Source organism: Cryptomeria japonica, chromosome 5 (genome assembly GCF_030272615.1).
Source record: "Cryptomeria japonica chromosome 5, Sugi_1.0, whole genome shotgun sequence".
In the NCBI taxonomy this organism is placed as follows: domain Eukaryota; kingdom Viridiplantae; phylum Streptophyta; class Pinopsida; order Cupressales; family Cupressaceae; genus Cryptomeria; species Cryptomeria japonica.
Genome location: NC_081409.1, coordinates 151,261,393 through 151,333,481, shown reverse-complemented (window position 1 = coordinate 151,333,481; position 72,089 = coordinate 151,261,393). Strand labels below are relative to the sequence as shown.

At 35.3% G+C, this 72,089-nt stretch overlaps 1 protein-coding gene across 2 annotated transcripts; it reads left to right on the top strand.

Moving 5' to 3' along the window:
• The first annotated feature begins 14,362 nt into the window (after positions 1-14,362).
• Positions 14,363-48,857, top strand: LOC131067625 (amino-acid permease BAT1 homolog). Of its 2 annotated transcripts, XM_058002707.2 has the most exons (7): positions 14,363-14,781; positions 16,925-17,107; positions 31,029-31,148; positions 46,265-46,456; positions 46,957-47,259; positions 47,427-47,609; positions 47,893-48,857. In XM_058002707.2, exons 1-7 carry the CDS (start codon positions 14,653-14,655, stop codon positions 48,382-48,384), a joined length of 1,602 nt encoding a protein of 533 aa, XP_057858690.1. In that variant the 5' UTR covers positions 14,363-14,652; the 3' UTR covers positions 48,385-48,857. The 2 variants fall into 2 exon arrangements, with proteins under 2 accessions (XP_057858690.1, XP_057858691.1); XM_058002708.2 differs by lacking the exon at positions 31,029-31,148.
• Positions 48,858-72,089: the final 23,232 nt, after the last annotated feature.

The following is a 72,089-nucleotide window of genomic DNA, read 5'->3' as shown; positions in this document are numbered from 1 at the left end:
TCAAAAAATACATTGAAGTCACCTATGATATCTTCAGTATAGATTAAACAAGATTTCAGAACATGAGTTTTGGATCAGATGCCTAGCCATCTGATATTCTTGCATGTGTATCTTTGTATATAATCTTCATGAAAATTAGTAACAAAAACTCTATGTGTTATTCTTCAAGGAAAAACTTTGCATGTTATTCTACTTTCCAACCCAAAAAGAACTATCAAGAATAGTTCTCACATTAATATTCACACCTTTTTAAAAAAAAAAATCTTCTCTCAAGCTCATATCCCCACAGCTATCCTCAAAAAATGAATTAGTTTATTTTCTTATCCAAAACTCAAAAACTTCCAACAAATTCTTCGAACATTTAGTGTCACGGTTAAAAAACTTCATTGGTGATGTGACCACCAAGGTTCAAATCTTTGTTGTGCCACTATGCTTGCATGCCTTGTGCTTTCCTTGGGTTGTTGTGCTCGCGAGTTTTATCAAGTGAAGTGTGGGGATGAGGTTCCCCATTTGTGGCCTCACTGGTTCATAGCTCCAAGTCAAAATCATTTCACATGGAGCCAAAGGGCATGTCATTCCAACATCACCAGTCATGTTAAAAGGTTTACTAGGCATATATTAAAAAAAAAAACTTCCAACAAATAAAGCTCAAACTTTATCGACTAGAGAAAACTTCAAAAAAGAAACGTATTTGTCTAACTGGTAACCTCTTATGCACAATCCATAAATTAATCATTTAAACTCTGTAGTTCTGTAATAAAACTGATCATCGCTAGTTAATAAACATCCATCTGAACACCTATCTCTATCGAATTGCAAGGAAAAGGCTTTTATTTTTCTTACATCCATAACAAAACTGTTTAAATTTTTCTGTCCAAAGTACATGACACTTGTGGAGAATGCACATAACAATATAAGAAAATATATGCACATACTGCAAATGTAACACAAAAATCAGAATATGAAATTGCTTGTGCACACTCAAATATGATCAATGAACAGGCATAGCTGACAGACTTGAAGAAGAAGTCAAAATAGTCAAGAATATAATACCAACTTTTGACAAATCACCAAAAATTCTCTTTCAATATCAGTAAAGTACCAAAGACAAAAATAACAGTTACAAAACAGAGCCAACCGATCTTGAAGACAAGTGGTAGCCTTGATATCCACTAATACATTTGCATAACACACAAATACCAGAGACTACTTTGCAACCACATGGTAGCAAGCAGACTGTCCATACGTTGGCCTCAATGATAAGAAGATCAAGAATCTCCCTTTTTTATCATTAATGACAACCCAAACAAAACCAAGAGATGAGCTCTGAAACAAACCGAAGCTCCCCCTGTCTCGCTACTCCCCTTTTGACATCAATGATGAAGCCAAAACTGCATAACAAAACCCAATATGCATACCTGAACATGGGCATAAAATGTAGCAAAATAATGCCCCCCTGAGTCCACTTAGCAATTTAGTGATTGAGTGAAATTATCCCCAACTTCTGTCTCAAAAATTCAAACATTTCTTTTGGTAGAGGCTTAGTAAACACATCTACAATCTGTTCTTTAGAAGACACATATTCCAACTTAACAACTTGATTAGTAACCCGTTCTCTTAAAAAAATGATATTTAATTGGGATATGTTTAGTTCTAGAGTGCATACCTAGATTTTTTTAAAATAATAATTGCACTCATATTGTCACATAAAATAGAAATAGGATGAGCATACTCAACCTTAAAGTCCTACAAAGTATGTTTCATCCAAATAACCTATGTACAATATGATATAGATGCAATATACTCTGCTTCAACTGTAGACAAAGAAATAAAAGCCTATTTTTTGCTTAGCCAAGAAACAATAAAACCACCAAGAAAGAAAGCACCAGCGCTTGTGCTCTTTCTATCGTCTACTGAACCTCCCCAATCTGCATCGGTATAGGTTGTTAGTGTAAAATCTTTACATTTAGGATACCATAAGCCAAAATTAATTGTACCCTTAAGATATTTAAGGATATGTTGGTAAACAGATTTGTCACTGTGAATTCTCCTTCAAAATTGACCATGTTCGCCTGAAGAGCAGTGACAACCGTTCCAACAGTTGGAGAGATTGTGGTGAAGCCACAATCTTCCTTTGCATTTGAGAGGGACAACTCCCTCGTATGATGGAGGTATTTGGTATTTTTGTGTACTTTTAATCTAAAAGTACAAAAGGGAAGGAAAACACAAAACCAAAGAAAGTAGATAATAGAAACCCGAATGGCAGACATACGAATACACGATTGAGATTTACGATGAATAACAATTACAAAGGGGGTTTAAGCACAAAATAAGTGTTTATATGCAATGATGAAGAAATAAAGATAACAAATCTTGACATACAAAAAGATAAGTTATCTTGACACATCTAACTCAAGATACCAAGAAGTGATTGTGTTTCAATACATCAATTGCATATATTGTTGATAATTCACGTGAGCACAAAAATGAATTACTACTTTAACATACAAAAAATCAGCAATGACAAATTAGAAGAACATCAAGAACATACAAACTTGAAAGCACTCTTTATTTTCTTTGTGAGATTATACAATCTCATAAACCTCTTTGTACATAGTGTAAAATAAAAATTCATTACAAGATTCTCTAACAAATTTCCACAGAGTTTCCCCTCTGTAAGAGTCCCCCTTTTACAATGAAAAGGCCTTGTATTTATAGGCTTCCTTCAATAACTACCTTGGTAACCAACTCATAACCACTTTGAATAACCACCTTAGGTAACTACTTACGATAACTACCCTACTTACCCACTTAGAATAACTACCTAATTGACTACTTCTAGTAACTATGTTTTGGAAACAAGTTAGGATAACTAACTTTTACAAAAGCTAAACTTGAATTCTGACTTGTGGTTACATGAGTGAGATAAGTCACTTTTACAAAAAAGACAATTTGAAAAAAAGACCAAGTTGATGACCTTGTTGAAATAATTCTCAATCCTCATTTCATCGTGGCACTGAACATCCTATATCTTTTGTTTGTTTAATTTGCACTTGCAACTATAACACCTTACAAAATTCCTCTATCCTTGATGTTTTGATGGACGCATATAACCTGTTCCAAAGTTCTTAAAATCATTGCACCCAGCGGGATGACATATTTCCAAGGTCTTTTGTCAAACAATTCATTCATATCGACTTGCATATTTATAGCAATAATATTTGACAAAAATCTCCCTTCCATACCATGACTTTGACATGCTTCGATTTGAAAGTTTCTAAAGCTTTCAACAAATCCATTTTGAGCATATGCTACAATCATGCATTCGACAAGAGACATTTCTTTGGAGTGATTCTATCCCACTATTCAGGCACTTTGTTTATATGACCAGTGCATATTCATAAATAATCTTCAGGCACCAAAAAGACATATCCACACACATCCACCACAGCTTTAACTCGGCTTATTGTATTTTCTTGAAAGTTTCTAAAGCCTTTTCAACAAATCCATTATTTGTATATGTTGTCATGAGGCCACATTTCTTTGATACATCATGTTTAACATTTCACATGCCTCGGCTATGCTTCCACATTTTGCATGCATTTCCACTAAGGCAGTTGGAACTACAAGTTCTAATTATACTTGAACACCATTTTATTTTGGTTCATGCCCACGTATTGTTTACAGAGCTTCCATGTCGATGTTGACAAAGGTAATGGAACTTGGCTTTACTCCTGACAATTAAATTTTCTTGAAAATTAATAATGCCTTCACAATGAATAAATTTTCTACAAATCTTGCTATTATCATATTCTAGTAGGTATCATCTCTTGGGGTGACTCGACCAACTGTTCACATGGCTTGTCTATCTTTCCAAATTCACCATGCATGAGAAAAGGAATGTTTCCAACTACAATATCTGACAAAAGTTTCCCAACCAATGTGCTTTGATGAATGTCGATAACTATTACGAAGCTCTCATTTTTGTGCTGACAGAGAAAATGCGGAGACAAATATTGTAGAGCTTGGCTTCGCACCTGCCACTTTACATTTTCTAGATGGTTACCAAGTTTTTTTACTGAGTGCGTGTAGTTTCAAAGCGATATAAGAATTAGTTATGATAACTAACTCTTCCTTGAAGAAGGCGTTTGTGCTTTCATAAACTTTGCACAACCTTTCCAAATCACCGATGAAATAATGACTTACTTTCTCTCTTTCGCAACTCGATCAATTTGCCGATAAATAAGTTAGAATAACTAACTATGAGTGTGCATCGGTGTTTTGCTATACTTTGAAAAGTTGGCAAACTTGCAGATATTACTCCATTTATCCTTCACATCTTCACTCCATTAGTGACTTTTGAAAGTGCTACAAGTTGCCAAAATTTAAATGGATAATGAACCCAAGTGCATGTCTTCTCTCCATCCGTGATTTGTGAAAGCGCCACAACTTGCTGATGAGTGGATGGGTAGTTATAAAAATTTGATCAATCTTGATAGACCATTTAATGTAAACTTGGAAGATTGAGACATTGATCTTTGTATCCATACGTGCTCATTCACCGCCAACTTGATTTAGTGTAAGGAGTTTGTGACTCGATCGATGTGGCTAATTTGCATTCTTGTCGGTCTTTTTGTAAAGTGACCTAACTTACCAATAATGTTAGGAGATTGAATATATCGACATTTTTGAAAACTTGACCAACCACGCGAAAGGACCAAACCATACACTTAGTAAGTGTTTCGGCTTATTTACAAATTATTGCTGATTTGAATAAAATCCACAAGTCCATCCATATTTTGATTGTTTGTTAACCTATTTGATGGCTCCTCCATTTTGGTGGAAATAAGAATATCCACAACTTAATTTAATTTGTTAAATAGCCGATGAGATAGGAGACTTGGCTTTTGGGGATTATAGGAGGCCTTTCAAATCGACAACTATTGCCCACAAGATTTTAAATGCCAAAAGTTTAAATATTGCCAAGTTTAAAATAGGGGTAACATGATCCTCTTTACTACTTGCACATGAGTGTCTTTAGGTGTAGCTTGAAATCTTGCAACATATTCAACTGCTTACATAATGTCAAGTCTAGTAGCTGTAACATAAAGCAAATTGCCTACCATAGACCTGTAATATGTCTAATTTACACTAGAAGACTCATCATCTTTACTAATTTTACATCTTGTTACCATAGGTGTACTTATAGGATGACAATCTTCCATTCTGAATCTTTTCAGCATCTCTCTAATGCACTTGGTTTGAGAGATAAAGATACCTTCTTGAGATTGTTGAATTTGTAGTCCTAAAAAATAGGATATGTCTCCCAACATAGGCATTTCGAACTCATTCTTCATATTAGTAGCAAAATTTTCACACATGCCTACATAATCACTGTCAAAGATTAGATCATCTATGTAAACCACTACAATCAAAATGTTTTTACCTTCATCTTTCACATAAAGATTGTTGTCCACTACTCCTTTTCTGAAGCCTTATTTTTGTAAGTATTTATCCAAACTGTCATACCAAGCACATGGGGCTTGTTTAAGGCCATAACGTGCCTTTTTCAGCTTACAAACATAGTCAAGCTTCTTTGACAAAACAACTTCATTAGGTTGTTCAACATATACATCTTATGTTAAATTTCCATTAAGAAGGGCGGATTTTACATCCATCTGAAAAAATTTAAAACATTTGAAAGAAGCAAAAGAAAGAAATAATCTAATTGCTTCAAGACGTGCATTAAGAGAAAAATTATCATCATAAGCTATACCTTCCACCCGAGCATACCCTTTGCACACTAATCGTGCTTTATTCCTCACAACTTTACCTTCTTCATTCAATTTATTCCTTAAGACCCATTTCATGCCTATTATGTTCTTATCCTTGGGTCTAGGCATAAGTTCCCATGTCTCACTTTTCTAAATTTGATCGAGCTCTTCTTTCATGACAACTATCCAATGCTTATCTTCAACTTCTTCTTCAAAACACTTAGATTAAAACATAGACATCAAGGAAACATCTTCATCTTCAAATAATTAACATTCCTTCTAGTAGCTCTAGTTCTATTTTCAAGTAAGATTTGATCAACAAGGTGATTTCTTTGCACAAACTTAGAAGGATTCTTAAAGATAAGCTTACCATAATCACTTTTTGATTCATTCTCAGAACGTATATATGTTGTCCCAAACTGCAAACTAGAAGAAGAAAAAGGTTTGGTACCTTTGATTGAACATTTTTAGAGTTGTTTTGTGCTTTATCACTTGTTGTTCCAACTTGTGTGTGTGAAGAAGAAGGTTGGGAAACACCTCCTACTTCTTTCTTTTGAGCACTGTTTCCATCATTTCTATCCCCATTACAAATGTTAGTAAGCTCATGAACTTTAACATTAACACTTTCCACAATTTTATTCAATCTTTTAAATTTGAGCATTTGTAAGCTTTACTTTTAGGGTAGTAGCCCAAAAAGATACCTTTATTAGATCTAGTATTAAACTTACCTAGATTATCATCATCTCTTTTTATATAACAAGGACTACCAAAAATTCTAAAATACTTAACTATAGCTTGTTTACCTTTCCAAAGCTCATAGGGAGTTTTGTTATGCTTTGCTGTCAACAAAACTCTGTTTTGACAATTGTATGAACAGTCTCTTTTCGGAAAGCATCACTAACTTTATCCTCATTCATCACGCTTCAGGCCATTTCTTGAACTGTTCTATTTTTCCTCTCAACCACACCATTTTGTTGAGGTGTTCTGGGTGTTGAAATCTATCTCTTAATTCCATTTTTCTCACAAAAACTAACAAACTTGTTAGAAGTAAATTCACCACCATTATTAGAACATAAAAACTTGATTCTCGGATCTATTTCATTCTCAACTAAAGCCTTGAACGCTTTAAATTTTTCTAGAGCCTCATATTTTTCTTTTGAAAAGGTCACCCAAGTCATGTGAGAAAAATCATCTATCAAAAGCATGAAATATTTTTCACCTTGTAAACTTGTTGTCCTTGTAGGACCACAAAAATTCGTATGAACTAATTCAAGTGGTCTAGTATTGGATAATTATTTGGATTTAAAGCTTGCTCTTGTTCTCTTACCTATTGACAATCCTTGCAAATAATATCTGTTGGTTTCTCAAGATGTGGCATGTCTCTAATAGCTTCTTTCTTGCTGATTTGAAATAGATTGTCAAAGTTCATATGCCCCAATCTTCTATGCCATAACTAGGTTTTATCTATCAAACTTAAACAACACTTTTCACCATTAGTATCATCAAGAATATATAGATTATTAGCAGCTCTACTTGCATTAGCAACACTCTTTCCATTTTTACTAATAACACAACAATCTGAATTAAAAACTAGATTATAACCTTGATCACACAACTAGCTAACACTTAAATATTAATTTTTATCCCCTTAACATACAAAACATTTTCAACCTTGGTTTCACTATCATTTAAAATAAGTTTGCCTTTTCCAGCAACTCTTGCAGAAGAATTACCACCAAATATAACTTTACCTCCATTCATCTTTTTCAGAGTAAAAAGTTTTCTCTTATCTCCAGTCATATGCCTAGAGCAGCTATTGTCAATATACTAAATGTCTTTTTTATTATGTGCAAGAAAGACAGTTTGCACAACCAAGGAAATTTTTGTTCCTTTCTTTTCCTTTTTCCTCCAAAATTTAGTGCTCTCCTTCACTTTTCCTTTTGCATCCTCCTTCTTAGAGAAATCTGCCAAGCCATTGCTACACACTTTTGTAGTATGACCAAAGTTTAACGCATTTGTAACAAATAACACTATACTTCCTTAAAGGTGCAAAAGGATTTTGATTCTCAAAACCAAAATTTCTCCTAGAAAAAACTCTACAATTAATGGCCTTATGACCAAAATAATTACATGTAAAGAAGTAACCATAAAAGTAAGAGTTGTTAGACCTGACCATATAAGAGAACCTATTGAAAGCACCATTTTTGTTTTTAGAGAATGAATTAGCTTTAGACTTTTGTTGTTCACCTTTAGTGGACTTTGAACATTGACCTTCTTCATGGCCAACTCCAATTTTGTCAAGAGACTGTTTTTGAGAACTTAATAGGCCATCTAGAGTCATAAAAGTCTTTTAAAAAAAAATTTCACGATTCAACAATTTTTAGGTTTTTTCAAATTTTCTCAAAGAAACAACCTCACCTTCAAGATTTTCGTAGTTTAATTCTTTGTCCTTAAGCTCCTTTCTAAGACCCTCTTTAATTTTCTTAGCTTCTGCAATTTTAACATTCATATCAACAATCAAATTTTTTAGCATTCTCTAAGGCAATTTTTTTTAGAATTCTTGTTACTTTCCTCTTGTAACAACAACTTTAAGTTCTAATTTTTATTTCTCAACTTTTTGATCTCATTAAGAGCATTGATAAGTTCTTGTTCTAGATCTAATTCAACCTCTTCTTCATCAAAATAATCTTCTTCTTCTTGATTTTCAGTCACTCTCTCTTCTAATGCCATGAACATAATTTCATCATTCAAGGACTCTTCTCCACTTTCAATTGAAGAACAACTCTCCTCTTTGGAATAGAAACTTCTCTTGGAATTACGTGACTTATTTCCTTTCTTTACAAACTTTTTATTCTTATATTTAAACTCCTTCTCACTGATGTTGTCCTCTTCTTTCTCATATGGACATTTTGATGTAAAATGTCCTATCTTTCTATAGTTGAAGCACTTTAAGAGTAGCTTGCCCTTGTATTTACCAAAGCCTCTTTTTAATTTTCTCACAAAATGAGCTGCTTCACAATCGGATTCTTCTTCTATGCTATCACTAGATACATGTCTGTTGTTTTTTCTATCCTTTGAAGCTTTGAACTCGGTTTCTTTCTTTGACGAAGACTCAATATTTGTTTGCATTTCATACGCTATTAGGATACCATGCAACTTATTTGTTGTCATCTTATCCAGATGATCAACTATTTCTTCAATAGCTAAAATTTTAGCATCAAACCTAAGAGAACGTGATCTTAAGATTTTTGGAACAACAACCTTATCGTCAATCTTCTCTCCTAACCCCTTTAGAGAGTTCACAATTTCATCAACTCTCAAGAAATAAGCTACAATACTTTCTTCTTCACACATTTTAATACTCTCAAACAACATTCTATGAGTTTGAAGCTTTGCATTCTTAACTTTCTCATCTCCTTCGTATGCATTCTAAAGTTTCTCCCACATCATTTGTGTTGATTCACACTACATAACTTTTACAAACTTGGCTTTAGATAAGCCGCATAATATAGCATTCATGGATTTAGCATTACTTTCGAAAGCCTTCTTTCCATTTGCATCTATAGGAGGATTAGTAGGAGGTGTATAGCCATTAACTACACTCATCCAAACATCAAACCCAAGAGACATTATATAAGTCTTCATACATACACTCCAAAAAGCAAAATTAGACCCATAAAATAGAGGATCTCTATTGGTTGCAAGACCTTCAAGGGCACTCATCTTAGACTATCAGGAATTGACCTTTAGGATTTTAAGCTAAAATAGAAGGTGTTTGGCTCTGATACCAATTGTAAACTAAATCCGAAATACTGAGAGGGGGGTGAATTAGTATTTAAAAAAAAATTTAATAAAGATAAAAATAAATCAATAGAGCTGAGCCAATAAACACTAAGAGAACACAAGATTTATCTCGTGGAAAACCCTTTCGGATAAAAAACCACGACATCAAAATCTTTCATAAAATCAAATGGGCACAAACCCAATTACAACAGTGAGTTGCAACTCACACAAAGAGCACCAACTCATAACACAAGAGGCATCGACCTCATAAAGAGCTCCAACTCTAACAAAGACACAGAGGCTCCAACCTCTTAAAAGAAGAAATAAAAATTAAACTTATAATTGACTTCATAATTCAACATATATATCAGATTATAAATTTCTTGTAAAACTGAGAGGAATGCTTCATAAACACCCTTTCTCTTCCAAAACTTTCAAAAAATACATTGAAGTCACCTATGATATCTTCAGTACAAATTGAACAATATTTCAGAACATGAGTTTTGGATCAGTCGCCTAGCCATATGATATTATTACATGTGTATCTCTGTATATCATCTTCATGAAAATTAGTAACAAAATCTCTGTGTTATTCTTTAAGGAAAAACTCTATGTGTTATTCTACTTTGCAACCCAGAAAGAACTGTCAAGAACAATTCTCACGTCAATATTCACACGTTTAAAAAAACATCTTCTCTCAAGTTTATATCTCCACACCTATCCTTAAAAAATGAATTAATTTATTTTCTTATCAAAAACTCAAAAACTTCCAGCAATGAAAGCTCAAACTTTATCTAAAGAAAACTCTATAAAAAAAACATATTTCTTTGACTGGTAACCTCTTACGCATAGTCCAAAAATTAATCATTTAAACTCTACAGTTTTGTAGTAAAATTGATCATCACCAGTATATAAACATTCATCCAAACGCCCGTCTCTATCAAACTGCAAGAAAAATATTTATATTTGTCTTACATCCACAACATAAACCGTTTAAGGTTTTCTATCCAAAGTATGTGACACTTGTGGAGAGTGCACAAAAGAATATTATAAAATATTTGCACGTATTGCAAATGTAACACACAAATTAGAATATGAAACTTCTTGTGCACACTCAGAATATGATCAATGAATAGGCACAACTGACAAACATGAAGAAGAAGTCAAAACAGTCAAGAATATACTACCAACTCTTGACAAACCACCAAAACTTCTCTGTCAATATTAGTAAACCGCCAGAGACAAAAAGAACAGTTACAAAACAAAGCCAACCGATCATGAAGACAAGTGGCAACCTTGACATCCAGTGAGACATCTGCATAACACACAAACAACACAAACTACTTTGCAAACCACATGGTAGCAAGAAAATTGGCCATAGGTTGACATCAATGACAAGAAGATTAACAAGAATAACTAAAGACATTCTCAAACTATGATACCATGTAAAATATGGATATAGAGATTCAATAGATTATTCATATGAGCCTTTTAATAAAAAAAGAAGAAGAAAGATTATTCAAATGAGAGCTAAAAGTGGATCTATATAGGATACACCACCTATAGATGTGAATGGACAACCACTATCAGATAAGTGAGATGTAGTTACATGTGTGCACAACATCTACACAAACTAAAAAATTATAAAGAACATGATGTAAAAGCAACCTGGATCTAAGTAAGCTTATCCTTGAAGAAAACACACACACTTATACTAAGAGGTGGGGGGGGGGGGGGTGAATTAGTATACAACAATATTCAGTGACTAAACTTTAGTAATCACAAATCAATAATCTAAAGCATCCACATAAGTAAGATCTAACAATAGAGAGCACAATATGCACACATGATTTTACATGGAAACCCTTGTGGGTGAAAACCATGAAAAAATATTGCTTTTATAGAAAAGTCCTTAAAACTTCGTAGGAACCAACCCATGGGAGGTACCAATCCATGGGAGGCACCGATCCCCAACTCTTCAAGAGACACCAATCTCTTGTATGAGAGGCACCAACCTCTCGATCTCGCAAACTAGAAGGCACGGAACCTCGAAATGCAATGTAATAATAATGTATTTGGATATGCTCTAAATCATCTACAAAAAGTGCTCATAACTTCAACTAAATATGCCTTAGAACTTTGATTCCAAGATTGCAATATATCTCTATTTAGATCTACAATGATTGCTCTCAAATTTGAAAGATATCTTCACAAAATTCTGCCTTAGGACTGCTCCAAATATGTGTTTAATCTCTGCTCACAAATGTCTGATTTTTTTATATCATAAAGTCTTCACATATCATTCGTAAATCTACTTTTAGTCTCTACTCTAATTTGCCTTAAAATTCAAATGTTATTCAACAAACTAATGATGAAATGATCCTCAACAATCTTCTACTTAGACACCTCCAATATGCTTCTTCATCCAAACATATCCCTTCAACAAGGTTGGCCAAGAGAGCATTAAAAAATCTATCATCTGCTCCTATAACACCAAGTTTTTTAAACTAACCATAGTGAAATAAATAATTTCTATAATATATTAAGTTTAAAATATGAATCTCAATTTTATAAAAATCAAGTTTATTTTGAAAACAAAAATGAATCACTTTTGATTGGTGTAAAACAATTTATTAAATGGGCTACAACAAGACTAATAATATGATATAGATTTGGAGAAGGATATAATAGTATTTTTTTTATAAAATTGATCTTAATTTTAAAATAAATAAATAATTAAATTAGTTAAATTTTAGATTAATAAAAAGAGTCATTTAAATTAAATGAAACATAAATTAGATATATTTAAATGAAAATAACAAAGATTAGGGTTTTGTATTTTGATTGGTGAAAAGTGAATTTTATTTAATACGATGTTATGATAAAACATTTAAAATTAGAATATTGATAAGAAGAGAAAATGAAATTATTAATAATTCATAATATTTGATTTTGTCAACTCTTAAATAAATAAAATAAATATAACTCTTTACATAAATAATATTTATAAAATAATTCTTAAATTAGAAAAGCTTCAAAAGTACAACTCTAATTTTTTTTTAAATATATACTTTTAAATATTTATACTAATTTTTAGGTAATGATATCAAAGTTGATATTCTCTTAATTTGATGGTGGAATCATGGTGTAGTGATTCTTACCACAAAATTCAAATTTGACTAAGAAATTTTTGTTAATAGACTCATCTCATTACAATCTACCCCTTATTGACATTACAAAAATAACATAATAATCAAGTACCAAACATTTGATTATGCACATAATAATTATTACTTTGATAAATGATTAAGAATATAAATTATAAGTACTACTAACATAACTACATAAATGTAACTTTAATTTAATTCTATTCAATTCTATCCTCTTATATTATATTATATTTATCTTTACCTATAGCAAAAATTATATTATATTATATCATTTATTAGATTTTTTATTAATATTATATTTGTAGTTGATAAAAAGTTAGATTTTATGTACATCTATTTTGAATCCCATGCTTATATTGTCAATGACTTTCACCCTATTAATTATATAATACATCTCTTAGATAAATATGATATAAATACATAATTAATTAAATAGTTTAGAAAAATACAACATAAACACACGGTTAATTAAATAAAATGATATAGACTTGGATAAGGATATAAAAGTAAATTTTTATATATTTTAACTTAATTTAAAAATAAATAAATAATTAAATTAGTTAAATTTTAGATTAATAAAAAGAGTCATATAAATTAAATGAAACATAAATTAGATGTATTTAAATGGAAATAACAAAGATTATTGTTATGCATTTTGAATTGGTGAAAAGTGAATTTTATTTGAAATGATGTTGTGATAAAACATTAAAATTGAATATTGATAAGAAAAGAGAATGAAATTCTTAAGAGTTTGTCAACTTTGGAATACTTAAAATAAATATAACTCTTTATATGAATAAAATAATTCTTAAATTAGAAAAACTTCAAAATTACAATTCTAATATTTTTAAAATATTGACATAATGTGATGGTGGAATAATGGCATTGTGATTCTTTCCACAAAAATTCAAACCTGGCTCACATATTATTGTTAAGTGTTAATCCTTTTGTGACCTCACCAACCTAGCTCACATATTATTGCTAAGTGTTAATCTTAATGACGAGTTCCCTATTTGTGACCTCACCCATTCATAATTTTCATGCTTAATTTTAAGCTATCATCTTAAATTGTACCTTAAAAGAAATTAATAATTAAAATTTGAAGAAAATATAAAATCAAATAATATATTTTTTTTTTTGGTAAAGTCACTTATCATTTTTGATATATGCAATTGCTATTTCCAACCCTCCTTTTTTCAAACCCTTCCACACACCTGTTGTGTGGGTCGTCATCATTTTGACTTAATCAGAAATTTGCATGTAACACTCCAAAATTCAGCTTTAACAACCCCATACTTTTCTTTTTTCATTTCTCCACGTTGACATTACTCTCTAAAATTCTATATCAGGAAATACTTATAAGGTCAGCAAGTCGTCACAATTTAATACTAAAAGAATTCCAGTTAAAAAAAACGTCATGACTGTTTACTTTCAACATGAAAGCCTATATCATACGGAACAAATTTCCACCATTCTCATGGCTTGCGGGAGCAGCTTTCCCAGTCTATATCTCTGACTTTTTCGTTTGTTCAACTTTACAGCTCAGAATCTCAGGCCCCACTTTCCACCAGCAAGATTCCCGATACCGACAGATTCCATAAAGAATGCCAACTAAAACTCAAAAACCCCACAAACACTTCATACATTGAGAGCTACGAACTCCAACTGTAGTTAACTTTGAACATTTCTCTGCATGATATTTTAATTTGTAACTTCTTCATTTCACATTGCAATCTCTCAATTATACGTTTACATTCCTTGTAAAAATCAGTCAAGGATTGGCGTAGGTGTGGCTCGAACCTGGGCCAATTGCACGACTTCCATTGTCGGTCAATCTGGCAGACCCAAAGCCGTCGCCGAATTCTTCTCCAGATGGCAGTGATATTTATGCTCCCTTGCTCGAATCATTCAATGAAGCCAAAATTATGGACTCCAACGGTAGGGTTGCCTCGGCCTCGGAAGGCGAGATTCGCGAGCCTGCAGATGATGGCCTGGATTCCGGTGAGAGGCGTCTCAACGAGCTCGGCTACAAGCAGGAGCTCCGAAGAGAAATGGTGTGTTTTTTTTCCCTTTTTATCTGATTCTGTGTTTTGAGAAGTCTAAGCAGGCTATCTCCCTTTGATCTTCGAAACCTGTTGCTATTGAGCGGTTCGATTATGTTTATTTCATTTCCCTCAGTTGCATATGCATAAAAAATTTGCGTCTTGGAATTGCTTCTGAGAGTAAAATTCTCCATGTTTACTATGGTTAAGCAGCATAATTTGTTTTAAAGAACCTCGACAAAGGAGAATTTGTACAGGGGAGTTTTAATTGTTGGGAGCTTGGAGTTCAAAGCTCAGGAACTTGGTGTGTGTTCTTTTTTCGCTTTCATGTGAAATCTATGCACAAAGAAGTCCTAAGGGCTGTTTTCTTCTTTGTCAAAGTCTTTTGAGCCTCTTTCATATGAATTCTATGTGCAAGGAAGTCCTAAACTTTGTTTTGTCTTGGTTTGAGGTCCTTTGAACCCTCTTGCTGTTAAGGGGGTTCGCTTCAACTTATTCCTTACATTGGTCCAGTGGCATAACTGTCCTAAAAGATCTCAATCAAAGAGAATTTATGAAGGTAAAGTTAAGTATATCTAGGATGGAATTTTAGAAATGGAAATGGAAATGGAAATGGATCCTTTTATACTCCATGATACCGTGTGATCTGTCAATTTTTGGGTCTACAATTATCTTAGAGAAATATGGGACTACCCTGTACTTCTTGTAGAGGCACCTATGTGTGCTACAGACGAGGTCTACATAGCTTATTCATGTAGGATTTGAACTTGTGACCTCTCTTTCAAGAGCACAAGTTCTCCACCACTAAGTCAGGAAAATGAGATGTCCTTGGTTTAACTTTTTCATGTCCAATTTTATGGTGCTGGGAAGTCCTAAAGGTTATCTACCTCTTGGTTGAGGTCTTTTGAACCCTCTTGTTGTCCAAGGGTTTGCTTGAACTGCCCCGTTGTCTTGGAATTGTTTCTGCGACTATAAAACCTTCATTCTCCTTTGTTGGTTAAGGGGCATACTTGTATTTTATCAAAAAAAACAATGCAGGGAAGTTTTAAACATTTTAGACAATGACATATATCATTTATGCTCTTTCATGTCAATTCTATATGTTGAAAAAGTCTAAAGTCGATCTCCCTTTGGTTCATGTCCTTCAAGCGCTGTTGCTGTTGAGAGCCTTTTTTATGCTCATTCTATACATCGGTTGAGGGGCATAATTGTCGAATGGCCCTTTACAAGGGAAGGATAAAGAGTAAGGAACTTGGAGTTTTGAAGGGAAATAGTGTCTTTTTACATTTTGTTATTCTCAATTCTATGTGCTGAAAGGTGCTAAAGCTTATGTCCCTTCTATCCATCTCTTTCAAACTGTTTTGTTGTCCTAAAATCTATCTCTTGTAGATTAGATTACATTTTCTTGATGTCCTTCTGGCACGGTTATGGATAATTTCAAATTCTTTCTCCATCCATTGGGTGTGTGATTCAAAATGTTGATGCAAAAATCTGTTACATAGTTATTTCCAGAAGCTGTCTGAAAAAGATTTTTAACTTGCTGATGTTTCGGTTTTTCCTTGAGGACCCATCTTTAGGGCAAATCTGCTTGGAGCAGACATTTAAACAGATCTCCTTGGATATAGGTTTGAAATGAGCACCTGAAATGTTTGAAGATTCAAAATCTTACAGGATCTAATACTTGAATGTAGCTGTGCCTGCCCTCTTTGAAGCGGAAGAATGGAAAATTGAGGGACTTTTGATCAAAATAATAGTAGGAGGATCAACCTTTAGAAAATAGTAGAAGCAGTGTTGAGATTAAAAATTAAACTTAGCCTTCCTTCTCCTTTCTTTCAGCAATTTCTCACTTAATCAGTGATTCTGTCTATTCTTGTGGTCCTGCAGATTGTTTTGGTCTTGTGGATGCTGTTAAAATTTCAATATCTATCAATCTATTTTATCTCATGGTTCTACCCTGTGATTTTCAGCCTTGCTCTCATACTGGCAGCTGTTTGATTGCAAATAACTTTTCTATATATTCTTTATTCAATTGTTTCATGTTTATTATGATTCTTATGTTCAATGAAAAATAATAGTAAAAATTCTACATGGCATGTTAACAAAAGGGAAACATTGTCTTGGAACTGATTTAATTTTAATTTTTGTGAGTGAGCAGACATTGTTCAAGACCTTTGCAATTTCATTTTCAACAATGACACTCTTCACAGGGATAACGCCACTCTATGGGTCGAGCTTGTTGTATGCTGGGCCTGCAACTCTTGTTTGGGGATGGGTCATTGTTTCTTTTTTCACAGCTTTCGTTGCAGTTGCCATGGCAGAGATTTGTTCTTCATTTCCTGTAAGTAGATATACACTTCTTTATTTTGAGTATTTGATGCTTTTCAAGTTCCTTTATCAACAAATAAGTGATCATGAGTTCAATCCCCATGGAGTCGCAAATGAAATTTTGTATGCCAGTGGATCATGATTTCAGTGTCCATCGTAGTTTTTAAACTGGGCTACGGCTGGCCTAACTTATGAGGACATGTGAGGAAGAACTGTTCAGCAAGTTATTTGCCAGAAATTAGCCTGCCAGAAGATGTTTTTATTTTGTTTTTCAAACTTTTTCCAATTTTGTTTCAAATTCTTTTTCAATTTTTTTATCCAATTTCAGTTTTTTTTCCTTTTTCACTTTGCCATGGATTTCAACAAATTTTCAACAATTTTCCTTGCTATGCATTCTCTAAATTCATTCAATATATTCATTTTAACAAAGTTTTGTATTTATTCTACACACATACACACATACACATAATTTGCCATGTTTCTCCAAGTTCTGAATCTGAGTTGAGATTTTGGGCTGTCGAATTCTTCCCTTAGTCTAAGTTTAAAACTATTATTCCTATAAAGTCATCAATTTCTTTTTCTATCTAAATAACTGTACAAGTAGGCATGAGTTCAATCTCCAGGAAATTGTCAAGTGCCTTTCACGGGACAATGATTGCGGAAGTGGTCAGTGATCATGAGTTAAATCCTAAGATACCGGGTTCGTGGGTTTTGGGGCCCAAATGCGAACCGGATCCGCACGGGTCTGAGTTGGCCTTGGCGAACCCATAGGGAAAATGGTGAACCCTGTGAGAACCCGGGTGAACCCAGGTGCGGACCTGAGCAAACCCGCGGGCTGGGCGGGTCAAGTCACTAAAAAGTGACTTTTTTAGATTAAAAAACTACTTTTTTTGCATTTTTTTTGCCTTTTTTTTCAGATGCAACTGTTGATGATCTAGTGAGAGTCACTTTAAATGATGATGACGAGATACCTACAGCTGATGGAGCTATTGGGAGTGGCACTTGTTTGGGTTCAAATGATTTTGAATTTGAACTTGGAGCAAATGATGATGATCTTGATCTAGATCCTTTTGATGATTGATGAACATTGAACTTTGAAGATAGAAGACAATTATTATTTTTGATTGTCAATTTTGTAATTGTAATGATTTTCATTCGAATTGTGAACCTGGACATATATGAATCTATGAAACATTGATATGTATTATAAGGCATATGAGTGTATTACATAATATGATATTATTGAAATTCTGAACTATCAATTGAAATGGCATTTGGCATTGATCAATGATGAAGTAGCATACAATTAAATGTATTTAGATTTGTAATTTTGTATATTTCTTTAAATTTTTGCATATATTATGTGTGTGTATATATATATATACATGTACGGACAGACCCAACCATGAACCCAAAAGGCAATTTTTTTTTCCCCGAACACACGAACCAGGTTTGCATCTCTGAATCCGATCCCGAACCCGAACCGGTAACTTAGATTAAATCCTATGGAGTCATGAAACATTTATGCAATAATCTTGTCAGTATACTCCATCGTACATCACTTGATTTCATATTTTGGTTAATGCGGTCAGTATTTTGGAACTGGATCACCAACTTATTATAGGTTCTTATTTTGTAACTCCCTTTAGGGAAATTACAAGATCAATAATATCATATCTCATGAAAGAAATAGCTAAGGAGTTTAATAGATCTTAATCAATTAGAAAAAACAAATGTTTGTACTTCAACAAGCTAAGTTACCAAGTTCTTCGAAGATAGGTGACACGTTGTGAAAATGCAGTTTTGGTTTTGGTTTGGGGCTCAGATGATCAAGGGTTTACCCATAGTTTAGACTAGGTTCCCCAAGTACAATATGAGTCTCTTAGGCTGTCTTTGATGCGATTCTCATGCAAAAAGTCATCATTAAGGAGACAATAGAACACAAAGGGCATTGAATATTTGTCAAAGAGTTGTTGTAGAGTTTTGGTGCTTCTTCCCAACCTTTGAACTTCTGATTGTATCTCATGATTGTTTTTGTGTGCACCCATGAAAGTGCTACAAGGTCTTTGAAATGAATCTACAGCTTATACTATCAAGTTTTGGGTTTGTTTGGTGAGTTGCCATTTTCTCTAGTTATTCTATTATTAATATGATTCAAACACAGTGAACCTAATCTAAGCCTAGGAATGTAAGAGACTATGAATGATTAAGTGAAATTCAACTAGACTTTGTTTTTCCATGCAAAACAACAACTCAACAAAGTTTAGTGCGATCTCCTAAGGTAAGCATATGATGTTCAAGTTACTACTAACGACATAGACACAATCAATGCAATGCATGTCAATGAAGAGAGTTCAGTCGACCACGGAAGATACTTCACAATCAGTGAAATACTAGTAGTATAATCAGCGAAATACTGGTAGTATGAACACAAGATTTTCACCATTAATCATCCATAATAGCTTCCATCCATCTAACCAACATGAAAATAAATGAGAAGTAGAGACCATGCAAAATGTTGAATCAACACATGAAGTTCACCATATCTTCAATGAAATTAACATGCTTCTTGCAACAAAGTCTTGACAACAATCTCCCTTTTCTCCTACTCTACTCTAGCTGTTACCTAACTGTTTGCTACCTACTAATTATTGACTATTGCTGAACTATTATCCTTTACAAATGAAAGAGTGGAGCCTTATATGGTGCTCTCATTACAATGAGTGGCTCAGATTGATTCACAATCAATGGCCGAGATTACAAGATGAAAACCTTAATTAGGGTTTGTTACACCCATTACATAGCATTTAATGCTTGACCAATGATAAAATTACATGTCCTCCTTTGATAGTTCGACGAATAGACAATGAGGGTAGGTGCATCGAATTTTGTGCCCACATGTGGTAGTTATTTGTGTCGTTTGATGAGTTAGGTGCATTGAATTTAGACGCCTTATCCTGGAATGATGTGATTGGATAGGTGATGACTAGGAGCCACCTCAGCTTGCTCATCTTTGATTAAGTCGACCCTCTCTAATTGATTGCACTGTTTTGTTCATCCATCCTCATTGCATTCGTTGAGTCCTTCATATCTTGTCTTTTCAATCTTCACTTGTCATTGTGAATGCCTTGATGCGCTTGAGCTCTTTCTCTTTGCATCCACCATCATACTAAGGAATTTCGCTCTATGATGTGTTTCATCTCTCAACATTAGAATCCTTCATCCTCGCAAGCTGGTGAGATGTCCTTCTCTACCTTGAATGTATTGTTCTTATTCTTCCTTTGTCATTTCATCTCTTGTACCTGCTCATTGATGATGTTGACCTTCACCTTGTGATGATGAGTCCTCCATTGCATCATTGTGAAATCCTCTTCATGCCATCCTTGAGGGTCTTCGCCTTAGTAGAGTCCTTTTGCACTTGATTCCTTGTTTTGCACATGCTGAATTCCTTGACGTCTTCTGAATGTTCATCTGTCTCAGCCTCCTTTCCTTGCATCAAAACCTGAAAGGAGACACAATGAATCAAAAAGCATGATAATAAGGCAATCTTTCATACCCCTAGTGCATCACTAATCATTAATTCAAATCTGGAAGTGGTAATCTGCTGATAAAATTTGCTTGCAGTCAGGTTTGATTAAGGTCTGATTTCCATTGGTTTCAAGTTTGGGAACTGCTATTACTCATTAGCTTTCTAAGCCATGGATTGGAAGTTACTTCTAGATGGGCAGACTTTTCATGTGTCACTGGAAATGCTTATAAGTTAATTGGAGTTTTCAAGTTGCACTGGTAGTGGTCTTCAAGAAGTTCAGACTTTTGATGGGGCATAGGAAATTCGGGCTTTTAAAGCCTCACTGACAATGATCAGACTTTTGATAGGGCACTGACAATGGTCGTACTTTTGATAGGGCACTGACAGTTGTTGGACTTTTGGTTGCTAAGTGGAAGTGATAACTTCTTGATCACCTTTATTTCTTCATTTCTTCATCGACCTTGGTTATTTGTTTGATCAGACATTCAAATCATTCTTACTTTCCTTCATGAAAGCAACCTCATCTTTATTGCTCAAGCATTGATACAACAGCATGATCATCATTTCGTAGCTTTGGGCCAGACCGTTTTGATGTCAAGTAGAAATGACCTAGAGCTGGTCAGACTTTTAGACACCCAGTGACAATTGCCGGACTTTTAGACACCCACTGACAGTGCTTGCAATAAGTTTGGACTTTTGGGGGTGCGTTGATAATCATCATAAAGAGGTCGGGCTTTTGGACACTCACTGCAGTGGTCAGGGATTTGACCCCTCACTAATAGTGGCTCCAACATGTCATCTTTACTACCTCAATCTGCTTGTTCAAGATCTTTCCACTCATTGCTAGAAGATTACACCAATCTGATTGCTTGTTTTGCTTGGACATTGAAATCATTCCCTTTTTAACAGTATAAACATCTTCAAGTCCTTGGGTGGGTTTTGAGGTGTCACTAGCAATGACTTGGAGGAGGTCAAGGATTTAAGGGGTCACTGACAGTGACTCAAGTTGGTCATGGATTTCAGCACCAACTGGAAATGCTAGCAAGCAGGTCGGGGATTTGGAGGGGCACTGACAGTGAATGAAGATATCAATACAACCCACTCAATGAACTCTTCAATGCATTTCCATTCCCACCTAGCAAACTTTATCAACCTCAAACAATATTATCCCTCAAAGCATTAGAACTTTTCCTCAATCAAAGTTCATTTTGCCAAGTATAGAAATTTTCCATCTTGATCGAGCTTTTGATGGGTCACATGAAGTGACCTCTAGGTGGTCGGGCTTTTCAAGTGCCACTTGCACTAGTTGATGGGAGATCGGACTTTTTAGGTCCAACTGGAAGTAAACTAAAATAGGTCAGACTTTTGGAGGGTCATTGACTGCGAGTGAAGGCAGGCCGAGATTTTGAGGGGTCATAGGAAGTGACCTCTCTTGTTCAATTTTATGGGTTGTGGCACTTACCTTACTCATTTTAAGGGTCCTTCATCATCAACCAAGCCTCCTCATGCTTGTCTAAGTTTTCACTCTGATTGGCATTCATCAAACATCTCAATTCTTGCAACTGACCTCCACACTTGCATTCAACATATCACCTATGACTTGATAGCATATGATGATGATCAAATGAAATGATCATTATAAATAACTCATTACCAATGCATTAAGAGCAAAACTGACCTTACTCCAACTCAAAGAGAGAGACTTGACTTGATTAGCTCTTGACAGCTTGAGACACTGCACTTTCTCAAGTAAAAGGTTAATAGCTAGAGACACTACCAGACGACTAACCTAGAAAGTGGAAAAAAGTGGGGGTCCCCATTTGCAATGGGGAGATGTGTGAAGACGTCATAACATGCGCCACAGTCAGGAAGAGTCTCTTTTGTCGATAAAACTGAGAGACAATGTTGTAGGAACCCTAGATACCACCCCAAGCAAAATAAATCATGTCAAATCCCAACTAGAAGCCCAAGAAGCTCCATGCCATACCCTAGATGGTATGACCATCTAGAATGGAGGTGTGACTAACAAAGGAAGATGATAACATCAGCAAATCTCCCTCAAAACTCTCCAATTGACCTCTCACAGGTTTTGATATACCAATAAACTTTATGCAACAATGAAGCCCAGTTGTGATCTCTATCTGAAACCACCAAGTAATCCTCGAGATTGGATCTCTCACCAACGTGGAAGATGTTCCTTGCAAGGGTTTTTGTCCTCAAAAAGCTATAGGATTAACAAGTTCAACCAGCAAAGAAGATTTCCAAAATATCAAACCAAGCATATGAAATGAGCTCTTAAAACTTGCTTTTATAGCTCTCCAAAAGGTTACACTCCTAGCCAATAGTCAGTTTTTAATTTTATTTTAAAACCTTATGTCTCCCTTAAGTGGTGCCCATCCCCAAAATGCCCCCTTTATTAAATTAAAACACTTACACTTTAATATTTGGGTGCCCATATAGTCCTTTATTAAATATATTAAAATAATGATAAAGTTAATTTTTTAATTTAACTTCATAATTTAATAACTTATCTATTTAATTTAAAAGCACTAGACTATATCAAATATTGAGATATCATCATTAATTGCATCCGCCAACCATTCTAAAAATAGCAAAACTAACAACTAGCTTAGTTGGTGCCTAAAAGTGACTTACTAAAAAGTATGGGAAAACCATTCAAATCTACTCTAGAAAAGGGCATTATGCACAACTCAACCACTCAAGCTCATAGAAACACCTATAATTGTCAAGTCAAACTACCATCACGAGTTCCCTTACCCAACTTATTAGTCTATGGAAACCTGTTGGATAGGTTAATAGTCCACCAAATTGAAGTGCTTAGGAAGGGGACATTATAGAGAGATAGATTTCTTGCTTGATTGGGGAAGGAGCTACCTCCAAAGGATTTCCTTAACTAATCATCACACCATTCAAACCTTGTGCTGGTGCAAATGAAGAGGTAGATATTGCTTGTGTTACTATCATGGTAAAATGTTTAGGAAGAGCATCTTTCCACCACGAGGGTTGGTGGTTTGATTTTCTTCTAGATATACAATGATCTAAAGCTATGTGATTTGTTTCATAGCTCCAAACTCTCATGTAGGAGCTGAAAATTAGCTCACAGACCCCACAATTACTTGATTTTGCAAAATAAAAGATAACCTTCCACAAGAAGAATTGGCAATAAAATAGCTTTCTTGATATTATTAAGGATGCCAATCTATAATAATTAACAATGGATCATTGATAGTAGATTCCTCTATGATCTAAACCTTTGATTTGATGATCTAATGATCCTATGATACAAAGTGTACAAGAGGCCTTGCTTATATATGTAAGGTGAAAGATAGGATTAGGAAAAGATCATGACATTGTTGACGTGTGTTTTGTGACCATACCAACACAGAATAAAGTTTCCCAACAACTACCTTATCCTCAATGTATGCTAAGATTATAGGAAGATCATATGATGACTCCAAGGTTCCAACTGCGTACTAGTGACTTTTTGTGGATATAGGTTCGTGTGGTAATGTTGTTGGTAATCCAAGGGACTACATTTGGATCATTCTTTCACTTCTTTGGTGTGGCTGTAACTTCATCATCGGATATAGCAATTCTGTGATGCTTCTGTTTCAAATGAACTAAACTGGAATGAACTGAAATTAAAGGGGAAAGGGTTTAAGAAGACTAAGCTGAATCTAGGAACTCAGTAGATAGCAATGTCTAGGATAGGATCAACCACACTTCACTTCACCACGTTGAGCCAACTAAACGAAGTGTGTGCAATCTTCAAGGGTTGTGTTTTAAATATTTCAAATCATCAATGAATACCATCAGAGAACAATATACATTCAATAATTCGGATTAAATGCACACATAAAATAGCTGAGTCCAACCTTGCATTTTTAATGACAATCATCTATCAACAAAAGGTATGAGCAAGTGATCTTTTCCTTGACACACTGCAATCAACCTCATTCATCTAAATGCTTGAAAAATAAAATTCTACTCTAAGTGAGGAAGGTGAAACGATGCAAGTTTTGAAAAATAACTTAAGTGAACACCATCAGAGAACAATGCATCACTGTTACTATCTCAAAAACTTATTGCAACAATTTCATACAAATCTCCTTGCTTTACAAATGAAGGGGCCAACCCTATATATAGGCCTCCAACCTTGATTACATGCAAACCCTAATTAAGCTTTGACCTAAAAGATTCCACACACATGATGCAACAAGGTGGGAATAAACATTAATGACCCATTATGTCTATATTCAATTAATTACATTTCTACCAAATATGGCATCCATTGTGCATTAAATGCACCACCACTTTCAAATTCGGCCAATGTATAATAAATGCTCCATTATGCAAAAATCGCCCATTGTGCCTTAAATGCTCTACCATCTTCAAAATCGGGCACATGCAATAAATGCTCCATTATCTTGCCATGCATCGACTCAGCTGCCACTTGGTCAAATATTCCAGCAATGAATGCACCGCCATGTTGCCATGCGTTCAATAGACTCTCGCCATGCAAGTGGACTCTGCCATCATGGGAACCTCTATGGAATATTCTCTTTGGATGTCACCAACTCGTCCCTTACAAGAATCTTTCCATTTTGAGCTTACAAAAGATATTTTGGAAGATTTTCCTGCCTTTAAAGAATTTTAACAATCTTCTCCACTTCTGAAGGATCCCTGAATGCTTGGAAATTTTGGAGAGAGAATTTTTTATTTGGAAGGAATTTCTTTGTGTTTTTGAGCTCATCTTGTTCTGTAGAAGATTTTTGATCAAATCATCACCTTTCCTATTTTTTGGGAATTTTTTCATTTCTGAGCTTTGGAATTCAGGAGAAAGAAAATTCTCTCTGATCAATTTTTTACCTTGATCTTGAAATTTCTTCATCCTGGGCAAAATTTTCATCCTTGAGGGAGGAATTCCTATTTTCTTCCTTGATCGATCATTTCAGTTCAACCTTGGGCACTGAATCCATGTCATGGAGGAATGTTGCTTGAGGAGAATTCCTCCTAACCCCCTGTTTAGCACTTTATGCCCCTACCTGGGCGCTGGATTGACCCTGTTGAGGAATTCTTCCTTGGGAAGAAATTCCTTCTCCTCACTTTAGCGCTCACCCCTCTAGTCTAGGTGCTAGAATGGCATGCTGCAGGAATTTTGTCATGGAGGAAAAATCCTCAATGACCCATTTTGGCGCTCATACATCCATCTTGGGCGCTAGAAACATATGGTGAAGGAATTTTGGTCAAGGAGGAAAATTCCTCCATGACCTCACTTTGGCGTTCCCTATTTTGACTTGGGCATGGATCATACCATGTGGAACATTTGGCATCAAGGAGAATTCATCCATGGGGTCACTTTAACGCCCATGCTATTCCTGGAATGTCTTTTCCATGGGGTGAAGAATTCTTGCTTAATTTTCTTCCAGATTAGCCATTTTCACCTTTCCAGACTTGGAATGCCATTTTTGGATTTTGAAGTGATTTTTCCTGCCTTAGAAGATTTTTCGATGTTTTTTCCACTTCAGGAAGGAGTTCCAGACTTAGCCATTTTTGATCAACTGTCTACCTTTTCAACTTTCCGGATTTAGACAAATATTCAGGAAGGCTCTATCTTTAGTGTCGAGACCACTGCCTGCGATGAACTTGCAAAAAATAGATTTACTAAAAATAGTAAGTGCCTCAAAATGTCAGAATTAGGGCAAACCAAGGCAGGATGACACTTACTAAAAATAGAAACTTCTAAAAATAGTAAGTTTGATTTTTGGCAAAATAGACAATCCGAGAGGCAGTGAAATTTTCTAAAAATAGAAAGTTGCTTAGAATTTGCTCAAATTTTATTGGTAGCTTCCTTGAAGGGCTTTGATTTCAATGCAATGCTCAGTTTTTCCAAAACCCTAAGGGAAAGACCTCAAATCTAAGTCTGAAGGGCAAAACCCTAAAATAAACTGAACGAGCTCCAGACTTAGACAAATTCGCTCAAATGACTTGCAAAATTTATGAAATTTCATCAACACACTTGTAGAATCAGGAGATCGAAGAGACTGTTGCGAAAAGAGCCAAAGAACAAAAACCAAAAGTCCAAGAGGGCCTAAAAGTAGGGGGTCCCCATTTGCAATGGGGTGATGTGTGAAAACGTCACAACATACATGTGTCTTAATCCCATAACATGAGACAACTAACATAACAAATATTAAATGATCTAGGACACAAGAAGTAAATGAGATAAGATCTCATTGATAACTAAGAATTCTAAAAAGATTCCTAGGTTCTTAGTAAACTTAACATGTGAATAGGACCTACTAGGTGAACTAGTTAGGTAAAGTTAAACCACTTAGTTCACACCAACACCTTGTAGTCCGAAAGGTGGGGCCATGTGTGAATACCTACTTTTAGAATGATATCTATAAGAAGTTCTTTTGAATGTCTAGATCAACGAGAATGTACACAAAATTTGTGTGAAAAGTGAAAACAAAGGTGACCAGATTTTGTCGTTAAAAAACATCCCAATGAGTTGCCAATAGCTTCAAAGAATGTTTCAATCCAAAATTGAAGCAAAAGATTTGAATGTTGAACCCAAATTGGCATGACATTGAATGATTCAGTGGTGGGATTGAAAGCATGATGTGAAGGTTTTAGCATGAGTGAATGTTTCCCCCCACATTTAATAATTATCACAAAGGATAACATCCTGATACTTGGTAGATTAAAAAACTATGATAAAATACCTCTAAGCACAAGGTTATATTTCCAAATTATTTTCCATTATAGGTTGCTAGTTTTTTCGAAATTTATTGTGTAGATTAGGGAGGCCTAGCTAGAGGCTGTTGAAGTAGCCAATCAACCCTTGTTCAACAAAAGTTCCTCACATTCAACAACTTCATCCCCAAATATGAGAACAAGGGAAGATTTGGCACAAGTGAGGGGCCGAATCTTCCTTTATGGGGAAGTATGCTAACCTTTTTTGCTTGGATCCAACTTATTATTAGGAGGAAAAACGCAATGATAAATCATATTTGTTGAGGATTTGTAGGGTTGTGCGTTGCTAGTACTGCCAATGGTAGAATTCTTTTCTGAAGAGTGACATGTTTTGTTGGAATGTTGCAAGAGAAAACTATGTTCCATTTAGGAAAAATATGGAGATTGGGATTTGGGTGCATATGCCCCTATGGTGCATCTATTTGCCTTTTGAGTGAGTTGCATTGGAGGAACCAAGTTGTGTGATGACACGTTTGAAGTGGCTTTTCTCTTTGGCAATAGTGAAGCTATCATAGTGTTTCTTTTGTGGCATTTGGCTGGTGAGGAGAGACAAATGCCATTTGTAGAAAAGGAGGGATTTAGGGTTTTGGGAGGGCGACAAAGATTTAGTAGTGATAAAGCCATCTCCTTTTGCATCTATTTTGCTCTTAAGTTTTCAAATACACACACATTCACACATGAACTTGTATGCATACCCAGGGAATTTTTTTTCTGTTGTATTGTGTACTTGCATCCGAATTGGCAACTTAGTCAACAAATAGTCAAAATTTCAGTGCTGGTTAAAGCTGCAATTTTTGTTCAAACATGCTTTAAATAGGTCAAATGAAGTATAATTCTACCTCGTAGATGGTTAATGCAGGCAGAGAGAATAAATTGCTGAAGGTGAAACATTGGTCATTGCTTCTAAAAACTCAAAATTAAGGGCTTGTAAATGCAAAAGTTTTATTTACTGGCCACTTGATACCTTCTTTCTCTTCTGCCCAATTTTTTTATTAGGGATTTGGGTATTTAATGAATCGGTGAAATTGAGTCATTCTTTGATCTATATAAAGTAATAAACAAGTCAAACAATGGTAATATCATGCTTGTTTGTCATGTGTGGTTAAATGAAAATGTTCACAAAGTTGTGTACAACTTGTTTAGGAGAGTGAAAATTGAGGTTTTGACCAGGATGAATCAAAGATTTGATTGCACAATGCCACAATGTCATCTAAACCACAATGATGCAATTGATGATTAAATAAGGTTGTAAATGAGTAAATGATGCCTTTGTTATGATTATCTTCTTCCTTTATCTTTTTAGTTGTATGTTTGACAATTTGTTCCCAAAGCCGACCTCCATTACTTGAAGATTTGTGGACCATTCATGGTTGAGTGAAGATCTGTATAGAATTGTAACAACAAGCATGGCCACCTATGAATAAGCTTCTTTTTGTTGAACAACCTCTTGAAGTGCAACAAGCTTTGAGGCCTTGCCATACCCTTTGATGGAGCTTTCAATCCATTCAACATAGATAGAAACTTTCATTTGAGGAAAATATTTTCTACAAGAACGCCAGCTTGGCATGCCACCAAACATTATTTATTCATGTTTTTGAGAGAAAAATAATATTTTTCTTATGTAAAATTCTTGAAATGTAGTCACATTTATATGGAATAATAATTTCCAGTAAGTTTCCATAGTTTTGCTCATGGATAGTCATTTACCACCATCAAATGTAAAGTAGAATATAACATTCTAGGATATTGGAAAAGACATGGCAACTTGCAGAAGATTTCTTGGTTGATTTGATTCTAGGGTTATTTTCTTTTATAGTATTTCTGGCAAAAGCATTCCAATAAGGGGCCTGAAAATCATCCTTCCTTGTCCCATTTTGGAGTATTGATTTTAATATTAGGTCCAGAAGTTGAGCAGTATTGGCACTCCACTTGGCCAAAGTTGTGGCAAATCATCTAGGAAAAGAAAATCATACTTTTAAGGATATTTCTTCCATATCCTCAAGCATTTTTCATTTGAGATAATATAACTTTATGAGGTAAACCTCTGTTTATTAACTTCTTAGACGGATGTCCTGGTTTCTCTTATTATATAATACCAATGTACATTTTTTTTCTCTACTCCAATCCTATCAATTCCAACAAATCCAGTGGGTTTTCCCATTTCAGTTTACTTGTTTCATTATTCATCCCAGCCATAAATGATATATAATCTGACTCCTAAGTTACCAAGTAACAAATTAGGGTTTGAGTTTGGGTTATGAAAGCCAAATATTTTTGGACCCTGAGTGTTGTTTGTCATGGAAACATCTGTACCGAACATATAAAAAAACATGCAAAATTTTAATAAAATTACTTTAATATTTATTTTATGTCCAAAACCATCATTAAAATAAATAAATTTAACAAAACAATTACTGATTCAAAATATCATAGGTTTATCAATTTTATGATATCTGGTTTAGATTAATTTAGTTTTTTTTCTTTTTGCAAAACATTCAGCAAAAATGGCTGCTCTGTTTGCAGAAACATCCCAGAAAGGACAAAGTGTCTCTGAAGAACTTGGGATGTTTCACTTTCCATGGAGAACCAGATCCAGGATTGTTACAAGAATTGTTTTGATTTGGGAATGGTAGGGGCTTCTGGATAATCTGGTAATGTAGGTTATTTCAATGATGTGGATGAATATGTTTTGTTTAAAAGTACACAAATATTTTATTTCGTCTAGTTTGCTCAATGTTTACCATTAACTAGTGTTGGAATCTAAAATATTATTCAGAGTTGCGATTAAAACTTCTGAATATGCTTTCCCCATTAAATTTGCTTGGAAGGCCATTATACATAATACATATACAGCCAAGCTAAGCACCTCTGCCTCTGCAAAGTTTTCTCCTATTTTTTAATGGTGGTGCAAACCATTGAAAAATGCTTCCTTTAGACTCTTTAAGGCTCCTTCGAACTCTTGCTTTGCTTTGGCTCTATTTGGAGGCATTATGGCTATTGAGATTAACACATACTTGAAGGCAGACCCATTGTTGAATGAGTATATTGACCTTGTTCTTCTCCTTCTCATTATTGGGTTGGCGTATGCAATACATTCAGGTCAGACCATTATCTCAGTTGGATTTTATATTAAATTTGTAATACCTGACAACTTTAATATCCGTGAAAAGTGCAATGCAAATTAATAATTTATTATTAATAGTGCACAATTTTATATGAACAGAAAATTATGAATGCATTTTTGTTTTCATAAGTATCTTGGAATTTTAGATTAAGTTGCAAACTGGGTGCCAGTTATCCTTGAATATTGGTACGGCATTCCATCTAGAAGATGAGGGAAGCATCATATTTCAAGCTCTTGATAAGCTTGGAGCCCTAGTTTTCTGATATTCTGATCTAATCTGCCCGGGCATTTTCTCAATCTAGCTTTTGTTTTCTCATGGGATTGATTGAATCATGATCACAAAATGGTAAATAAACAAGTATTATTACTGACCTTTTAAATGTGAAAAAATGGTAAATACTACAGTTTATTTGGAAACTGCTTTTATATTATGGACACCTCTTCGTGTCAACAATTTTTGAAGTTTAAACTAATACAATGTTCATTGTCATTTCCAATAAGACAACTGGTTCCTTGTACTTCTGGGCTGCTCATTTGGCTGGCCCTGTCTGGGGTCCATTTGCATCTTGGTGTTGTGCCTGGCTGGAAACCATTGGTCTAATTGCAGGCATTGGAACTCAGGTATTCTGCACAACCCTTTTGATCTCCATATTGAGACAATGATTGAAGAATGTTCATGTCGTTAAGAAAATTACAATGACTGCCTTGAAGTCTGGAAGATTCTTTCTTCAAATCTGGTAGGCAGTCTTTTGTCTAATGTATGCTGATCTTTTCATTTTTATGTGTGTCAAGTTTCGGAGTTCAAGAATTTTCAGATTTTGTCATTATAATAAAAAGTGATATTGTTAATAAGAAATTGATACAGCTGAAGAAGCTTGTTATATTCATATTGCATTTATGGAATTATGGGTTTTGAAAATTTAATTTCTAGCTTTTCAGCTACAATACAGTTAACACTTTTGAGTTATGTATTGGCCGTGTTTTTTTTATCATTACTTCATCCAATGAATATTCTATTTGAAATATTTGCTATTACCATACTTTGTCATCAGCTAGCAGATTTAGAGAAAAATTGGATAGTGTTGTGACCTTTTCACACATCACCCCATTGCAAATGGGGACCGTCCTCCTTGCTTTTGCTTTTAGGGTTTTGTCAGAGCGTCGCAATTTCATGGCACCAGAATCATCAAGGGGTCATCAGTCAGTTAAGGAAATTATGCTCGAAACAATGTTTGAATGCCATCGAAGTGCTTAGAGGGCCCAAGGGACGAAAAATGCAATCGATTTGAGTCAATTTGGACAACTTTTTTATTTTTGGAAAGTTTGCTTTTTTTTTTTTGCTTTTTCCTATTTTTTAGGAAGTTTCATTTTTGGAACTTTGGGCACAATCCTTGGAATGGCTATTATTAGAAAGTTTTTCCTATTTGTAAGGGATTCTTGCTTTTTCTATTTTTGGAAAGTGGAATCTAGGGATTGGTCGGCTCGCTCAGGATCATGAAGTTTTGTGTCTCCGGGGTGAAAATAATGAGAAATTATCATCCAAAATTCAAATTTGATCCAAAGAGCATCAATCACCTAAACTTGTGGAGAGTTGAAAGGATTCGAAAGCACGATGAAGAAAACAATTTTCAAATTCAAAATCATGAGGAGGCTAAATTAATTGCTAAGTTTGATCAGCAAAGGGAGGAAAAGAACCCATGAAGTCCGCCATAAGCAAGGAATACATTTCCTCAAATCCACCTTGAAGAGGAAGAGTTTTGGTCAAGTCCGCCTAGAGTAAGGAAAATGTTTGATGAACTCCGCCCAAGGAAAATATTTCTTGAGGTCTGATGTGAATGAGGAAAGATTTTCTTAAACTCCGCCTTGAACAAGGAAAGAAATCTATCAACTCCACCCAGCAGCTAGGAAAGTTTCTCATAAAGTCCGATGTGATGAGGAAAGTAATTCACAAAGTCCGATGTGATAAGGGAAAGCATTTGCTAAAGTCCGCCATGATTGGGAAAGTATCTTTCAAACTCCGATTTGGGAAAAGAATTTTGCTAAGTCCGATTTTGAACTAGAAAGGAAACTATTAAAATTTGCCAGTATTAAGAAAGATTTTCATGAGGTCCAATTTGGAGAGCAAAAGATTTCATCAAAACCAATTTTAGAAATATAGTGAGTTCGAATTTTGAAAGAAGGAAGGTGAAGTTCGATTTGTGAGTGAACTGAAATTAAAACTAGAAACTTCCCAAGGGACTGAACTCAACAAAGAAATAAGACATATCTAGGTTCGATGAATGAAAGAAAAATAGAAACAAATCAAGTTCGAATTTGGAAGGACTGATTGGGTTTCTAATTGCAAAGTTCGAACTCCTTGAGAAGTTTTTACTTATAATGAATCAATCATTCATTTTTCTCATTCAAGCAGTTCATATTTGGAGAGCAAAATACTTGAAGAGAAGAATATTTCAAATTTTTGAAGGCATTTTTCGGAGCTTCAAGAGCAGTTCGAAAATTTTCTAAGGCATTTTTCAGAGCTTCAGAGCAGTTCGAAAATTTTCTAAGGCATTTACAAGGAGGCAAGTTGGAGATTTTCAGCCCCGAGCAACATTCTTTCCACCTCTTTCTTGTCTAAATTCTGAAGGTGACGGGTTTCAAGGCATAATTGTTGAGTTTTCAATCTTTTTTTTAAAGTTTTTGATGGAGTTTAAAAGGAAAATGGGTCTGATTTTCACAACTTGGTCAAATTTTCTCATCATTTTCCCAATGTTCAAGTCTGATTTCAGTCCCAAACTTTTAAATCAAACCAAATTTTTCAAGATTTCACTAAGTCTTTCTTCAATTTCAAGGTGCTTTTGCCCTTATAGTCTGTGGAGGACTTAGAAGTTGAGGAATTGGAGTAAAGCACCAAAAACCAGAACACGCTTTGCCATCAAAACTTAAAATTCATGCTAAAAAATAAGAATATTAACTTAATTTCTTTGGTTTTGCAGAGTGTAGATGACAGCAGAGACAGGATCGCCAAAAAGGACACAAACGAAGTTCCAAGTGAACAAAGATTCTCCACCTGAATCAAAAATGAATTCAAAATGGAAGAAGGTTGGTGATACCAACCTTGGGCACATCGACCTCAGGGAGTTCAAAAAGAGGATGCATGGACAAGATGGACAATTGCCTACAGCCATAGCACGGAGAGTGATGAGGAATGGGATAGTGCAAGCAGCTGGATTTCTTCCAGCAGTTCAGTGCAACGAACTGATTGTCGAATGCACCAAACATTATAATTCTGTGGAAAGAGAAATTGTGGCTCCATATGGGAGAGTGCTCGCAAACTTAGGAGAAGTTGCCATAAGTGAGGCATTTGGCATCCTTGAATATCACAGAGCTGTCTATAAAACTAAGGAAGAGACCACTAAAATGTATGAGGACAATGCTGAAAAACCACTTCCAACAAGATGCCTAAGAAGCTCCTCTGGCCATATTTCAAAGAGGATTTTGGAGATCTCATCGTGTTGCTGAATGGAGTCATGGGCAGCCAACAAGGTGCACCTTTCGAGCCTTGGATGCATTATTTCATCCATGAAATCACTGTTAGAGTCAAGATGATAAACTGGGTCAGAAACATAAGTGATTGTCTTGATGAGCAGCTTAGGAATTTGGAGAAAAACAAGGTCATTTTACATGAGCTCGTACATCATTTATTCACCAGCAAGAACCTACAAATACAAGGGCTTGGTTTGTAGAGGAATGGTGGGGAACAAAGAGAATCAATTCAGTGTATATGATTACTACCCGAAATTACACTTGGAGGAGAAGTACCATTTCAAAAGGGTCAATGATGCCTTCCTCATGTCCATTACAAGGACTCTACAAGGGGGCATGCACCAAAGATTGTCACAAGAATCCAAAGAATTGATTAGCCGGTTTGGATATTGGTATATCCAATATCCGAGATTCACAATTTGACTTGCCGTGGAAAATCTCTCCTACTTATCGCTTGATGAGCTAAAGGGGCTCTATAATGAATTGTTCATAAGGCACAACATTTACTGAAGGTTTTGCAAATGGGGTTGCAAATTGAGTGGGTTTAACGTTGGAGGAAACTCCGTGGTTAAGCGCGCTCGAGTTGGAGTAATACTAGGATGGGTGACCTCCCGGGAAGGACCAATGCTTCACCTCTGTGAGCATCACCTAGATGCAATGAGTGCTAAGTGTATCATTCATTCTCATGAGAGATGGGTTCTTGTGAACCACTACTCATGAATCATGGGTAAATGAGTTTGACTCGAAAACTACACAGTTGAATCCTAATAGCAATATCACAATTCACATATTTGCGAATCCAAGGGTTTGCTGGTTGCCCCTACATACTCCCTATATATCCTACAAATAGGATGATATTGCTAGAAGTCCTAAGGCAGCTTGAGACTTTTATGAGTGTTTTGTTGGTATCTGTTTTATCATCTACCAAACATTAGGATAGGATACCCGAAGGTATTCTATCCTCTCCTGAAAAATCACTACTGATTCCAAGGTCTATATGTGCAAACAAGCGACTTTAGTGGAATAGCTTCTTGGGTAGTGTATGCTGAAATTTCAAGGGGGACTTACGTTTGACAAGTATCTTGAACTGCTGGACTTAGATGGATTTAGCAATTTTAGGCTCTTCTTTTTTGGGGGAATTTTCTAGGATTTAGACTTTCAAAAGAAAGGGAAAAAGGGATAGGGTTTAGGAAGGCTAATCTAATCCTACGAATTTCGGAGATGGTATCAATTGGGTGCTCTCGAGAAACCAAACCTTGCTTCGCCACACTAGGGACAACTACACAAGGCCGGTGCAATCTTTAATGGGTTGTGCTTATGATCGAGATGTTGGGATGCACACTAGATGGGCTCAGACTAACTTTGCACGGTAGAATGGAAATCATCTATTTACCAAAAGTATGAGCAGAGATACACCATCAATTGACACTTATCAAATCCTTCATTCAAATTAACAACAATGAAAGCAAATCTAAATTAATTCTAACTAAGTGTTGAGGCAATTGAAACCATGCAAATCATTCAAATAATAGAGATTACAAAGCAGCGCACATGCAATATATTATCTGGAAATGACCTTAAGCAACAATACATCAAAAACCTCACACTCTCCAAATGAGAGGAGGCGACCTTATATAGTTTTCAAAATGAAAGAATGGCCGAGATCAAACAGTGATCAAGGGCCCAGATTGAAAGCTATAAACCCTAATTAGGGTTTCCCAAAACTAACTACCCTCGACCAATTACATTTGGGACACTTGTCCTTCTTGCTAAATATGAACCATCAATGAAAATAGAAGGTTGTTGCATTGTGAAGTGTGCCCTTCTAGAAGCTTCTGGATAAGTCAGGTTCATCGAACCTAGACATGCTGACTTGGAGCGATTTGATTGGTTGGAAAATGACGAGGCGCCACCTCAACGTATGGAAATTGTCTAAGTATGGAAATTTGATTCTGCTTGGGAACTTGTCTTTTTAATTCCTTCAGGAGATGAAATCCTTCAAGAAGTTGGAAGTTTATCTAACTTTTCCATATTTTCACCAAGTTTGAGAATTTTTCTCATACTTAGCCAAATTTTGGCCCTCTCTATACTTGGACGAACCTTGCTCGTGGTCCGGTCTTCAATTTTGAATTTGGCTTGAAACTCCATTTGTGTTTTCTGTGACGATCCTGCCTTCAACTGCCAATTTATGTTGCATGGGAGGAGGGTAAAAGCTCTGGATAACCCCTTGCAAATATGAAATGATAGGATCAAGTTGTTTAGACATTTGATGTGATCATGCCCTCCCTCTCAATACCTTGACATTTGGAGAAGAATTTCTCCATGCCTTCATCATAATTGAGGAAATTGGAATTTTCTCTGTGAAACATTTCCCATACTAAGCCAAATTTTGGCTATCTTCACGCCTGGATGAACCTTGCCTGTGAACTTGTCCTCAATCTCGTTTGGCTTGAAACTCCAGCTGCGATCCCTATGATGATCCTGCTTCTATTTCCTCCTGCGACCTGTAAAACCAAAGGAAATCAAGTTAGAAATCTATCTTGGATTAAAGAAAATCGAGGTTGCAAACGGCTAAGTGTTTGGAGATTTCATTTCATTTTCCTACTTAGCCATAAAAAATCGAATTTTCAACTCAAAAACCCTCCATCTTAAGGCTGGTTGTGGTTGCCACCAAGTGTTAAAACTTTCAAAAAAAATTCATACTTGACCAAAAAAAAAAAAAAAAAATTTCTCAAGTTCTTGAAAAATATTCAGAAAAAATCCATAAATCTGCATCATGAATTTGGTTTCACCTTCGAATGGGCAGAAGCAAGGCTAGGAATTCTCTCAAGAATACTCAAAAAATTCAGTAAAGGTTAAATAATCTTCTCGTATGGGATTGCCTTCCAAAAATCTGCGAAATTTTGGTCAAAAGTGATTATCCAACCTCCAGAAATATCAAAATCTTTATCCAAATGATCTTTGAACTGAACTCATTTACTAAGCTTTCCTTAGTAATTTCGAAATTGGTGGTGTAATAATGAAGTTGATAATGAAGTATTTGTAGGCAAGGTTAAATCCTCAAGTAGAAACCCTTAAGATCTTCCAAATCATACTTCTAATTCCATCTTCAGTCCTTTTGGAAAGTATTTGTCATGTTTCCAAGTTTGAAAAATATCTTCCAAAAGTTTATAAGTTCGAAATATCTATTAATCTTCCAATATTCTTCTTTGGAAAACTTTCTATTTTGGTTTTAGGTTCGAAAATATCTGCTAATCCTCAAATTTTCCTTTTAGAAACTTTCCATTTTGGCTTTCAAGTTCGAAATCTCTGTTAATCTTCCAATATTCTCCTTTGGAAAACTTTCTATATTGGTCTTCGAATTCGAAATGTTGGAGGAGTTTTATGACATCATGTTGATTTTGTTTGACTTTTCAATGTGTAGGTGGACTTTTGAAATTTATCCCCATCTTCTTCAAGTTTTGGTGGACTTTGGATACCTCTCCAAGGTATGGCGGGCTTTGGAGACCTCTCCTCATGGCTCTCTTTACCCTTGGCGGACTTTGGAGGTCTCTCCTACATGGCCTCCATCAAGGCGAATTTTTGGCTAAGGCATGGGGCGAACTTTAGACATTGCTCCTTCATGGCCTCCCAAGGTATGGCAGACTTTGGACAAGGCTCCTTCATGGCCTCCCAAGGCATGGCGGACTTTGGAGGTTGCTCCTCATAGGCGGACTTCTAGACCTCTCCATCATGTTGCTAGGGTAGGGCGGACTTCTAAGGACTCTCAATGCTTGGAGGGCGGAGTTTGGACAAGGCTCCCACATCTTCTTTTCTCATTCCACAAGGCATAGGGTGGAGTTTAAGAGGCATGACCACCAATTGACATGCTTGGGCGGAGTTTTGATGTCCTTACCATCTTCACCAACAAGTTTGTGCGGACTTTGGAGAGTCCACAAGACTTGGTGGAGTTTTGAAGCCTCTCAAGGCGGACTTTAGAAAGGTCTCCTTGAGGTCGGGGTTCTATGCTCCCTCTTCATAGCCTCTCCAACATGCATGGCGGACTTTTGGTCTACCTCCCAACATGGCGGACTTTTAGACATCTCCAACATGGGCGGACTTCTAGACCTTTGCTCTTCAAGGCGGACTTTTGGAGGCTCTCAAGAGGGCGGACTATATATGAAGTGGTATTTCAATATGTCTTTTCTCTTTCTTATACTTTAAGTTATATTTCATATATATTGTCAGGATGTTTGAGAGTGGTTTCATGTCTCTAGGACTTATAATGCAAAATCTAGTTTTTGGAGGATTCTCCAATTTTCCAGACTTAGTCAAATTTCAGGATCAGGATGACATTCCAGACTTAACTAAATTTCTTAGAAAAAAAATTCAAAATTTCACAGCTTAATCAAATTTAACCAGATTAACTTGAAATTTGAAATCCATGCCTAGGTGGATCATTTGAGGCATCACGGCCCCTAAAATCTAGGGATTTGGCTTTTTAGGTCAAAACTTGGAATTTTTGAGTCCCGGTCGAAGCTGGTTAGTGGTATCAGTGCACCATTCCGAAAAAGCAAAAAGCCTAAAATCTAGGGATTTAGCTTTTTAGGTCAAAACTTGGAATTTTTGAGTCCCGGTCGAAGCTGGTCAATGGTGCAAGTGTAAACCCTAGGTTTGTATCCTGAAAAAGCAAAAAGCCTAAAATCTAGGGATTTAGCTTTTTAGGTCAAAACTTGGAATTTTCGAGTTCCAGTCAAAGCTGGTCAGTGGTGCAAGTGTAAACCATAGGTTCGCATCCCGAAAAAGCAAAAAGCAGACATCCCTAAAAAATAGGGAAAACTTTCTAAAAATAGCCATACCAGTGTTTGGGCTAAAAACGCCAAAAACGAAACTTCCTAAAAAAATAGGAAAAAGCAAAAAAAAGCAAACTTTCTAAAAATAGAAAGTTGTCCAAATTCGTCCAAATCAATTGCGATCTTCGTCCTTTGGCCTCTCTAAGCACTTTGGTGGTGTTCGCATTTCGGAATCACATAACTTGCAAAAACTAACTTTCAATCATTAGGGCCTGAAATGCTCTGAATTGGACAAGGCTTGGTGAAACTGCAGCAAAAGGTCATAGGACACTAACAAAACCCTAGAAAGCAGGAAAAGAGAGGGTCCCCATTTGCAATGGGGCGATGTGTGAAAAAGGTCACAACATGTTCAAAGGGACAAACAAAAGACAGAAGCTTATTTTCCTCTCAATATTGGGAAAATATTAGAATCTTGCCCATCCACTCAGGCTGCAACAAATGCAGATAAAGAAAATCAGTGGGTACCCATTTATCCAATTTCAATCGAGGGCTTACTTTGATCACTTCCATTGTATGGGATTTGTAAATGGAATAAGATATGAACACAAGCCTGACCTCAAAGATTATTGGGCCAATGCTGCAGACACTTTTGAAGTAAGAAAAAGGATATGGTCCAGAATACCACTGAGTTTGATTCGATCATCTGAGTTTTTTCGGGTGGCTAATCAAATTGAAGAAGATGATGAATATGTGCAACCACATTATGCAGATTTAAAGAATGAGCCTCTTTCCCCAATAGATTGGTCAGATTCTGAGAGGGCAAACTTAGGCGATTTGATGAGGCCAGTGATTGAGTATTCCAAATGATGGGCTGCACAAAGAACCAATGACCTCAAGGCAAGAAATGTGCCCCTCACATATGATTTGATGGGAGAAAATGAGTCTTTTTCTTCGAACCATGATACAATGTCTCATAATCCTAAGGGTATTGAAAGTGTGGGTTCAAGGAAAAGAAAAGAAATAGTAGAAAGTTTAGTGAAGGCAAGAGGGAAGAAGGTTGTTGATGAGGAGATTGTAAACAAAAGACAAAAGCCAAATTAGGCTCAATCTACCATTAGCGGCTTATCTACAGCTCCAGACAGGCCTTCCATGGATGAACATGAACGAAAAAAATGAGATATGAATTTCTTCTTCTATCTTTGAAGAGCAAAATTTGAAATCCATTTGCCTGAGGTTGTGGAGTTGGAAAGCTCTGAGCTTGAAGGAAAATTTTTGGATGACATGATTTCAGTGCTCAAGAGAATAAAGGATGATCCTGATGATGATGGCATGGAGCAATCAACCATTCCTGATTGGTTGAGAGACAGAATGAAGGCCAAAAAAAGTCAAAAAGGGGGGGAGTTATGCCAAATGAAGGCCAAAAAATGAAAAAAAACTCATTTTTAAAGCTTGCTTGATGGTTTTTCTGGGTCGCACGAGTCCATCTGAAAGACTCGTGAGTCCATGCAAAAGATTTGCACGAGTCCTTGCAAAAGACTCGCGAGTCTTTCAAATGGACTCGCGAGTCGACTCGTGGCTCACACAGACTCGCGAGTCCGTGGTGAGTTCACGAGTTTTTAAACTATGGTTTGAACCATCAAACATAGGTGCAGGGATTGACTCAAATTTAACCATTGTGCTCACAAACTAGAATCTACCCAAGCTAGTGGAAGCTTTTCTAACCAGGAACCTAGGGCTTTGATACCAATTGATGGAACACAATGGACCACTGAGAGGGGGGTGAATCAATGATGATCAATAAATTTTTTTACCTTCTAAAGGATCTATGCTTTAATGACAGTAATCATAAAGCAATGAGCAGAGGTATCAAACACATAAGCACACACACATAAGAGGCACATCACATGACACAAGTGTGTACAAGGAAAACCCACGGTGGAGAAAAACCTCAGTGAGAAATGCTGTTGGAGTCTACTGCTCCAATCCAGCCTCACAGGTAAAACTGATTACAATATTTAGGGCACCAACTCAAGGAGCACCAACCCAAGGAGCATCAACCCCTACAGTTTTATGGGCACCAACCCAAAGGAGCACCAACCCCTAGCTCTGAGCACCCACTCAAAGATTACAATGAGTATAGATTTCAAATACAAATTATATGCCTTGTTGCAAATGAGGTTTTGCAACACCTTGCTGTACTGCTGTTCCTCTTCCTTCTCTTTGCTCTTGTTCTTTGCTCTCTGCTTCTAGTTCTGCTCTCTGCACTTTGGTCACTAATCCTTTCTTCTCTTGTTCTCTACTCTCTGCTTCCAGTTCTGCTCTTTGCACTTTGGTCGCTAATCCTTTCTGTTCTTGTTCTCTATTTTCTCTCAACAACTACACCATTCTGTCTGCTCAGCTGCTACTACACCTCTCATATCACCTCTCTCTCTCTGCACTCTAACTACCCTAGTCAGATCACCTCTCTCTCTCTCTCTCTCTGCACTCTAACTACCTCAGTCAAATAACATTCACAATTATGCTCGTCTCTTCACAGTTGCATTCATCATCGACACCTGCACAAGGTTGGTCTAGTCTTAACTCATCACACATCAGACACACGTTCTTCCTCGTTGTCATGCCACATGGTCTGGGCAATTTCCTATGTACCATGCAGATCGTTCATTCAGTCAGTCCAGTTGGGGATCCAAGTTCCCAGACACACCAATAGCCAACCTGTAATCCTTTCTGACTTTTAAATGTGGATCGTCGATTTGTTGGAATCGACCTAAAACGGTTAGGTCACAGTTGGTATTGTGGTGGTTTCACGTGCCACGCCATCAACCACATCTGCCACATGTTCACACTCTGTCTCGAGAGCATGCCTTCATTCCTGCCAAGAGTTGAAGTTCAAATGTACATTTGATAGATTAGGCAGATTTGATCTTCTAAATCTGCTCCAGAGACTTTCTCCCCATGATCATTAAATGCAGCAGCTTCCTTCTTCAATTCAAACACTAGGTTTAGATTACTATCTTTAGTAATCTTCACCTGCTTCTATCTGCTCTGCTACCTGTCCACACAACTCTCCCATCTCAATAGCCTCAACCATCGTTGTCAAATCTCATCAGAATGCTTCTTTATTCGGTCAACTCTGAATTTGCAAGATCAACTGCTCTCATTAAATGTGTTCTATTTGTCTTCAGGACATTCTGTACATAGATTACTAAACTTAGTAATCTCAATCTGCTCAACCAATCTGATCCAACCTCTATTGATCACCTCGATCCCATCAACCAATTGCTACTGATCTGCCATTAATCCATTCTTTGTCCTCTGTCGACCTTTGCATTGATTGGATCGACCAACTGCCAGAGTGAAGTCCATCGTCATTGACTTGTGCAAATCTGATTTGTTCTATCTACCAAGGAGCCACATGTCTTCATGTTCTTCGTCCAAGTCACTCTGTCAATCCTAATCAGCATCCTTGTGGACTATCGGGCTGTCCAGACTAGTTGAACTTCATGCTGTGACATTACCTGTAATGTCCCCATTCAGGAATTACCTTGATTTAATCCTTGATAGATTCTCTTATTTGAAATATATGTTTCTATATTGTAGACATCCCCTTAGACCATTTGATTGATATCTCACAATTAGTGGAGAATGGTTAAAAAACATAAATAATTTTTTCAAGCAAAATCTTCAATCTTCAACATGTTGTTGACTCCTATTAGATCATTGTTGACCTTTTGATAATGTTGATTGTTCAAATTCCCAAATAATAATCTGCAAAGCTTAAGTGGGGCTAACATAAAAACCACAACCCATATTCAAAAGACTCTCAAATGGGTCCCATTCCCTTTAGTGGAGCCTGCTGCTAAAACACAATAATAATCTCCAAATCTCCAAACCTTTTCTTATTGCTGCAAACACTGAGTGAGAATTCATTTATTATAGGAATATGAATATTTATTGTGTGGAGCCCACAAAACACTTGGCAAGCTTAATCTAATACTAATAAACCTGAGTTTTCTTCTGAAATCCCTTTTCCTCCTTTCTGATATCTCTGTCAAAAGAAAGACTCCCCACGTGGTATTGCTTCCTTTATAACAATCTCCCACCTCCTAAGATAATTGTAAATCATGCTGTGTTTGGTATATAATATTGCTAAATGCAATATAGTTGCTGTTGATATTACTTACAATATGATGCCATAAGTACCAATATTATTGTTGAATCTGATTCAACACTTAAATGTATGCTAGAGGATCTTGTCTCATATACCCGTACCTAGTGTAATTAATGTTAAGATTAACTCTGCTGTACCTAATATGTTCCTTGCTAGTTGAATGAGGTGATAAGCTTATGCGACTAAATTGAATACGAATTGCTTAAACTGACTTGACATGTGAATCATGCGATTACTGGTAAAATAATAACCCCTATAGCAATCCCATTGCTTGCAACCAGTAGTGCTGTATGTGATGTAGAATTATGTTCTGGCAACCAACTTGTGCCTGAGAAGGTAGAGACTCACGGTACCAATCCCAATGGATTGAAAATAATTAGTAATCCATTTCCATCCCCTCTCCTTCAATGGTTCAAATGTCTTTATATCTTGATCGAGAATATGATAATAGTATGATAGGTTGCGTATCCAAAAGATACATCTATTCATTAAGGCTTCTTTTCGTATGTTAATCGCACCTTTCCATATTGGATAACTAATTAATTAATAATTCGCCGGTATCAAGTAACTTAATAATAATGATGACTAGTTTCTTATATTCGATATCTCGATAACTTCCTCTACCTTTGCATTATTGAGATAATGATTAACAATCTAACACTATGTCGTCCCCTTGTGATTACTTCCTACATTATTTCTTCTCTTATCGTTTTGTAGAGATGCTTCTTTAAACAAATGTAATTAATCAAACATCGGTACTAAGATACCGATTCAAACATTATTGTATTCGGTCTTCCTTGTTTGACCATAATATACCAAGTATGGTATCGCCGCCACAAATGCTATTAATTCATAGTAACTATATATTCAAAACTACTCTCTCCTAAAATCGATAGACTTAATGACTTATCCAATGTTGGTAATATCGTATTTTCAAAACCACTCTCTCCTAAAATCGATAGACTTAATGACTTATCCAATGGTAGTAATATCGTATTTTCAAATATAGATTATATTCTTCTTGACTGATGTTAATTCTGTTTGCAGGAGTTTGTCTTCTTTGCGTATGGGTAAGAGCTATTACCATCATCTGTTCTTTATGTAACGTAGTAGATTATATCCCCTTATATCTACATTATGAGAGGGACATAGCAAATCTTTTGTCTTTGTTATATTGGCTGTTAATATTTTATAAAGATAATACAGATTTCTCAGTAGCAACTACATTTGATGAAATTCAGTTGGGGGACATCACATAACCTTTGTGTTATGCAAACATGTCGCACGTATCGGGTTGACTGTAAACACTTATCTCGATCTGCTCCATCGACTGAATTTTTCTTTCTTCTTGTTCATCGCCATAGCTGTCCAGATGTTGATTTCTCAAAGCTCTATCGGTATAGTTTTAACCATCGGGATGACATCTTGCCTCAAAACCGCCTTAAAAACTTATTCCGATGACCATTTGATGCCCTTGATCCCTCTCGTCGGCATGAGTTACTCCGATGAAGAATTCACCTTTGATTTCTCTTATCGCCATAGGCTATCCCGAAGCTCAATCTCTACGTAGACAAACCATATTGGCATAGGTTACCTTGAACTGAAAAAATTCACGCCAAACAACCACTCATTGGAATAGTTATAACTAGTGGCATAGGGAAAAGATGCTAGATCGACCGAACAAGTTATTCCGATGCCACACTGTCTATCTCCCTTTATCGGCATAGGTATCCCGAAATGCATACTCCGCAATGAAAGACTTCATCAGCATAGGCTACTCCGAAATGATAACTCCATAGTCCTTCATCTTATCGGCATATGTTATTCCGATGATCTTACCCAAGGGGTCATCTCTACATTTACCTCCATCGGGATAGTTTGGTCTATCGGCATCAGATTAGTCATTCCGCCTTCAATAGCTACTCTGATAGGTATCCTCGGTCTTCTGGTTGCCATAGCTATTTCGATACACTGATATCGGGATAGTTAGTTCTATTGGTATGACACAAACCTGTTACTCCACCTTTATCAGCTATTCCGATGTGTAGCTCGCTTTGTTATTCGGGATAGCTATCCCGATCCAACAGAACAAAAATTCCACACAACTTGGTATCAGCCAAGCTATTCCGATACAACCACCAGAGCAGACATTACTTGCACAACACTTGATCGGTATAGCTATCTCGATCTGATCACTTGAGCAACACAACACTTTATCGGTATAACATAGTGAGGTTTTGCCGATATACAAGATTTGTTGTTTTCACAACTCCAGCTTCAGGACATCCAACAGGAACTTCATAGACACATCATATGGCATTGTGGGAGTTTGCAACAATTCATCACTCTGATCCATCAGTCTAATCACTATGATCTCTTCTACTTAATCTGCAGCCTGTCTGATCTTCCTTTGAAACCTCATCGTCCTGCATCAGTGTAACCATTTCGGCTTCTTAACTGATGACATGAATCAACTCTGCATGCCTGCTGCATCTTCATCCAGTGGGTGTCCTGCATCAGCCTCTTAATTGAGTCATGAACACACACATGTTGACATGAATGACAACTTCAATGCCAACAATGGGAACCAGGATGCCAAGGACACTATGAAGGTTGGCCAAGGCCATCTCCCTTGGCATTCTTCACTCTATTTTTAGAGCCCAATCTCTTTCTTGGAGGCTTCTTTGAGTCCTTCTAAGGCTTCTATCTATCTTCTTCGTTGGCTCTCTTCCCTTGCTAAGGAAGGTTGACATATATTGTGATTGTAATTGCTTTGGCCAACTTCTGTTAAATAGTTGTTGCATTTGTCAACCAGTGTGTCAAACTTTTGATGGTTTAGCTTACTTTCAAAGAAACTCATGTTATTAGTAAATATTTTTTTTTATGATTCAATATTTTAGTAGAGCTTGGAGTCGTCCCTTTAAGTTTAATCTCATGTGGAATTTATTGTATAAGAATCACCATTGTAGGGGTTTATCTTTTAAAGACTCATCAGAGAATTGAATTCACATAGGCTGTAGTATTATGGCTATTATGAACTCACCTTAGCTGTCTATCCCCATTTTTATGAGGGTTTTCACAATAATTTCAGCAAAATTGTCCTAATAAATAAAGGAAATCTGTTGAATAGGTTTTCTGTAAGGCAAACATTAGTGAACCTAAAGACTTGGAGTTGTTAGAAAATTATAGGTGATGTGTTTTCATTTTTATTGATTGGAGCAACAGAAATCAGATATAATGTCATTGATTTTGGTTCTTTTGTTTTACAGGCTTATGCTGGATCACAAACCCTACAAAGCATTATCTTATTGAGCACTGGAACAAATAAAGATGGAGGTTATCTGGCTCCACGTGGAGTCTTTCTTGCAATGTACATGGGGCTCACTGTTATATGGGCCATTTTAAACACATTTGCTTTGGATGTGATTGCTTTCATTGATACCATCTCAATTTGGTGGCAGGTATAGATGGTACTTATTTGTATCATATCACATTGAGGCAAAGCATGATAATGAAGGCTATTTAAGTTTCTCATGAGTTTAATGTTAAAATTTAAAATAGCCCTGTATAGATAGTCCGTCCAAATGCTCATATTGGCAAGAATAATTATGAATTTCAAACATTAAAAGGTAAGTAGGTCAATCCCATTGTGGAGAAGCACATTCCACATATATGATATATCAGACATTCTCTGTGAACCAAAAAAAGACTTTAGCTTTCTGGAGTTGAAAAGTGTTTTTAGGACAAAAGACTTGTGGTTAAACTGTTTAAATTTTTCTTTGCTTAAAGACATCCTAATGTTTAAGTTTCCTCTTTCTGAAATGAAGATAATTGTTACAAGGGACTATTGTTGTGAACTCAAAAATCTGTGAAAATATCATGTCTGTCAACAAGAACATTTCTTTTTGCAAGAATTTTTTCATCAAATTTTATACATTTTATGGCTCTGGATGTGGTGCAGGTCATAGGAGGAGCAGTTATTGTTGTGTTGCTTCCACTAGTTGCAAAAACTACTCAATCTGCATCATATGTATTCACACACTTTGAGACTTCTGAATCAACAGGAATTCGAAGCAAGCCATATGCTGTAATTCTTTCTTTCCTTGTTAGTCAGTATTCACTCTATGGCTATGATGCTGCGGCACATTTAACTGAAGAAACAAAGGGTGCAGATATCAATGGTCCGATTGCAATACTCTCGAGTCTAGGAATTATATCAGTTTTTGGATGGGCCTATATCTTAGCTCTTACATTTAGCATTCAGGTAATTGCAGTTCTAGCGCATTAAAAATCATGCATTTGAATCCATTGTTTAATTGCAAAACTTCTAGTTTAAATACATTGTATTATATTCTATGACAGTGTGATGGGCTTTGGCTTGTTGGTATTGGGTACATTCTAAGATTTCTTTGATTTATATACTGCCAACAGGACCCTAGTTACTTGTACAATACAAGCAATGAAACAGCTGGCACCTTTGTGCCAGCACAGATTCTATATGATGCATTTCATGGGCGATATCACAATTCCAGTGGTGCAATAGTTCTGCTAGTTGTTATATGGGGTTCTTTCTTCTTTGGAGGCCTTTCAATTACAACAAGTGCTGCACGAGTTGTATGTAACTAAACTCATAATATTCTTATTTCTTTTCTCTAGTGAACATAAAGCTTATTAGCAGAGAATGTGTTTCTCAAAAACGTGTCATGTCAATTATCTTTATTACATAGTCATTCTATTTTGGTCAGAATTTCTTCTTCATAGAATTTTTAATTCTGACAAATATAATGTTGAACTTCGTTTTCCAGTCTGTTACATAAGCATAGGAAAATTGTAAATGTCAAACTTGTAAATGATTCTGTGTACGTTGTCTCTAATGTACAGTTTTCAAGTGTCACAGGTTTATGCTTTATCTCGAGACGGAGGCATTCCATTCTCAAGAGTTTGGCGTAAAGTACACCCAAAGTACAAGGTTCCTGCAAATGCAGTATGGTTATGTGCAGTTTTATGTATGCTCTTGGGCCTTCCTATATTGAAAGTAAATGTGGTATTCACAGCTATCACATCAATCTGTACCATAGGATGGGTTGGTGGATACGCTGTTCCCATATTTGCCAGAATGGTTATTCCGGGAAAGAATTTTAAGCCAGGACCTTTCTTCTTGGGGCGTGCAAGCCGTCCAGTTTGTCTCGTAGCATTCTTGTGGATATGTTATACCTGTTCAGTATTCCTATTGCCAACACAGTACCCAATTAAATGGGATACATTCAACTATGCACCCATGGCACTGGGTATAGTATTGGGACTGATAATGTTTTGGTGGTTGGTGGATGCAAGAAAGTGGTTCAAGGGTCCAGTAAGGAATATTGGAACTTCACATGACAAAGTCTAGTAGTCCGTGTAACATTATTTATTTTTCATTGCTAGCCATTATGGTTTTCATTTCGTATGCATTTTAAGAGACTCCTATCATGGGCCTAAATCAATTCGTTAAAGCTCTTTATGGAGTTCGGATTGCCATTTCTAACAAGCTGAACCGTTTTCCTGTGAAAGGAGTTCAGCCTATACTGTGCATTAAAGATTGTTCTTGTGGAACACAATCTTCAACTAGTGGGACATGCCACTTTGTTTGTAAACTGCCTGTAAATTAGAATTTTCTATTTTATTGGAAGATTTGAAGATAGAGAAGGTCCTAAGGGCATGACTGAAACTACTAGCGCTGTTCGTACTTGAGAAGAGGATGCTACCACATCAACTTGGGATCTCCAAAACTTTCCAGTTTTATCATCTCATATAACTGTATTATTCTTGCTCACATTAATTGTTGACAACAAAAACTATTTAGTCCGAAACTCCTTAATTTCATTGAATTGCAGTGACAATTATGTATGTTAGTTTGACAAGGTGTTACTGCTAGAAAGTCTTAGGCAAGTTCTGTGCTTTCTCAAGCATCCAAAAGCTCACGAATCTGAAATGTAAAATCAACATGCATGACGACAAAACATTTTAAAACTAAGCTAATAGGTATCAAATAATGCCAATAACGGGATATACACACAAAATATGTCATATCAAGCAATAAAATGGGTTACATTAAATCGTAGTGATTAATTAATTTATGTACACTAGAGTTTGCTTCAATTTTAGGACAGGTCGCTTTCATCTTGAGAGGGAATAGGCGCAAGACAGGATGATTCAACCCATTGAAACAAGATTGTGCTCTGAATAATAATGGTTGAGATTTTTAAAATTTAAGAAGTATCAACAAGTTTATGAAGCATATCATCCTCTTAGTGGATCCTCGAAACAAGTATCCTGAATATGCTATTCGAAGATGGCTCAGCAATAAAATCTTAGATAAATCATTCCTATTCTCATCGTATTAACCAACCAAATCAGTTATGGTTTGTCTCATTGAATGATCAAAGACACTTTACCATAAACTCCTTTATCATGGACCGCACATCTGACATTGCAACATTTCTAAATCTACTATGCGGTGGGATGAGAAAATCAAATGGAACTACTGTGTATACAATTCTTAATATGTCAGAATAGTCGTAGAAAAGGCACTTTATGGATGCAACTGGTCTCTTGGAGGAGCCTTATCTTTTACAGACCTATGGGACAAGCAATTCATCAAAGCTTGTATTATATCAAATTAAGCTTATTATTAGGTAACATTGCAAGCGCATGTTTTAATAAATTTTTGAAATACGAAGAAAAATAAAGGTGGAATTTAGTCTATAACCAACAAACGTACACAATGAGAAGAGAAATTTATATTCCATACAATTGGATGCGATCATCCAGAGTAGACATGCCACCACTATGTATGACAACAAATTCATATGAGGAAAACCATCGATTAAGGGAGAGAATATAATAGTTGAGCACGATACTTCTTATTTTTCAAAATCTTACATGATAATTTTAAATTACTTCCATTTTTTAACTATATCTTACTTGACAAGTCCCTTGTTTATAATTAAGGTTTTAGGTTCACATCTTCAAATATGATGCCACATTAGCATGCTTTTTGTTGAGGTGTCCAAAATGACCCCAAAAAAAGTTAACAGTTGTGCACCGAGTCATGTTTTATTGGTGTGTTTATGTGGCATCACATGATTTGTTGCTTTTTAAATGTAAGGAATACATTTCATTCAATTATGAATACCCATGATGAACACTAATAACTTTAAAGTCACAACTACTAGTGCTATAATAATAAAAAGATTGGGTATTGAATCAACAAATGCTATAACAACTATTTGGATGTGCTCCACTACTGGGTCCTCTCCCATATTGATATAGTGTGCAAAAACAAGTGAAAAAAAGATAAGTTGAAGAAAAATTTAAATGATTTGATATAATGGCATGTTGGAGGATGCTTGACATAATGACAATGTCATTGCTGTAGGCATTTAAATTGTGTCGACTTCAATTTTCTTTAATATTAAAAGAAAATAAAAAAATATTTCGACAGTCCAGACTTTCCTTTCCGCTTGCAACAAACGACAGTCCAAACAGTACTTTCATTCAGAACATCAAAAGAAAGATCAAGTTGGGAGATCACCACAAAAAAATCCATCCGCAACAAGAGCAGATTGCTACTGCAGAATAGCGTCTGGAGTAGACTCACCGGGAGCAGACTGTTGTTGTAGGATAGGAGCAATAGGAGACAAATCCTCAAGGCCAGAAGGGGGCCCATCAGAAGTGACCAGAAGGCCAATAGAGGCCACATTGACAGTTAGAGGCACAACCTCAACCCGGGAGGGGTCCTCCTCTGCATGTGAGGGGACATCGTCATCAGAATCAGAAGCCATGACAATCAAGTGATCAATAGTAGTGTCTTTCCACCAAGTAGCAACACCTTTACGACAAGAGAGAGAACAATTCAAAGCTAAATGATCGGTTGAGAAGCATCTCCAACAATGAAAGGGAAGGCCCTCAATAATCTAAAGATTGAGTCCATGGCCTATCCCCAACCATGAGAACCACATCCCCCAGGAGTGACATAGAGATGTCAATGTTGGATTAGAATTCGAGCAAAGGTTGAATGACCCATGGAGGATGTGGCATCATCAACCTTTAAGAATTATTGTATGTTTGTTGAGTTTTCCATCCATCAATATTTAAATTTATTAGTGATGCAATATAAGAGATGAAGTTGGGTTTATACCTTCGAAAATACTTTCTAACTTGAGTTCCTATAAGATATTGATTTAGTTTTATGTTTCTAATATTAATGAATAAAAAAGACAATTAAATTTGGTATAAAACCTTCCAACAATCAAATTTATTATTAAAAATAATATTTTAATTTCATAAATACATCAAAATGACAATTTGGTTAAACTATGATTAATTAAAAGACATAAAATCAAGGAAATAAAATAGTCCAAATTATATTGTTTTTCACAAATTAACCTTACATCTCTAAATCACATTTAAGTGGGCAAGCTTAAATTGTAAATTCTTAATAAATAAAGTAAAAAGAGAAGATATATGACATGGACACTTCCAATATATACTCTTTACATTTAAAGAGATGTGTTTGACTTTTGAATCTGTGTTGGAAATTCAATAGTATTTTATAATTTAAATTCATTGTTAGAGAATTATGTATTAAACTATTCTTTGAAAGGATTCTCTTAATTGGATGTAATGACTGAGATGAACAATTAGATTTGAGAATATACTCATGGAGTTGGCAAATGTAAATGAGATGGAAAGAAAAATACAAGAATATAATATTATGGGGCAACCAAGAAGAATGTAGCGCAATCATGAGTTAAATTGCGCAAGGGAGTATATAGGCCATTAGAACATTATAAATGGATATATTTGCAGCCCAAACATGGCACAAGCATGTAAAAGAGCATTTACAATCAGCCATCATTTGTATGCTGGTGCAACCAAAAAACTATTGTGCAATTATGTAATGATATGCAGCTAGCGGATGAAGTAGTCATAGGAACATGGTCTAAGCATTGGAAATAAAGATAATTTTGAAAACATTTTATAGCATAAGAGGGGATTCAGTGTTTGAGCATCTTAATGTCACGTCTCTTAAAGTCTTGTGTGACAATTTCAAATCACTTTAACTTTTTTTAAACAATATGACAAGTTCCTTGGTTATAACTAAGGTTTCTAGTCCATATCATCAAATTTGTTGCTACATCATTAGATTTTTTGTCGAGGTGTTCAAAAAAGCTATTCCCCTTGAAATGATGAGTCTTACCATGGTGTCATCTTGTTGATAAGTATTATAGCTAGAGAGTCATGACATCAGTTTCATTCGAAATTGTAAAAATGATCCATCATCATTTGAATTGGAGGGATTTAATCTCATAGCAAGGTAACCTCTTGTGAATATTTTTCCTTGTGTTTGGGTTTTATTTGATTCATTGTTGAGTGGAATGTATGCATTCATTACCATCATCCTACTCCTTGTTCAAGAAATTGTTCGACATGTAGTCAAGTTGAGATGTGATATCTCCTAGTTCTTATGCATTTTTTATAAGATTTTTTTGGTGTTGCTAGTCTCTTCAAGTATGTTTTGGTGTGGATTCAAGGTCAATGATTCCATCATCCTAACATTATGTTGTGTTCTCAATAGAACATGATCATGGGTTAGTATTTGATCATTGTTTGGTTCCATTCCACTCTCTTATAGTTCATGTTAGTTTCTATTTGTGCGACATTACTCTTAGTAATGGAAAGGCCATTCATGTTGTTAGTGTCCTTATAATGTTGATTTTCACATGAAAATTGTGTACACTTTATTGCATAATGTGACATGATGTTGTCATACCTTGGTCCTCGGTGTTGTTCTTACAAAGAATTATCTAGTTGGCTAATGTCCTAGGTGTGTGGCTTTGAGAATTACACACACCTTCATACATACAAATAGATAGAGATACATATCAACTTGATATTGTGGTAGAAGTATTGAGTAATCACTATTATAATAGCTGATAATGATAGTGATATGATAAGTATTTATCCGTATTAGAATGTGCTATTAAGTTTTCATGTTATTAATGGTGGTGGGTGTTGTGAAGGATATAATTGTTATGATTTGGTATTGTAAGTACATAGAAATTGTGTATTACCATTAATAAATGGCTTCTATTGGAGGCGAGAAGTTCAAAGGATGCCAGGTTCTTGTAGCAAGAAGGAAAATGAATGAGAGAGGGGAGTGAGAAAAATATTAGGAGTGTCATGTTCTAGGAGATGAAACTGTTGTGGAAATTATGGTGTATATATCGAGATGGAAATAAAAAAGGCTCAAATTTATGATAGTAGATTGTGAGGATTTGGGAGCTTGTTAAAGACTTGGATGGAGCTCTAAGTGTGGGCATTACGAAGACTATGTCAAATCTATTATTTGACACATAAAACTCTCATCAAAATGAAATATATTTAATGTATCCTAAGTGCTCAATTATTCCTCTATACTTTCTTTTATAGTTGGCTTGTATTTTGTCCATCATGATCTAGAAGATGTTGGCCATAAAATGGAGGTAAATTTAAATTATATTTTGGACTATATGGATGCAACCAAGTGGAGGAAAATGTGCCAAAAAATGTGATGGAGGAGATGATTGAGACTAAAGATTGCACTTCTAGTTGATGCATGCGGTTGCAACTTCTTTAGATGATTGTGATGTAGTAAGTGTGCTTGTATGTGTAAGGTTGGGACGAGAGCTCTTTTATAATTTTACCCATCCCAAGGGTAGTTAAATACTTGGTTTCTTTGGTCAAAATAATATGAATGATAGTAGGTTGTAGTTTTGTTGATGGGTATGATTTTTTGATAATATGTTTCAAATTTGTGGATTTGATGACCTCTTTACATCAATTTCCATTTTAAAGATTTGGCTCTTGAATCATCATGATATATAAGCATTTCTTGTTTTATCTATAAAAGTGTATATAAATCATGTATACACTACATATACAAGTATATATGCAAGTAATATTACTCTCATAGGAACTATACATTTTATAAACAATGTATATATAGATAAATTTACTAAAGAGTAATTTAATATATTTAATAAAAAATATTTATAAAAGATGACATATATATCATATTTAAATTAAATTACATTTTTTTAGACTGTGGGAATTAGGTAGTCCCCTCTATTATACACTCTATTACTTGCATTTGTTTTAAATAATATGTAAGTCAATTTTTTTTAATAATTAAACAAATTCATAATTTGAAGTATTTGTATGCATTATATAATGAATCATTTAAAGAACTAAATAAAATTTCTTGAAATTTGGTTTTGTATTTTTTCAAATGCATAATTAAATCCACCATAAACATCATTGATGAAGTTTACTAGAAATATTCATACACAAGACAAAGCATCTCCATAATGCAATGAAAAAATCTTCAAGAAAGCTTTGAGGTGATTTTAAAATCCCTATCCAAATTAACTAATAATATACAAAAATCACTTTAACAAATGTAGCAATAAAATGAATCTCGTAAAATACATTATAAATCAATGGGCTCACTCAAGCTAATGAGGAAATGTTCATGGAAGCACCTACTCAAAATGAATTACAACACATAAAAACACATGAAAACAAAATAAAGTCATAGAATGGACACCCTAAAGTACGATTAAAATAAATGACACAAAAGTCTTTCACTGTACTAATACTAAATCACAATTTATCAAATCAAATTACATATATAATTCATCAATACCACAATGAAATTCTTAATATCTTGAAACACTTATTCCAACCTCATATGCTTAACATTATATCTAAACCTAATTAAATCTCAATTTGTGACCATTACATAAAATTCTTAATATCTTGAAACACTTACTCCAATCCCATGTGCTTAATCATTATATTTCAACCTAATTAAATCTCAATTTGTTGCCTCACCATCCTATTGAGATTTAATGTTCACACATGGTGCTATCAATCAACTCAATAAGAATAACTTTGGCTCCTACACATCTTGACATCAAGCATTTATAAAGCCCAAATCTAGCTTCAAATCTTATTCATAGCCACAGGGCAAACAACAATATCATCGACTAACCTACCAAATCGGCATCAAATTTACAAATATCATCTCACTTGTATGTGAAATTTCGTGCATATTGTGCACAATAGTTCACCCATGTAAAGTCATTATCATTATTGACAAGACAAATAAACATAAAATTGTCAAATCTGTTGGCCTTCATGACTTGTTAAATCAATTGCACCCATGTAAAGTCATTATCATTATTGACAAGACAAATAAACATAAAATTGTCAAATCTGTTGGCCTTCATGACTTGTTAAATCAATTGCACCCATGTAAAGTCATTATCATTATTGACAAGACAAATAAACATAAAATTGTCAAATCTGTTGGCCTTCATGACTTGTTAAATCAATCTCCCAATCCTCGATGTGAAATCTCGCTTAAATGATAGATAATACTTTTTGTGTTCGTTTCACATACAATGCTCTCAAATGATCAACTAATCTTGACCTAAGGTCTGCCTCCCCATCAAAAGTCTAAGAATGTGAGAGATAATTTCAATGAGTCTTGATGTGACATTGGATCTAAAATAAAAAGTGGAGATTTATGGTAGCAGTTGAAAGGATCAAGCTGTCACGAATCGAAGATTTTGTAAATCTAATATCAAATCAACGCTTATTTAAATATCTTTCCCATTATAATGGTTCTTAGTTTATGAGATTTTTTTTTCTATTATTTGTATGGTCTAGTTCAATGCAATTCTCTTTCAATTACTTGTTGTGGCTGTTATTCTTTGTAATCTTACTTTGATCAATAAAAAGAGTGAAGGTTCGTAATTTTAAGAATTTAATTAAAAATATGATTAAATTATATAGTAAAGTTAATTAAAATTTAACTAATTTTGCATGGATTCGAATTTAGGCGAGGTCCATGGGAGAACACAACATTCACAAGGAAAACATACATAAATACAATTAAAGATATTGGTTCTTTTGAGCAAGGCATGGAGATTAAAAAATAAGTTAGTAGGGTAGTGAATCATAAAGTTTAACCATGATAAAGAGTATAAATAGTTCATTGAAAGGGAAAAAAATCACAATACTAGGGTATAACAATAAGCTCAATAAGGATATAGAACAAGATCTTAAAAATGAATTTTAGATTTTCTTTCAATAGAAGACTATATTAATTTCTAGAGTTAGAATTAGACCATGAGAGAAATAGGTACCAATAACTTTTAATTGAAAATAAATTACTGCAATATTTATTTGTTATTAATTAAAATAAAACAATCTTTTATTCTACATATTTATGAATCTATTTATTAGAAAATAAATCTTTAATAAATAAAATACTAGTTAATATATTCATGTGCTTGCCAATATTCAAATTTAAATAGATATCAATTAATTACTATACATACATATACATGAAACTATGAAGAAATAATATAACTATATTTAACTAAAATACAAAGTAATATTAAATAGGCTTCTCAAGTAAAATATATACTTTGATAGTTTAAGTAAATTAAATTGCATAAAGAATAGTAAAAGAGTGAAACATTGTTATGCAAAATTAATTATTACTATGAAATATATTTAATGTTTACAAGTTTTTTTTTAAAAATTAAACAAATATAAATAAGTAATTGTTTTGTTATTGATTAAGAAAGTAGCAAGAACAAGGGTGCTGACCCTTAATACAGTATCCCGAAGGCAGTAAGAGAGACAACAAAATAGGGGTGCAAACCTCGAAAAAAACACGATCAGATAGGCCAAAAGAAAAAAAAATATCAAACCAGCAATAACCCAGAGCCCAACTCAAGGAAGGGGAGAGACACCCAAACCTTGACAAGGAGGGGTTTGGGGGAGGGGAGAAGACTTCCTCTTCTTCCCATGACAAACAACAGTCCATGCAATATTGTCGTTAGGACCATCAAAAGAGAGATCGAGTGGGGAGAACCCCACCAGGTTACAATCAGAGGTGGTAGCAAAGTGTTGTTGCAGAACAACAACAGGTTACTACAGAGGAACAACTTTGGGAGAAGATTTAGTAGGAGTAGAACGAAGTTGCAAAATAGGAGCAATGAGAGTTGAATCCTCAAGGACAGTGATAACAACATCAACAATAGCTTCAGTGGCAATAAGATGCACAAATTCATCCTGGGAGGAGGTCTCATCTTCTTGAGAGGAGTCAATAGAATTAGAGTCAAAAGCATTGATAGTCAAGTGATCAGTTGTAACATCCTTCCACCAAGTAGCAACACCTTTGTGATGCAAAAGAGAACAATCCAAAGCTAAATGACCCGTAGAGAAGCATTCTTGACAACGAAAGGGGAGACCCTCAAAATCCAATGGTTGAGTCCAAGGCCTATCCCCAACTATAAGAACCACATCCCTAGGGAGAGGTGAAGAGATGTTAATATCGATTAAGATGTAGGCAAAGGTGGAGTGGCCCATGGAAGGCGTGGCATCATCAACCTTCAAGAAATGACCAATAGAGTTACTGATGGCCCCATAGCAAGAATGCTCCTAGAAATGAAGGGAAATATTTGGAAGGCGGACCCCAACCAGACACACATTAAGCGGTTCAGTAAGAGGGTTACAAATTGTCCAAGGCTTAACAGAGAGAGAGTGAACTCCCCAAGCCCACAAATTTCCCAAAATCAAGTCACAATTAGACGAAGAAGCAAAGGAAGCAATGAAAAAAGCCTTTATCACAAGGAAAAAGCTCAATACTATGAGCAACGAAAGGCTTCTAGGAATCACTCACCCAATGATGAAGGTTCGGTAATGAAGGCCAAAGCCGAGAGAGTCTGAACACTAATGCAAAATATTAATAGAACCCAATGTTATCCACAACATCCTATCCACAAACCACCACAAGGAAGAAGACGAATCCCCTTGGGTGGCTGGGCAATAGATCTGGCCACACAAGCAAAGTTATGCTCATCAGCGAAAGAAGAAAGTTTGGGTGGGACCTTAGCACCCACAACAGGGTCGCCATTAGTAGAAACATCACTAGACAGAGGAGAAACACCATTAGCTAGAGATTCCACAACAACAACAACCCTAGGAAGGGCATCCATGGGGAGGGGGGAGGGCACACACCACCCACAATCGGAGTAGAAGCACCATTGACAACCACTGTGGCACCCACACGAGGTGGAGGGGGACTTGATCCACCTAGCATGCAGGGCATAGCCATAGGAGGAATGACGGATGGGGCCTACAATGCAAGAGCAACGTTCAATTATATTATTAAATGAAATTATATTGTTAAATGAAATAATTATAAATTTTAGTAAATATAATATTATTTAATAATAGTTCCAAAAAAATTATAGGTTAGAATTGGCTTTATGGATATGGGTCTAGACCTCCATATCAATAATGAACAACAATGGACTCTCATTTAATAGAGTAAATAAAATAGTTCTAATAAAAATAAAGTATAAAATAAAATAAATTTTAAAATTAAAATTGGTGTTATATATACATGGACCCTGATTAAATAGAGTAAATAAAACACTCTTAAGTAAATAAAATAGTTCTAATAAAAATAAAGTAAAAAATATGATAAATAAAATAAAATTTAAAAATTAAAATTGGTGTTATATATACATGGGCTTTGGTTAAATAGAGTAAATAAAATATTCTTAAGTAAATAAAATAGTTCTAATAAAAATGAAGTAAAAAATATAATATAAATAAAATAAAATTTGAAACTAAAATTGTATATATATATATATATATATATATATATATATATATATAAAGAATTACCAAAAAATATAGATATCTTAAATAAATTTATATAAAATATGTCTATATCAATCTCAAAGTGCCTAGACTAGTACCTTTTGGCGTCTTTTAGATTGATGTATTCAAGTTACCTATGTTATTTATGTCAATATGCTTGATTACAATCACAACAAATGGACAAAAAATGGATGACAATAACATGGTTCATAAATGAATATTGTTAATGGAAAGTAGGCAACATAGAGTAGAGTGAAAGAAAAGAATAAACCATATCAATGATAAAAGAGCTAGCAAAACAATTATTATAGAGATGTTGAAGATTCCAACAAGAAAAAAATGGAGAAACAAAAAGAGATGCCCTAACAACACCAATCAAAGTTAGAATTGCGATGCCCTAGTAGGAAGAAAAAATGGGATTCGCTTTACAATTGCAAGGAAAAGTAAAAACTAGAATAGAGGCTTGTAGTGATAAGAGAAAGTACAATCCCAATAGGAAAACCAATGGAGAGTACATTAAGGTGAGCATTGAACATAAAAAGAGAAGAGTTGGAGAGTTCAAGGAGAAATTTTCAAGAAATTCTCTTCTTCTTGAAATGGGCAAACAATGTATGACCTACCATGTAAAGAATCCAAAACTAGGAAGATGAATAGTGGGGTCAAAGGATCACAATAATATAGCTACAAGATAGATTCTTCCAATTTCAATGCAACTCAAAGAAGAAAAAAAATAAAATTCCAAAATCACAACCTTAGAAGATAGATGAGGTGGGGTTTTACATGAAAGACTAGGTTCCAAATTTTTATCTATTTGTAAATCGGAAAAATCGAACCCTAGTTGTTCTCCCCTCCCCAACTCCAAGGAGAGAGAAGGGAGAGTCACTAGGGTTGATGGTTTTCACTTAGGGGAGACTTTACATTCAAAAGAGGGGTTGAAACCCACAAGATCCAATCCCACGCAATGCAAGATTGGATTCTAAATGAGTTTCAAGGGTTAAGACATCAAGGATACCCTCTTTTGTAAAGAATGTAGATAGAAAGATTGAACTAGGAATGCATGTAAAGTAGGAAAGATTCGCTTATAAACAGAGATAGGGATATGGGATGAAGCTGCGGACCTAGAATTAGCAGTGAAATGTCGAGACGGTGCTATTTTGCAAATTTGAGCGAAAGTTGACAGGACGATGGCGCCCGACGTGCACACGGTCCTCCGAAAAATCCGCGAAACAAAGGGGGATCTGTTCGTCTCTGCACAAGGATTCTAGATCTTCAATTACAGCCGCGTACCTGCAACCTACACACAGAAAAGAGAGGACGATTGGGGGGTTAGGGATGAGGGGTTTGCCTTTAGGTCAAACCCCGGTTTTGGAATTAACCAAGAAATGAGAATGCTGTAAATGTAAATGTTTGTAATGTAAACAAGTACTGATACCTTGTTGTAAGAATGTTTGTATTCTTACATGCGAAGGTGTAATGTATGTAGTATGTTGTATGTTGTATGTGATCTCCTCTTCAATGGTTGAATCCTTGTCTTGAATGCAACACCTAGCTTTTAATGGAGACTTAGAATGCTCAATTGCCTGAAGGAATGCTTGAATGCTTGAATGTTTGAATATCGCTTTCGCCTTTTGTTCTTGCTTATTTCCCTTTTTCGACCTCCTCAAAAGGGAGAGGAAATGTAGTTTATATGCTTGTCAATTAGGGTTGATAGACTGATTTTCCCGACCTTAGGCCGACCAGGAAACATTATTTTCCAATTTGCAAACTTAAAGACCCGATGCCCACAAGAGACCAGGCCCAAAATAGGGCCAGGGACTAGGGCGCCGGGTGCCATGGTCCTGGGGGACCAGGGTGCTGGGCGCCATGGTCCCACCTCCCGGGACAACAGGGTGCAAGGAGGATCAGGCCAGGGTGCTGAAAAATGCAGTTTTTGATGTCATGAACAAGTTTCGGGGTCTCCATTCAAGTTCTGTGTTGCATCGCCATCGTGAAGACCCAAATGCAGTCGAAATTGCAAGTGTCGCAATTTTAGGATGCTACATTTAGCCCCCACTTTAGCGGGAGTATAAGCGTACGCTCATACTTTCGGTAAAGTACAAGGAAACAACATTGAAAAACTTTCACCACGTCAAGGAGGCAAGATACACCAAGCCCCCAGTGGACTAAGGATCTTACGAATTCAATTGACAAAGTAAAAGGGAAGATCACGAGGGAGAACCATGACTGTCAGTAGTAAGGTTCCCTCACTATGAGTCATGCAAGAAAGATATCAAAAAATTTTCAAGGCAAAGCTAAGTTTGTCGAGAAATTCTCAAGTATCTTGAAAAGATATGGATGGGATGTATGCCCCCCTACATTAAAGCGATCGCACGCGCCTCACCGGGGGTGATTGCTTTAAGGTGGTGATACATATAAGAAATGAGAAAGGAGCACGTTATCACAAGGATTTAGCCCCCAAGTGTGAGATAAGCCCAAGGATAATAGACACAAAACACAAAGCACAAGGTGACTTCGCTTTCCTTGGGGTCAGTATGCTGTATGATAATTCATGTATATCATATGTATGTATGCATAATTGTTCTTCATTCCCCAATCAAGGAAGGTCACCTAGAAGAAGGGAACACATGTGTCTTTTGAGTCAACATGAGAGAGACCAAAAGAGATCTCAATGTTTTGCATCATCCTCAAGTAGACAACACTAAGGACAACAAATAGAAGAATGAGAATAACACATAGAAGAAGTAACAAAAGAGAGGAGGAGAGAGTCTGCTATGCTAATGAAACTAGTCTAGCACGTCATCTACCCCCCGATCTTGCTGATCAATATTTCAGGAAGGTAGGAAACACGCTAGAGGAGGAACATCCAACACAGCAGATGGAGCTATCACAACATCCAAACAAGGGCTATGTTCATGTTCCGAGCCACATTGTTCTTGTCTAGGAGCTAGGATAAGTGCTTTAGAAAATTCGTTAGATAGATGGTTATTAACATCAACATATTCATATTCACTATCAGAATGAACAGGAGTAACATTTTCATCATGAATAACATTTTCATCTATATCATCATCAAGATTTCTAAAAATAGGATCTTTAACTCACACAGGATCAAGACCATCATGCATCTTATGTTTAGGAGATTTCGGCTCAATCTTCGGCTGAGGAGAAAATGGAATAATACTAGCTGAAGGTGTTTTTGGGGATTGCAAAGTTTGAGAAGCAGCTGCCTGAGCTCTAAGACGATGCTTTCATCGGCGTTCACGTGCAGAACGATTTCGTCTAGTCTTAGTAGGAAGTTGCGAAGATTGAGGAGGAGGAATGTTCTCATCCTTATCACTTGGGTGTTTAGGTTGTGGTCTCTTAGGTTGAATAATAGGAGAAGAGGAAGGTCTCTTCTCTCCATAAGAGGAAGGAGGAGGAATTGCTCCATATAAGGGAGGAATATTTGGTTTAGGAAGGAGACCAAGTCCATCATGACGAGGAGGGATAGGTCTACTTTTAGGAAGTTTATTAGATATAGGCATAGTCACATTCATAGGGATGGGTTGGGAATCTTCTTGAGGAAAGACATTAGTTTTATCTTTCAAAGGAAGAACTTCCTTCTCAAGAATGATAGGAATGTCAAGTTTGGGTGTTCTAGGTTCACTTAGAGATAGGATCATATCTTTTTTCCACTTTTGATAAGATTTGAAAAGATGATCACTTCGCAGAGGAAGAGATTGGAATTGTTTAGGCCAAAAATAATCAATAGGAACGCTAGAAGTTCTTTCAGCTGGTTTAAAGAGACTATGATTGACAATAACAACTTCACCATTATGGGGAAATTTCAAACACTTGTGAATAGGAGAAGCAATAGCTTTCATGGAAGATAGCCAAGGATAGCCTAGCTTCACACGAAATTGTTCGGATGATGGAATAATAGCAAAGTCCACGTCAAGGGATTTGTTATGGACCTCAATAGGTAATGTAATAGAACCAATTGCAGGAGAAGAAAATGCATCAAATAGTTTCACAACCACATTTGTTTCATCATAGATCACTTGATTCAATTGCAAAGTAAAAAGAAATTCTTCAGTAATGACATTAACCATGCAAGAAGGATCAATAAGCACTCGACGACAAGGTGTATTCTTGACTTTTGCAACTATATATAAAGGACCATCAGGTGCCCTGATAGTTTCACTGGAATCAAATGTGATGGAAGGTTCTTTAGGGATTTTTTGCTGTTCCACAAAGTTAATCACATTCGGAGTCATAGACACAAGACTATCAGGTGAGAAAGAGGAATCATTAGTCTCAACCACATTAGAGGTATGAGAAGGTAATGGATCAGTAATAATCTGAAGATTTTGGTTAGGAGGAGCTACAGATGTATTGCCTTTATCATTCACACCAGAAACAGAGATAGTATTATTATCAATCAAATCTTGAATTTTACCCTTTAAAGCAAAACATTTTTCAGTATCATGCCCAGGATGACGATGAAATTGACAAAAAGATTTGTTATCAAAGTAGGGTGAATTAATCTTTGCAGGATCTATATGCTTTATAGGAGGAAGAGTAAGTACATTTTGTTCCAATAACTTATTCATAATACTATGCAATGATTCATTCAAAGGAGTAAACTTTCTTTCTTTCTTGAAAAACTTAGAAATAGGAGGCACACCTGATGCTGCATTCACATTGTTGTTGATGATGTTTTCATTGAATTTAATGGACTCTCTATTCGGTTTAAACTTCCCAAATGGTTGTTGACTACTATCACCCTTATCACTCGGAGCCATAGGATTTGCTTGTTCCATTTGACTCACAGTCAGTTGATAATTGTGAAGAGTTGCGCACAACTGTTGGAAAGAAGTAAATTCAGAAAACAGAAGTTTTTCTCTAATATCTTTTTGTAAATTAGAAATAAAGATTCTTTGAATATCATTGTCAGGCACTGGAAAAGAAATTTGAGCATACAAATGCTTATATCTACCAATGAAATCAGTCACTTTTTCTTTAACACCTTGTTTACAATGCATTAAATCAATCAAAGTAAATTTTAGGACTTATATTGTTTTGAAATTGTTGAATAAAAGCATTTGCAAGTTGTTTGAAAGAAGTAATAGAATAAGAAGGCAATGAGCAATACCATTGTAGGGCTTTATCTCTTAATGTTCTAGTAAACAGTTTTGCAAGCAACCTTTGGTCATAAGCAAAATCAGTACATATTGTTTGAAAGGTCTTAACATGTGTTAGAGGATCACCCTTACCATTATAAAGCTCCAAATGCGGAATTTCAACATGTTTAGGGGGGATAGCTCGAACAATGTCAAGAGAAAGTGGGCTCGCAACATCAAATGTGGGCACACTAAACTTAGATTGATTCATAGAGGCAATTTGTTGCTGTAAAGAAGAGACAGTTTGTGCAAGATTGTTAATGGTCGCTTCAGTCGAAGAGTTCATATTAGATGTGTTAGATTGTGATGGAGGTGTTATGTTATTGAAAGAAGGTAGAGAGTAAGGTGGTGGGACACTATGATAGTTAGTCATAGGAGATGATTGGAAAGGAGGAACACTACAAGGAGGAATAGAAGGGTTAAATGAATTGCCCCCTTGCGTCATGTTTATTTGTGGAGATATAAGAGGAACACTCATTGAAGGAATGAATGAAGAAGTTGGATTGAATGAAGGAAGAGGATAGATTGAAGAAGAGGGATTGCCCCCATGACTTGTGATCATAGGAGGAATGTCTTGTGTTGAAGTAGTCATTATGTTTGATGTAAAAGTAGGTATACTAGCAATAGAAGTTGTCAAAGGAATATAATGATTAACTTGAGTAGGAGGTTGTGTATAACCTAAGGTTTCGGCACAACTTTTCATAGGCATCACATTCAAATCCACAATGTGTGCAATACCACGCAAAATATCAATTCCATTCTTATCACTTTGAACCATACGTTTTAGACCCTCAATTAATGAAAGAGCTCCACTATCGGGGTATTCTTGAGACATCCATTGTCAAAAATCATCAAATTGGTTATCCAATTTTGAAAGTTGTTCTACAAAAACCTCATGGAGAGCTTCTTCATCATTAAGAGGATTAGAGGAATTACCCATGTCCTCGTTAAATAGGCCATTCAAATTAGGTTCCATCTCCTTAGTAATTAAACCTTGGAAGGACTTAATTCTAAGGCTTCGTCTAACGGGAATAGTGTAAGTAGGGCTTATTGTTGTAAAACTCATGCACTAAAGAGAGAGAGAAGATTTTGAATTTTAGAGGTAGCAAATTTCAATAAAATCAGCCAATCTCCTAGATTTAAGCTGTTAAATGCAATCAGGACAATCTCCCGAAATTTCGGAAAAAATGTCCGGGACCGGGGCGAACGGAGTGCACACGGTCCTCAACTTTTTTCGAAATTTTCAGGGATGAAAGTTATGATGATTTTAAAGCTAATCTGAAAAAATTGAGTGATTTTAAGATCTATAGATAGGCCAAATTAAAGTTGCAATCTCAAAATTGAACTCTACCAAGATTGTTGAAAAATGTAAAATTTGAATTTTGAAAAAGAGAGGGAAACTGAAATTTTGAATTTTATGATTTTAGAGGGAATGCTGAAAGCAATGCAGGCTTTGAAATTTAAAAGTTGACTCGATTTCATGCAAAATTCGAATTTGAAAGTGGAAATCAAGGTTGTTGCAATTAAACACTTAATTTCAAAAGTCACAAATTGTAAAGATTTGAATAAAACACTGAAATTTTGAATGAATGCTAACACACTTTTCAGATTTAGGACTGTAAGAAACACAATTTTGATATGAATTTCAATTTCAACAATTTTTGAATGATTAGAAGCCTCAATCCAAGCAATCGCTAGACCAACTTCGACTTTAATTTTGAAAGTGTTAAAATTGATAAAATCAGCCAAAATTTTGGATTTTAGCAGAAAAATACAATAAGACCTAGCTCCCGAAATTTCGGAAAAAATGTCGAGGACGATGGCGCTCGAGGTGCACACGGTCCTCGCAACTTTTTTCCAAATTTTCAGGGATGAAAGATATTGTGATTTTGTTGCGAAATCCAAAGTTACAGCCGATTTGGAAGTGTTTTGATTAGTGAAATTATCAGTCAAAGGTTGAATCAAGAAGGTTTTAAAAATTAGGGTTTTGACATTTAACCACTTAATTTTCAGAATTAAAGCACAAATATGAATTGACAATTTGCAATAAAAGGGTAGATCTGAAACAAGCATTAACAATTAAACATTTCACAAGTTTAATTACTTAAAAAGAAAATTTTAGGGTTTTTATGCAATCAACCTCTAAAATTTGCAAAAGATCAAACATGGAAATATAATTAGGAAAGCAAAATTTTCAGATCTAACCATGAATAATCAGAATGAGGATGTTCACGTTGGGTTCACCAAAATGTAAAGCGGAAAAATCAAACCCTAGTTGTTCTCCCCTCCCCAACTCCAAGGAGAGAGAAGGGAGAGTCACTAGGGTTGATGGTTTTCACTTAGGGGAGACTTTACATTCAAAAGAGGGGTTGAAACCCACAAGATCCAATCCCACGCAATGCAAGATTGGATTCTAAATGAGTTTCAAGGGTTAAGACATCAAGGATACCCTCTTTTGTAAAGAATGTAGATAGAAAGATTGAACTAGGAATGCATGTAAAGTAGGAAAGATTCACTTATAAACAGAGATAGGGATATGGGATGAAGCTACGGACCTGGAATTAGCAGTGAAATGTCGAGACGGTGCTGTTCTGTAAAATTGAACGAAAGTTGACAAGACGATGGCGCCCGACGTGCACACGGTCCTCCGAAAAATCCGCGAAACGAAGGGGGATCTGTTCGTCTCTGCACAAGGATTCCAGATCTTCAATTACAGCCACGTACCTGCAACCTACACACAGAAAAGAGAGGACGATTGGGGGGTTAGGGATGAGGGGTTTGCCTTTAGGTCAAACCCCGGTTTTGGAATTAACCAAGAAATGAGAATGCTGTAAATGTAAATGTTTGTAATGTAAACAAGTACTGATACCTTGTTGTAAGAATGTTTGTATTCTTACATGCGAAGGTGTAATGTATGTAGTATGTTGTATGTTGTATGTGATCTCCTCTTCAATGGTTGAATCCTTGTCTTGAATGCAACACCTAGCTTTTAATGGAGACTTAGAATGCTCAATTGCCTGAAGGAATGCTTGAATGCTTGAATGTTTGAATATCGCTTTCGCCTTTTGTTCTTGCTTATTTCCCTTTTTCGACCTCCTCAAAAGGGAGAGGAAATGTAGTTTATATGCTTGTCAATTAGGGTTGATAGACTGATTTTCCCGACCTTAGGCCGACCAGGAAACATTATTTTCCAATTTGCAACCTTAAAGACCCGATGCCCACAAGAGATCGGGCCCAAAATAGGGCCAGGGACCAGGGCGCTGGGCGCCATGGTCCTGGGGGACCAGGGCGCTGGGCGCCCTAGTCCTGAAGGACCAGGGCGCTGGGCACCATGGTCCCACCTCCCGGGACAGCAGGGTGCAAGGAGGATCAGGCCAGGGTGCTGAAAAATGCAGTTTTTGATGTCATGAACAAGTTTCGGGGTCTCCATTCAGGTTCCATGTTGCATCGCCATCGTGAAGACCCAAATGCAATCGAAAATGCAAGTGTCGCAATTTTAGGACGCTACACTATTGAAACATGAAATATCCATGAACCTAATGTTGATATGACTATGTTGTTGGCAAATAGGTGTTGTACACCTTACATAATGATTATAATGTATTATTTATTTATTGTTTGTGTGGTGCACCTAGGGGAACCTAGATGGATGTGCATCAAATAGAGATTCCACTCTTGGGGCTACTTGATGTGTTTTATTGTAATATTGGGATATATTATATTATATTATATTTATTTAATAATAGGGAAAGATATTCGATAAAGTGAAAACTTAGTACCCAATATTAAATGTGGGGTTAATGGTTTGTAATCCTATGCTTTTAGTCACATGGTTTTATGTAATACCACTTAGTGGTTTTGTGGGAGCTCACTTCTATAAAAGTAACAACAAGGGTAGTTGTTTAAAGTTATCTAGGTTAGCATTTATGAAGTTTTGAAGCATGCATGGGATGTGTGGTTACATGCTTGTTCACATGGAGTGCTTGTAGATGGCTTGTGATTTGGAAGTGTTCATGGGTGCATTGTAATGTTTCATTGTTGAATAGTACATGGTGGATGGATGCTTTTGGAGGCTAGTTTTTTCCTTCATGAGGGTATTCCTAGGGTATATATATTGTATCATCTTTGATGGGTATGTTTTCTATTCTTTTGCATGTTTGCATTGATTTCTCATTTGGGTTATGTGAATCTTGTCATTGTATGGTTGCATATTTTCTAACATATGCAACTTTGTAGTAGAGTATTTGAATGAGCCAACCACTATGAACATTGGAAGTTTCTTGAGCATATTCATTAGGGAAAATTTCCACACTTTAAATAAATAAGTTGCATTGTATTTTATAATTTGTCTAGATACATTGACCTAAAAATATCTATGACATAATTAATAGAGATTATACTAGAGGCCATGATATGGCAACTAAAGGTAGAAGGCATCCCATCCTAGTCTAAAATGTGTTCATCATGTATGAGCATAAGCACAACAATTTTAAAAGAAAGGAAGTGACAACCTCATCCAATCTCTAGAGGGAGATGGAAAAGAATGAGAACCATAAATATTCTAATGCTATCTTTGAATCATCCAAGAAAAATGTAGAAAAAATCTTAAGCTTGATTGACCTTGAAGACCCTAACTTAGTGGCCATGAATACAACAAAGATGAAAACATTTGAGGAAGCACTTGAGCTATTAATAATCACAAATGATATGTAAGACTCCATATGTTAATTATTTTACATAATCAAATAAATACACATTTTCCACATAAATAAGGATACATAATAATTTAACTCCAATAGCTATATAATGTCATAAATGCAATTTCAAGGTTCAAGTGCTTTTTATAGGTAATTGGACATATACAACTGATTTATATTTATACAATATTGTCTTCCAAGCCATGCAAACATCAATAATATATCTATGAAGTAAAAATTTACAATAAATATGTTCATATCAATCATCCTTGGTTGCCATCAATACACATGTTCATCTACAAGACAAGGACAGGAACATTACCCAAGCGCTTTCTCGCTCAACCACTAAGATATGCTTGCCCAAAGTTCTTCATGACATGAAGAGCCACCAACTCTACATGAAAATCCTAGCTACCTAGAAACAATGGCAAGGTCGAGATCTTGGTGCAACCTAATATATCTATATGCATATTTAAATATATGATGACACAATACCTTATTATCAAGATATGACAATGAAACATATTAAGAAAATTTTCTAGGCTAATTAATTGATTTCATTGAACAAGGCTTTGGCCAAATCACTTTAAATTATCTAGATTTTTCTAAAAAGAGGATCATCATTCTTTGTTTACCCATATTCAACACCTTTTCCTAGAAGTATAACTTAAACACACTCAAGGAGAAGCAAACTGATTTCTTAAATGAAGACAATCAATCAATCACATGGATACCATAAGTAATTAACTTCACACATATGTTAAATACCATGGTAGTAATGCTTTTCTTTTCCTAATATGATATTATGCAAGATCAAATGTAAAGATGCACTATCATTTATGCAACAAGGGATCTACATAATTTATGTGCAAGTTGATAATCTAAAATGAATATTCATAAGTCATCCTATTTGAAATGTAATTATAACTAAACTTATATGTCAATAAGTGTGCAAAATTATAACATAAATAACATAGATTTTGTTATTTTAAAGAATATGCAAACATTTAATTAAGAAAGTATATCGCATGTATGTATGTTTAATACATATATAGTTGTATCCACATATATATGCATACACATTCTTATGCAATTATTCTAAAGATTGACTATTTGGAAACTTAACCATGAAGTGGATCAATGATAACTACCATTTACTTACTATAGAAATTAATATATAGATAAAAACTACCATTTACTTACAATACAAATTAATATATAGATAAATATATTATATATTTTCACTTTAAAATGATAAATTAAAAGGTTATTAAGCTCTATTAAAAATGATGACTTCAAAAGTAAACGTACAATGTCTCATAAGTGTTAACTTTCTCTCTATTCTATAACTTCTTGCAAAGAATAAGTATACAATAATGCAATAAATTAACCTTACAAGATTAAATATTTCCATCTATAATATCTTAATTTCCTATGATAATTAATTAGAGTCTTCCTTCTCTTCAACAATTTACATGAATTCTACATTTCATTCTCATATATTATCTATACTAAAAATAATGAAACTACATATTTACTCAAATTGAAATAATCTTGACTTAACAATTAACTTCTTCATCTATAAAATGTTGAATTTAATACAATAATCATATTTCAAATTATGACACTAAAAGACAATTTTGGAACACATGTAATATCTGATATGAATAGTAGTTATCTTTAAAGATAATGAATTCATGATTCTATTTAATTTGCATAAAAGCTTGTACCAGTGTTTGATTATTTATCACTAACTAATTGTAGTTGATTGTAAAGATATAGATAATAAAACTATTTTATTCATTCAATATTTCTTAGTAGCATTAGTTGTTCCTACTAACTATGCCATTGACTTTCAGGTCGAGGTATCAGATTACACTTATCTAAACCTCTAGAATGTAGAGAAAGAAGCATGCAGTATGGTCACAATATTACTATACTATTAAAAAGACAAGACTGATAGGTATTGCATATTTGGTAGATACCCTAAATGATCGAAGGATTTATAATCATAGAAAAAATTATGTGAATGTGTTGAAACCTCAAACAAAATGAACTCTATTATGTGTATGTGCTACTATGGATATATAGGTCACAAACAAAAGAGAAATAATGTTTAACTTAATGATGGAGGCTAGATGTTGTGGAGGGTTCTTGAGTTAGAGGTTAGAGATGACTTGGAAGGTGGCATGGGAGGTTATTGAACCTGTGTGTGCCTTTAGATATCACCAAAATCATCAAATTTGAATGAGTTACACAAGTACAACAAAAAACAATGTGGAATTCTTCATGATTAATGTTGTTTGAGGGTAAAAAATAGATCACAATGCCTCTATAATAGACTTTTTAGCAAATGAAATTGAGTGGGATGTTGAGAACAATACCAACTAGAAAGTGTCCAACTTGCAAATAAATAGCTTGTAAAGAGAGATAAAAGGTCACATGAGAGTTATGGGTCACTCCTCTCCAGGAGGCTTGGATTACAAGTAGATAGTGTAGAGATGGGTGCACTAAGGAATATCTTCAATGGAATGATGATGCCTCACAATGTGATGAAAAAAGATATCAAAAGATTTATTTGAACAACAAAACAAACTCAAGTGAAAGGGATCAATAATGGGATCATGCAGAAGGTGGTGATGGGGTGGTCTTAGGCCAAAGTAAATTAAAGGAGCAATACAAGAAGAATGCAGGCTCAAGTGCTTAGAAAGGGGAGGAACCTAAAGAATGTAGTCCTGATATTGAAGACTAGAATAAGAACCTCTAGATCTTGGAAAAGAATTGGGGTCTCATTAAAAACCAAAAGAAGTATTTTGTTGGTTTGGGTTATTTTGGGTTTTTGGGAGGGTATAGATATAGGAGTAATTATCTACTGTTATGGTTTTAGTTAGACTCTCTGTTATGATCTTTAATGGCCTACATGCTTGTTATTTGCTTAGTTGGTTGGCTAATATCTATAGTATTTTTAGTTTTGACACTAATACTCTATCAGACATTTCAATTAGGTTTTTGATTATGTTTGTCTGATGGTTGGTTTGTAGTGTTCTTCTACCTATTTGGTGCTAGTGACTATTTTCTAATGGGTTTGTTGAGTTGTTAAAAGTACGGGATCAGGGCCCTTCCCTACTTAATAAAAAATAAAAATAAAATCAAGCTAGATTTTTTGAGGGTGTGGAAGAATTATTTGAGGTTGATGCAATGCTTTGAACCCTCTAGCAATGGGAAAGTCTTTGTAGATGAAAAATGGTTGCTACAAAATATTGCAAATAATGTGATAAAATAATTCCACAAACTAAGCCCAAATCCTCTAGACCTATAAATAGGTTGGATATGCCAAAAATTCTTACAAAAAACAGCTTTTCATAGAATAGCAGATGGGTAAAGTGTGAGTTTTGCCACATGCTATTTTTTATTTTTTATATTTTTACAAGTTTTTGTACAATACACAAAAAAATGTAAAAAAT

What these genes read in the sequence shown, in the direction of transcription:
- LOC131067625 (XM_058002707.2), top strand. Translation starts at nt 14,653, where the DNA reads ATGGACTCCAACGGTAGGGTTGCCTCGGCCTCGGAAGGCGAGATTCGC. An exon ending in AGATTTGTTCTTCATTTCCT is followed by an intron (nt 17,108 to 31,028) that starts GTAAGTAGATAT and finishes ATTTCCAATAAG; the next exon opens with ACAACTGGTTCCTTGTACTT. An exon ending in TTGCAGGCATTGGAACTCAG is followed by an intron (nt 31,149 to 46,264) that starts GTATTCTGCACA and finishes TTTGTTTTACAG; the next exon opens with GCTTATGCTGGATCACAAAC.